Below are 68,499 nucleotides of genomic sequence, written 5' to 3' on the forward strand. Positions count from 1 at the left end.
ACGCCTTCCAAGAGTTCCTGTCACGTGTTGTAAACGATTGTGGCAGTTTAAAAAAATACATGTGGGTTAACATGGTTCTCAAGGTGTGTAAATGCATGATTAATTCTTCTTCTTGAAAGAAATAAAAAAAGACAGACAGACTGAAAAAGATGGAAAGGGGACATAATGTGTGTAATGAGAGTGGGAAAAGACAGTTTTTTTTTCTATGTACGTATGTAGAAAGGAAGATTTGCTTATCCAAAACAAAAATGCCATGTTTATGTCATGTCATCTCATTTTACGTGATAATAGAAAATGGTATAAATACATTAAACATTAACTTAATAACTAGCTTAATAACAGGATTTGGCTTCATTGGGAGTTTGGCTCAGTTGAGGAGCTCAACAACAAATCCCTCCGATCAGCAATATTATATGAAAATATAAACCAATTAAACTTCAGAAATGTGAAGTAATTGTGAGTAATATTGCCATCTTACTGATAAAGGAAATGTAGGGAACTGTTCTCTGAACACTGTTTATACTCCTACCCAATGTTAATTACAAGCTAATTAATCATACATTGCAAGAAGTGTATTTATTGACAGCTTTTACCTCCAAGGTATGATCTAAATGTTGTCTTTTGGCACCCAGACAAAGTCCTGATTACAAGAAAGCCGCTTAGTGGCATTCTACAAACATTGTTCTTTGTTCTAATCTCACACACCTGTCAAAACACAGTAATAATACATAATGTCAGTGTGATTTATGTGTAAAAGTGTGGTTCATTGCAATTTCTTATTAAAAAAATAGCTTATTAAATACTTCATTTAGATTAAGAAGTAGGAGAACTGTCTCGACACATAAAGGAACACAAATTTGGAGATACATGGTTTCCACCAGATATCTGAATAGTAACGAGTAACTAAAGATGTCAGACAGATGTTGTGGAGGAAAAAGTACAGTATTTACCTGTGAGATGTACTGGAGTAGAAGAATAAAGCTGCACAAAGTGGAAATAGTCAAGTAAAGTACAAGTACCTCTTATTTGTACTCAAGTGCAGTACTTGAGTAGAAGTGTTTAGACACATTCCAGCACTGCTGTATTGTAAGACTGGTTTCTCTTGTTGGCATCTTCAGGTGATACACAGTCCTGCCAGGTTACATACACCACTCATAAACATGAGCTTTTCACAAACAAACATATTAACTACAGGGATTAGAGCAATACTACCATAAATGTCTCCATGACTGTAAATACTTGTGCTGAATTGTACCTTAATATGAGGATACATATGGCTACAAGTGTGTAGGCAGAGAGGGTCCCAAACAAACAATAATAATGAGAATAACTTTCCTTAAATTCATGGAGATGGTGATGTCCAGTTCAGACATGTTTTAGGTTATCCACTCATTCATATTCTAATCAGTCCGATTGATGTCATTGTAGCTCTTGGAAAACAGACGCGCTTCCAGAGCTGTTTTGGACAGGGCAAACAACTCAAGGCTGGGATCACACTGGGAGAAAATGTCTATACCGTTTGAGATGGGCACAGGAGCCGTTTCAGCAGTGAGCATGAGGATAAACACCTGAGGTCAAAACAGGAGGGGATTTATACAACAAAACCAAACTAAATAAAACTTCAGAAAAACACAGTGAAAGACTTTTAGTGTGACGTGTTCTGGCTGTTTTACCTGCTGCAGCTCCTGAAGCCAGCGTCGCTATGACAGGACTTTGTCTGTCACTCATCTGACTGAGAGGTCTGAAGAGGAGTCCATCCCTGGCCATGGCAAACAGAACACGAGGCATCGGGAACATTGATCCTAGAAGGCTGTGGGCAGAAGCTCCGATAACTCCTAATAACCATTTACTTCTTCACGTTATTTGCTTGGGTTTTAATCTGTAACAGTGATAAAAGTGATCTTCATCTATACAGTATGTAATTCAAATTAAAATAAAGTTAAATCCAAGTCAAATAAACTAGTTTGGCTTTGATTTGCAGAGTTGCGTTTATAAATGGCTCAGTGTTTCACCTTGTTGACAGTGCACAGAGGGATCCCACAGCCACTGCATACTTTGCAGGGCCCCAACCGATGTATGTAAAGGCCACAGGCAGTGGGCTGTGAACACTGAGCAAATAGTACGGCATCATAAGAGTCAGAGCGGCAGACACACCAAAATACGCCAGGAAGCAGATGAGGAGCGACGCCACAATGGAGTGGGATCGACTTCTGAGGGTTTTGGACCGCCTCTCCTGAAGAAAAACACATTTTACCTTAAAGCCACTTCATGCCTGTGCCTTCCTTCAGTCTTGCAGTGCACTACTTCTTCTACGATGTGTGTAAATGGCTTCACCTGTTGTGGCAATGCAGTCAAATCCAACAAATGCATAAAAGCATGTAGCTGCTCCTGCTAACGTCCCCTCAAAGCCAAAAGGGAAAAATCCTCCTCTGCCATATCTGGTGGTTTCATTCAGTGATGTGTGGTTTCTGTAAAGGTCACACATGTTCATGCTGTGGTCGTTCAATATTAATCAACTGATTGACAGCTATGTATTTTCATGTTAAGCTACAAGGGTCACTTAAATCTATGTTGTTAAGAGTAGCAGCCTGGAAAATGCTGTTATTGTTTGTTAATGATGTGTAATTCACTAAACATAAGAACTCATACTCATATTCATCCAGGAGAGAATCTCCACCGTTCATTTTTTAGGTCTTGAAAACTTTTCATTTCACCCTTTTTTAAAGTTGTGCACATGGCTGTAATTCTCTTTTTTGCCCATTGTTTAAATGTCTCATCAAATTTTCTCGGTGCAAATTTGTCAGCATAAGCAACCCATTTTAATAGTCCTATTTCTTTACCTATTTTTAATTGTTTCACAGTGGAATACCATATATCTAAAGTAAAAGATATCACTGGGTTTAAGGTATGTTCCCCTCTTATGTAAGTAGAAGATTCAGTTTCCCCTATGGTTGTTTCAATTGTTTTTTTATGAATAGAAATTTCAATATCTTTCCATCTAGCTACATATCCTTCATCACACCAGCAAATTAATTTTAGTAGTTACGCAGCATGAAAATACTCTTTTAAATTTGGGAGTGCCATTCCCCCTTTATCTTTAGGTAATTGCAGGGTGGTTCAGATATGTTATTTAAAGATGTTTATTTGTGGCCTGGAGTGCAATGTTAGCAGAGTAACTGTCCTTTTACAAGGTATTTCTAAAAATAATGCCATCTGAAACTACACAAATCAGTTTGATACTGCCCAAGATAGCAGCTGCCCTTAGCATTAAACTACAGAAACAGAAGATTCTGCACTTCTATTTAAAATGCTCTCAAATAGTACTTCTGCCCTATGGAAAAAGTGTTCAAGTAAACAGTACTTCAGTCAATGAACAAACTTTATTTTTCCGCATCAATATAGGCACAGATCAGAGATCAATACAGTGGAATGCATGCCTGCTCAATACTCCTCTCCTTCATCATCCTCTCCAACACTATCAGTTCCAACCTCCTCATAATCTTTCTCAAGAGCTGCCATGTCCTCTCTGGCCTCAGAGAACTCTCCCTCCTCCATACCCTCACCCACATACCAGTGAACAAAGGCACGCTTAGCGTACATCAGATCAAACTTGTGGTCAAGCCGAGCCCAGGCCTCTGCAATAGCAGTGGTGTTGCTCAGCATGCACACAGCCCTCTGGACCTTGGCCAGGTCTCCACCAGGAACTACAGTGGGCGGTTGGTAGTTGATGCCAACCTTGAAACCAGTGGGGCACCAGTCCACAAACTGGATGGTGCGCTTGGTCTTGATGGTGGCAATGGCAGCATTCACATCTTTGGGAACCACATCACCACGATACAAAAGGCAACAAGCCATGTATTTGCCATGGCGAGGGTCACATTTCACCATCTGATTGGCTGGCTCAAAGCAGGCACTGGTGATTTCTGACACCGTTAATTGCTCATGGTAAGCCTTCTCAGCAGAGATGACAGGGGCATAGGTGGCCAGAGGGAAGTGGATACGGGGATATGGCACCAAGTTGGTCTGGAACTCTGTCAGATCAACATTGAGCGCACCATCAAAACGAAGGGAAGCAGTGATGGAGGACACAATCTGACTGATCAACCTGTTCAGGTTGGTGTAAGTGGGACGCTCAATGTCGAGGTTCCTACGGCAGATATCGTAGATGGCCTCGTTGTCCACCATGAAGGCACAGTCAGAGTGCTCCAGGGTGGTGTGGGTGGTCAGGATGGCGTTGTAGGGCTCCACCACAGCAGTGGACACCTGTGGAGCTGGGTAGATGGAGAACTCCAGCTTGGACTTCTTGCCGTAGTCGACAGACAGACGCTCCATCAGCAGGGAGGTGAAACCAGAGCCGGTGCCACCTCCAAAGCTGTGGAAGACCAGGAAGCCCTGAAGGCCAGTGCACTGGTCAGCCTGAGGACAGAGAGGGAGACACAATGATCACACATCAGATACAGTTCTGTCTTTTCATTTTATATTCAGGACCAAAATCTGCTCTGAATGTACTCACCAGTTTGCGGATCCTCTCCAGCACAGAGTCGATGATCTCTTTGCCAATGGTGTAGTGTCCACGGGCGTAGTTGTTGGCAGCATCCTCCTTCCCAGTGATCAGCTGCTCAGGGTGGAACAGCTGGCGGTAGGTCCCAGTGCGCACCTCATCTAAGGGGAAGTACCATACATTATAGGCGGGTTTGACTGGCTGGGGGATTTTTAAAAAGATCTCCTCTCCACCCTCAATATTTATTATAATTTATATTTCATGAGTTTACCGATGACAGTGGGCTCTAGATCCACAAAAACAGCTCTGGGGACATGCTTTCCAGCTCCCGTCTCACTGAAGAAGGTGTTGAAGGAATCATCTCCTCCTCCGATGGTCTTGTCACTGGGCATCTGTCCGTCCGGCTGGATCCCATGTTCCAGACAATAAAGCTCCCAGCAGGCATTGCCAATCTGGACACCAGCCTGACCCACGTGCACTGAGATACACTCGCGCTGTGGAAAGAGGTGGGAGAAAGTTTAGGAATTATAAAAAACACACTTGGCTGGCTGAAAAGCTATCTTTAAAAGCTCTTGTAACATCTGTAACGAACTTAATTTGACGCTGAAAGCTACTCATCACATGGTGAGAACTTCTCTACAGCCAATGTAATATCTATGGAGGAGTCTTTTATAAAAAAGGCTCTTTGTAAAGAACCAGATAATCATGACTGAGGTCACCTGATGACATGTTGCACATTCAGCTATTGATTTGCAGAACAGAAACCCCTTAATAAAAAATTAATCACAAAGAGGCTGATTATTCAGGCATACAGTGCGCTTAAGGAAGAACATCATGTGTTGGTATTATGTATCATGTATATAATTTTTACTGCTTGCTATTTTTATATTTTATTATGTATAGTTTGGTCTTTATAGTCCTATTTCACGAATTTTCACTTTTTTCACTGTGTGTAATGCTTACAGTCATGGTACACTTTATCTTCTACACACTGCCATTTGCTGTTGATATTCTTTTTTGTGCGATACTTTTCATTACTACTTTTTGCTATTTTATTATGTATATAATTTCTTACTGCTCGCTATTTTGATATTTTATTATGTATAGTTTGTTCTTTATAGTCTTATTTCACAATTTTTCACTTATTTCACTATGTGTAATGCTGCTGCTGCACTGCAATTTCCCAGCTTGGGATAAATAAAGTATATCTATCTATCTATCTATCTATCTATCTATCTATCTATCCATCCATCCATCCATCCATCCATCCATCCATCCATCCAGAGCAAAAACTTCTGTGGTGGAACAACAAACACAGCTGTAACGTTAGCTAAAGATTTACACACAAAAGCAGAGGGCCAACAAAACGTGAAAGATTCAGTTCACAAGGCCCAGCGGGCTTTGAGTGAATAGGCTTGAAAAGCCTGTGGTTGCAGTTTCATAAAGGCCAGGCCGCTTCAAACTGGAATGTTTCAGGCTGGAAACACATTGACCTTCGCCAACTGGGTCGATGCGCAGACACGAAAACCGGAAATTGGCAGCTCAGACTAAACTTCAGTTTGGGCTGTGCCCTGTAGAGTTAGCTTACACTACCAAAGTTACAGTTATAACGACCCACTGAAGGTGGAGTTTGGTGAACAGTCTTTCAACTCAAACGTTTTATGTGTTAATTTTAAACAAAGCTCAAATGTAGACCGTTAATGGCGCTTATTTAAATTAATAACGGTTGACGGTTAAACTGTGTAATAGTTAAACTGCACTGCCGCCTGACGACAGTTTGTAATTGGCTTGAATCAACACAAAAAGTGAAGAAAAACTATGTTTCCATACTCACCATGTTTCCTGAAGCTGTGAAGTCTGTCGGGGTTGAGAACAAGAAGAGGAACAGGCTAAGTTAGCTCTTACCGCTTGGCTTTTATGAGTCCTGTGTAAGAAGCAACTGATAATTTTCGCTGGGCAGGGCGGTTTTATACTCTCTGACCCGGCGGGAATGTGCTGCTGAATCCGATTGGTTTCGGGGATCACATGGGGGGAATCCTATTGGTTAAAATGAACTGCCGTATTCCACTATGAAATGCCACGAGCGCTGCTGGAAAGTGGGGCAATCACACGTGCGTGTTATTAACCGACAGTATGATCCAGACAGGAAGTGAGTGCTTTTTAAAGAGATTTCACTCGTTTGTTTTGTCTCACGTCTATCATCACATCATTAACAACAGATTATTTCTACACTGTGGTATTGCTACTTTTACCTAAATTAATGATCTAGATTCTTTGTCCACCACTCATACTCCAGTCCTTTACTTAAGTAAGAATACCAGCACAGCAAAGTAAAAATACTCACACCATGAGTCCTGTAAATACAGCAAAAAGTACTTAAAGTATCTAAAGTGAATGTACACCCTTTACAGAAAATGGCCCCTGGGACTGATATTTCATTAAATGTGTATTATTTAATTTTAACAGGCCTACCGAATCATCTGGTCAAGGTAGTCAAGTTTCACCTACTATGTATGGAGTTAGGTAGTCACCTGGTGGACTTACATTCTGTCAAAACATCTTCCTGATGTAGGATATGAATTCTTGTACTCTCAGCCTTTCTTTCACTTCCACCCTCTACCACCACCAGAGGTCCCCATTTACCGAGAAATCTTTCCATTTTGCTTTCTTTAGAAATTAGAATGAAATGATTTTTGAAATATTTCTTGTTTCCTTCCTACAGTTGAATAATGCTGGCACAAAAAAACAGGAGTTTAAGGATTTGTATTCAAGAAAAATCCCTGTTATACATCTGTTTTTGAGAGTTTTCACAGTAAAATATTGAATTCAAGTTGTTTCTCTGTAAATCAGTGTGTTGTGCTTACAGTACCATTTGTTTGTAATATACTCATTTGTATATTGTATCACCTGTGTGTCTATATGGATTCACTGTATAGTTATTTTAATCTAAGCAATTATGAACAACTTTACATTATAATAAGAACTGCGAGTACTAGACTTGCACTATTGACAAAATATTACCAGACACTATTTCAAGTTTTTAAATGTTAGTTCAGTATCTGGTCAAGATTTTAGATATTTGCATGTTTTTTCTCTGATCCACCTCTTCGAGTACATGTGCTTTCTGTATGTCTGACGTCGCTGCTGTTACATTACAATAACATGCTTGGATTATGAAATCTATTCAGCTATTTTCTTCAGGCATTATGATCATGTGAGTAGAACAGAAGCAAATCCCCACTACTTAAGGATTCAGATCAAACCTCCTACGTATTATTTTGTTAGACTGTTCTCAAGTCTGCTGTATAACCTGCATGATTCACATTTAGGCTGAGCAACATTTCACAGATTACATGAAGTACATGCATGAAGAAATGCATGAATTTCGATGCATCCACAAAACATTTAATAGAATTTGACACTTCATGTTTTGGTACGGATGTAATGTTCATGTTAAGCATATGCCAGTCATTCACTTTTCTCAGATCAATAAAGAAAACTGCTATCCATAAAGAACATACCTCATGCAGTTAAGTAATAAGGCTTGACACTGATCTATTTTAAACCAGATCAGTGTCGAGCCTCGGTTCTTCCCAGTCAAGTACACCTTCAATTGATAAAAGATCTGCAAGTGGTGCACTGGAACACCTGATGTTGTAAAAGTCATTTGATAGGTAACGTTCAGGTAATTTGAAATTGGTACAGTGGTTTGTCATTTCAGCCTGGTGTGGAGTTCAACTCCACTGCCCCCAAGTGACTAAACTGAGCTGAGTAGCAAGACCATCTACAGTCAGAACATTTTACATCTGAGTGAGAACCAAATTAATATCAACTGATCTGGATTATGGAGAATCATAAAACAAGTAACAAACAACAACAACAAAATCAAACAAACAAACAGAAAATACAATCATCAAGAGCAGAGCCTGTATACAATAATGTAAGATCCAGTCTCTCCTTATAACATTTCCTCCATCTTTTAACAAACAAGTGTTCTTTCACTTTCAGCTTGTATGTGAAATGTTCCATCGCTAATATGTCGTCTATGATTGACATCCATTGTTTGTTACCAGGGGTTCAGTCTTGAGCCAGTTTTTAGTAATGGCCTTCTTCCCAGCCACCAAAAGAATCTTAATCAGATATTGGTCTCCTACGATCCATCCAAATGTCCAAAGTACAGAACAAGACAAGATTTAGGAATCACATATCCCAGCACATTGCAGAGAACTGAGTGAACATTCCCCCGGAAGGGCTGAATATTTGTGCAATTCCAAAAAATGTGTGTGTGGTCTGAATCTATGTCATTACACAGTCTCCAGCATGGCTGGTGAGTACTCAACTCTTCGCTTTTGATTCTAGGTGTAATAAAAATATTGTATTAAATTTTTCCAATTAAATTCTCTCCACCTCAGTGACTGAGTAGTAGTTTGGTGTGCTTTCCGCAGATCAAGCCATATCCCTTCTGGTATCTCCTCACCCAGCTCTTGTTCCCACTTGGTTTTAACATATAATGTTGACTCCATTTAAGATTCCATTAAGCAACCATATAGAGCAGACAATGCTTTTGGGATAGGATGACTATATGCCTTAACCAGTAATTTAACTATAGGATGAATTTTATCCTCATTTGTTTTGATATGTTTTATATAATAATCCCTTAATTGCAGGCATCTAAATAAATCCTGATTAGTTAGATGCCGGGAAGAGGCCCTGGGGAAGACCCAGGACACGCTGGAGGGACTATGTCGCTCGGCTGGCCTGGGAACGCCTCGGGGTCCCCCCGGAAGAGCTGGAGGAAGTGTCTGGGGAGAGGGAAGTCTGGGCTTCCCTGCTTAGACTACTGCCCCCGCGACCCGGCCCCGGATAAGCGGAAGAGAATGGATGGATGGATGGATAGTTAGATGTACCAGTTGTTGATGTCGCCCTTAATGACTCCAGAGAGGACAACAAACAGCAGAACCAGAATGTTCACTGCTGTAAAAACCTTATTTACAACGGCTGACTCTTTTACACAAAATGCAAGAATCTATATCATGTAGGTGTATAAAAGGCCTACAGGTGTTATCAAGGTACATGCTGTGTAATGTTAATATTTATTCTTTAACTATTACTGGGCTCAGTTTGTAGTTGTTGCTTCTATGGATGTCTTGTCATCTTTCTTACATCTGAAGTGTGGTTTGGCATTTAATCTTAATCAGTTGTGTCCATCTGACAGGAATGAAAACGTTATACTGCCCCCTGCTGACAGGTTTTATGTAGAGAGCAAAACTGGCTTTTGATCATGCGTTCAGAGGTGGCCCACACAGTTACTACCTTATGAAAGCCCTTTTGTGCTTTTCACATAGATTTATTTGTCTTTCCATAATTAAGTTGACTTGGTGGAGGTAATCAGGATGATTTTGTCATTGTCTGTCTGTCCCAAACACAGGAAGATGCATAAGACCTGAATCCACTTGTTTGTCATTAAACCTGTACGTCTGACGTCAGTTCATTCTATTAAGCTATATACAGACTCTGGTGAGGAGGCAGTAAATGTTATGAGCTGCAACTTATATCACTTTGTGCAACATCTTAGTGTAGCATAACATGCTGCTGATTTTACCTTTAAAGTGGGCAATATTTGCAGGGAGGGTGCTGTTGCTTTTGTTGTTCCTGAAATGTTGTGCAGTGCAGTTCATTCACTCTTGTCACATAAACATAGAGGATGCAGAAAATCGATGGCGTGAAAAGCATGCAGGCTCTGGCACCCCCCTGCTCAGAGACCCTAAAGATCAAACTCCATGAAGTGTGTCTGGTCCTCATTGAGGAGGTATTGTTCACACTTTCCTCTTTCCATCTCTGTTTCCATCTTTGTGTTTCATGCATTGAGTGCAGGATATGTAGCAGGGGGACATGGAGTGATGGGAAGAAGCGCACGAAAGAGAAAATATGCTGAATTATGACACAGGAGTGATTATTTATGTATTTATTTATTTTTTATGCATTTGTTAAGTGTGCTGGGTTGAAAGGGAAAATGTGGTGAATGACGCGGACAAAATGAGCTAATTAACTCCAGAAGATGGCAGTAATGCAACAATAAGGAGAGCCGCTGCTGCAGAAGAAGAAGAGGAGAAGGAAGAAGGCTTCTTCAAATCCTGCCAACGGACTGAAACACAGCGCTCGGCAGTGGCTACGTGCTTTCCAAGCGACACAATGGAGTTTCTCTTCCACACAAATGTAAAGAAAGAGCTTTTCTGCGCGCTCTGTGCGCTCCTCCTCCTCCTCGCCACGGCCACTTCGGCAGAGGAAGGCGCTAATGCGAAAAACTCCCAGTGTCACAACTACGCGGGAGGACACGTCTATCCTGGAGAGGCTTTCCGAGTGCCAGTGTCTGACCATTCCCTGCACCTCAGCAAAGCCAAGAGTGAGTTTCTCTGCTGTTCGTTAGTTAGTGTTTGCGTAAAGGGAGCGCGCACAGGTTTGCTTTTCCTCCCCTTGCATGACAGACAGCTGCAGCAGCTTCAGCGTGCTGCTCCTGCTGTCAGGACAATAGAAACAAACTGACAGCGTCCGCCTGCAGCCTGCGTTCACGTTTGATTGCCTTATAGTTTAATTCGCAGTGGGCAGTGGGAGAGGTTATTAAACTTTTCATGCGATCCGGGTTTTTGTAGGACACGTCATTCGTTGAAATTCAGTTTGAGTTCCTCCCCCCCGCCCCTTCGACACATGACGGTGTATGGCCCAGAGCCAAGACTGCTCTTGATAACACTGGAGGGTCAGACAAAATAACAGACGCACTTGGAAACTGTCAGCGCCGTCCATTTAACTCATGTGATCAAGCGTGAGGCTCTATAATGTGCAGCCTTGTAAGTCAATGTAAAGTTAGCCATTAGAAATATATGGCCCCTGTTCCTCCTCACTCATGCATTTTTTTCTCTGTTTGTCATGTGTCGCAATAAAGTTCGCAACGTTTATTTTCCACAACCACAGCCAAACACTGCAGTGATTTTTCTAAACTTTGATGTTTATCTTTTGCTATTATCTCTAAGACTGCGCATGTGGGTGGAACATGAATAACAACACGGAAAAATATACAAACAGAGAAAAACAATTAAAAAATAACATTGGGGAACATTTCAAAGAACATAAGTAAATGATTAAAACAAAGCAATAATGTGCAGTTAATAGTAGAATATGCGTAAGTAATTAAACAGTGGATATGATGCACAAGAATACAGAACAAAATGGGAATAATGACAAAGAATACCAATATTAAACATGGAGTTAAAGTGAACTATGTAAAGTCATTTAAAGTGCCTCTAAGAATGATGTTCAGATATACACACTTAACCTTATGGCTTCAAAGTGTATATTGGAGTGCAATGAGCACCTCTAAGAGTGTAAAATACTGAAAATTCATTTAAATGATCTGTCATTTAAAAGCTAAAGTACCACTGTGATCTTTTTTCTTTGCATGTTTTTCCTGAAATGCACGTTTGACATTTGATTTCTGGTTTTATCAATCCATGCATTCCTCTGCTTCAGTTTCAAAGCCTGCACCACAATGGGAAGGAACAGCCGTCATTAACGGTGAATTCATGGAGCTGAAGCTGTCAGACTACAGAGGCAAATATATTGTCTTTTTCTTCTATCCCCTGGACTTGTGAGTAACATCTGAAACACGCGCTACGTAATCACTTGGTTTGTCTTGCTGGGATCGCTGCCCCACGGAGAACATTCTCATGTAAGTTTGTTTGTTCTGTCTTTTGCAGCACGTTTGTCTGCCCGACTGAGATCATCGCATTCAGCGATAGGGTGCATGAGTTTCTTGCCATCAATACAGAGGTAGTCGCCTGCTCTGTCGACTCCCAGTTCACCCACCTGGCCTGGTAAGCTTGGTGTACCCATTACACCCAGGGAGTGGGTGCTTTTTTCATGTTTTAGAGTGTAAAGAATGCAAATCATAAACTGTACAGTAATTTCTTGTCATTATCAGGATCAATACACCCAGGAAGCAGGGTGGACTTGGACCAATGAAAATCCCTCTGTTGTCAGACCTCACTCACCAGATTTCAAAAGACTATGGAGTCTACCTGGAGGACCAGGGACACACATTGAGGTGCAGTTTCACAATTACATTTATGGCCATAGTCAAAGGTTTATAGGCGATTTACTTTCAGAAAGCGTAGCTTTACACTGTTACACCACTCCAAGGTGCTTTGGGAGCAAATAAAAGTCAATAAGTTATAAGAGCAGGTATGAAAGAAACTGTGGTTTGGGTGGCAACAATTTGCTGACCTGTAACACTTAAAGTTGGACGCTTGAATCTCTCTCAGGGGACTCTTCATCATCGACAACAAGGGCATCCTGAGGCAGATCACCATGAACGATCTTCCAGTGGGAAGATCTGTGGATGAGACTCTACGGCTGGTGCAGGCCTTCCAGTACACTGACAAACATGGAGAAGGTACGGGAAGCTCATTTACCGCAAATGGACACATCTGTCCTGATTGACAGGTCGACTATAAGGTTGACAGGCGTAACTTGTGAATCACAAGGTAGGCTCGTCCTAAAGCATCCTGCTTTATCGTCTATTTTACTCAAAGTAGGACATCATTTCCAAAATGAACATCACGTTGTATTGAAGAAGACCTGAAACTAGCAATTAAGACTGTAAACTCATTAGGAAACTGTTTACTAAGGGAATAAATCAAGTGAGGAGTAGGATCATTTTCTCATAGACTTCTATACAATTGTACTCTTTTTGCAACTATTGCTGGTCATTTGAGAGAGTGCCGATTTAAAGCACTTCCACATTGGCTTCTCTTTTCAGACCTGTGTCCTACATCCGCTTCTTTTATACAGTCTTTGTTTATATTAAGAGCTTAAGTTCTTTCTTTTTTTTCATAGCTATAATGCAGTAATGCAGCAGTGCTGGGAAACTAACGGTTGTTCTACTCGTGCTGACTGGAGTTATGTCATTTTTTACAGTGTGTCCCGCAGGATGGAAACCAGGCAGTGACACAGTGAGTTTCATCCGGGTTGTGACTCATGTAGATCCTCTGTGACGCACTAGCGTTGTTCTATAATAGATGGAAGATCTCAGATGGGGTACACATGTACTTGCAAATCAGTTTGTCTGTGTCCAGCAACTACAATAACAAATATTGTGTCAGTTTAAATGATATGCTGTCTCTGGCCGTTTTGCAGCAATAGAAGCATTCACATAATAATTGGGGTACTAGCAGACTAGTTTGTTGTCAGGGATCTACATTAGTCACAGCCTGGTTTATAGCTTATTGTTCCAGTACATTTCTATTGCCTAATTTATTTCTTGTTATCATAAGAAATATTCAGCATGCACTAATTTAATAAATTCTTCCCCACAGATCATTCCAGACCCTTCAGGCAAGCTGAAGTATTTTGATAAACTGAACTGATCATCCTTTCCGTCGTCCCAGTCTGTGAAATCTACCTCTCACAGAACGTACAAATAAAAGTGTGTTTTCCTAAAATGCTGTCTATCTGGTCTTATGCATTAATCTGACTAAGGGTTAGCATGAAATAGCAGCTTTAGCTCAGTTCATACCTTTTTGATTTGTTATGTGCAGAAGGTGTCAAAGCCTGCGTCACACAGGGAAGGAACAGCTGTGACTGATGTGAAATCACCCAGTGGCTGCCAGATGCTCACCAGCAACAACAACGTTACAAAGTGTATAAGTACCGTCAGACGTATTATGGTGTGACAGTGTTTTACATGTCTTGCCTTAGAAACTAGCACCCTATCACTCAAATGACCCAACTTTTAGAAAATAATATGATTGTCTTTTTTAGGCTTTGCAACCGTATCTGAAATATATCCACAAACAAAAAATGTCATGTTTGTGGTTTGTTTGTCGTAGTAGAAAAATTGCTCTTGAGCAAGTCAACCAAAAGCAACTACATAAAGCCTGTTTAAAGGACAGATACTGAACACTAGACAGTAACTCTATTCCATTTCTATCCAGGTGACAGAATATCATCTCTAGTCATTTGGGCTGTTATTGGGCTGTAACAAAGTCTCATTCTCACATTTGACTATAAGACCCTTTCCTGGCAAATCATCACACCAAAAGATGTCGCCACATCACACAGGCTTGGTTCTGAGCTACCACAACCTCAAATGTCCAAACACATTTTCTTTGTTTGTTTTTTACTAGAGGTACACGACATTTATTACATATTATATAAATGGGACCACCAATGGATTTAAAATAATGTTTTTCTGATCTCTGCAATGCAAATGTTTGACTGTCTATATGTCTGAATGTTGGCAGAGCAGGAGTGACCTACTAAGAACAGTTGGATTATTGTTAAATGTATCTTTCGTTTTCACACATGGGTTATACTTTACTCGGCTGTACAGACATTATGTGCAGTAGGTACGTGTTTTTCCCAGGTCTGGTTAATAATTACAGTTTATACACCATTCCAGTAAAGCAGAGTGATGCACACTTAGATAAGGAGTCTACTAAGGAGGAAAACACCAGGATGTAAAGAACTGTTTGACCATGTACGGATTATTGAACAGGTTTACTCCCTCCAGGGACACATAAATAGGGAAGTTACTGAAGGTGCTGCACCACTCTATGTGACGCCTCGAATGCAATTCACTATTTGCTGGTTTTCTAAATTCATTGCCGGGGGATGAACTCCTGAGGAGCGGATGAAGAAACAAATTTTGCTTTTATTCACATTTAGGGGAGTGTTGAGCAAAGGGAAAAGGAGTAAAAAGAGAAAATGGCCAGTTTTATATTACGGAAAGCTGAACCCAAGGATGTGTCCGATATCCTGCGGCTAATAAAGGTAAGCCAAATGTTCAGTGCCTCAGATTTAAACAACCAATAAGACAGTTGGGCCACTTGATAGCAAATCTATTATCTTTCTGCCTTTTAGGAGCTTGCTAAATTTGAAGAGATGGAGGAAAAGGTCTTGCTGAGCGAGAAAGGTGCTTTAGTTTATGTGTAACTACAAGCATTCATTTTTTATTTACCTTATTTTCAAAAAGTGTTTATTCATCTTTATACATTCTCACAAAAGCAATGTCCCACTTGTAGATCTCCTTGAAGATGGCTTCGGGGATCATCCATTCTACCACTGCCTGGTTGCTGAAGTCCCAAAAGGGCAGAGCTCAGAAGGTAAAAACATGTTTCTAACACAAAACTCGTCACAATCTAAGAGTCTAAGAGAAAGTAAAGGTTAAGCCTACAAATTCAACCCTGAACTTGTGGTGTTTTCCTCTAGAGTACACTGTGATTGCCTTTGCCATGTACTACTTCACATATGACCCTTGGATTGGAAAGCTTCTTTACTTGGAAGACTTCTATGTCATGCAGGAGTTTCGTGGTAAGGTTGCCAACAAGTGTTATATATAGTACAAGATGATGATAAAGGTTAATCAGTTACAGAGAAACTGTGCGAACTGTTTTAACTTCAGTCTACATTTTATTTTTCATTAGGTCTTGGCATTGGTTCACAAATCCTGAAGGTTCTGAGTGAGGTACGGTTACAAATGTGCAGTTGGACCTTCACTGGTGTCAGATTCAACTTTGGCAATCTCTCATCCTAATCTAATCTCTTCATATGTTCTTGAGTTGAATGTTTTGTTGCTCTTTGCTTCCCCTAGACGGCAGTGAAGACTCGCTGTAGCGGCATGCACTTCATAGTAGCAGAAAACAACACCAAGTCGATCGAGTTCTACAAGCGAAGAGGAGCAGCCGATCTCTCGTCTGAGGAGGGCTGGCGCCTGTTTGAGATTGAAAAGGAGGACCTGCTGAAAATGAGTGCCAAATAAAGCGTACTGTGGATTAACATGTGTTGGTGGTAGCAATAATGCTGTTTTGTTTGGTCACTGATTAGGCACAGACTTAATAAATACATTTAAAGATCAACTGTCACCTTAGATAATGAACAATTTCAGATAACTCCAGTTAATCCAACATTTAGAGAGAGCTCTGCTGATTGAACACTGAGGTTTGGGAACAACAATGCTAAGTACTGCTGGCAGACAGTGTTTCATTTGAATAGTTTTTTGAGGCCTGTTAAGATGAAAGTCTTCAAAGATTTGAACCCTAGGTTGGGAACAGTGGAATAATTGTGTGCAGGAGTGTCTCTGTTTTGCATTCATATTTGTTTTTACTAACATGACAATAAATTCATACAATTTGAAATAACGTCTGAATGAAATTATTGTATGAATCTTTGCTTGCAGTATTACAGTTATAAAATGATGTTAATGTGCCAGTATCTTAGAATCAATGGTGGAGGTTTTAAGACCCTTTAATAAAGTAAAAGTCGCAAAACCAACATTAAAAAAAATACTCCAATGCAAATGAAAATGTTGCTTAAGTCAAAGTAAAGAAATATTATCAGCTAAATGTATTCAAAGTATCACAAATAAAAAAAAAACATGCAAGAGAACTGTCCCTGTCAGTGTTACATTATTATAATATTAAATTATTATTACTGATGCATTAACATGTAAGTAGGATTTTAACTGGAACTCATTTTACCTATTGTACCAGTTAGTTTAATATAAAACAAATGTATTGAGTGTGATAGGCTGACGAGAACTTTGTATGTAATATATTAATTTGTAAATTAGCTGTCAGATTAATGTAAGTAAAAAGCAGTGTTTCCTTGAAATGTAGAACACAAATATTCAAGTAAAGTACAAGTACATTAGTCTGTCTGATCTGAAAGTAGTCAGCGGTTTGTTTAAATGTCGGATGCTCTGCCTGGAGGTCATAGTTTAATCACCTTTTATTGTCCACCTCACCGCCATATACCAGTCTGCTGTATGCGGAACTGAAGCGGTCCTCGGAACATCACTAGCAATATATCAACCTTAGGGCAGAAACTAATTAAAATTAACACTACAGTGCACGTTTTGACATAACCCGTTTGAGCGGCGGTCGTCAGATTATGGCCTGTTTGGTGCCTGCCGGTGTGATTTCCACCACAACCCTTCCGCATTTTCCTGCTGCTCTCGGGCTGTGACGTGTAGTGCTGACGGCGGCCTCGGAGCTGGAGGAGCGGGGGGCTGTAGCATGACAAGATCTGGCTCCAGACGTCCTGCTTTGCTTTCAGCAGAGCTCCAGAAACAACCCCTAACCCCTCCTCCTCTGCTCCTCTCCGGCCCGCCCAAATAACACAAAATTCCCGACTGAATCCTGCCCGAGTCTGGGGGAACCAGGCGGCCTGGGAAGCCGAGGAGCGGACGGAGGCCATCCCTGCAGCATAAATCTGGTACGCGGGTCATTTTTGCTCTTGGGGCGCCCGTTTGCAGAGCTATGTTTGCATTTGTGCGTGTCCGTGTGTCTTTGTTTTTGCATGCATGTGGTATTTTAATTTATTTCTTTATTCTCATTGAGAGGCCGCAAAGGGTGGGCCTTTTCTTCTCAGGCCCAGGCCTCTATAGAGGCCGTAATTGGCAATTGTGGCCTATCCAGTTAGCTAGCCTGAAAGGAGCGGGCTTTTGTAGTCGCCGGTGGTCGTTCGCTAACTCCGTTTGTAATCGATTATAACAGTTAATGTATACTTTATCCTTCGACGGAGGTGCAAGCAACATTTTCTCATTGCCGGGGGTATTTTCAATTAGTGTTAAATTAGCATTTGTCCAGACACCAAGCTAACAAAATGGCGGACGCTAGTGTGATGAAAATCGGTTTTAGAAAATGAGTGTGTTTAGCCTCCTCCAGCTAGCTGGCTACCACGGAACCGCGCCAGTGTGGACCTAACATAACCTCCCTTCTTTAATATGTGCTTTTATTATACTGTGTGTATGTCGTTGCAACCAGCTCTTCCTATATGTGTGTTTTGGCCGTGACAGTCCGACTTGTGTGCAATCGGTGCTAGCGATACTCCAGTGGTCAGTTGAAGACATTACCGTTAATCATTTCCTAACGCTGTGTTTAGGCTCGCATGAATGAGTAGCCGAGTTAGTCTGATCAGCCGAGTAATGTGTCGGCGGCATCTTTCTGCACACTGGTGTGCTGTGTTGTCCACCACATCTTCACACACCGTTGTCATCATTTTCCACCTGGAGGTGGGGGATGGTACAATGAGTGGAAATAAAACGGCACCCTGGCTGCATCGTCCACGCCACTGTTTACATCTCCGCATCCCCCAGTGTGTGTGGGTGACAGGAAGGGCTTTTTGTCGCATATTGTCTCACCTCCATCTCAACGGTGAAGGAAGTGCCAGTCGGGCAGAAATATTTGTTTAAATTCGGTAGATGAAGTTGTGATGCAGCCATGGCAATTATGCCACTGGCCATTTCACTTGCTGTCATTTGTCGCAGACCCAAGCCGATGCTGCTAAATCCTTCTTCTTAATAGTAATCAAATCGATTATTGATTGTTCCCCCCGTAAAAAAATCACTGAATTTGACACTGAGGCGATGTCTTTTATATCAGGTCACCTTATGTTGTTGTTGGTGTGTAAATATATGTGAATAAAATATTAAAACAAACGAAGCTCTCCATTTCAGCAGCAGGATGCAGCCAGGCACACTAATATATATAAAACTGAGCAGTTAGTATGGCTTCAAGAATAACTGACAGTTCTATAAAATTAATGTAACATTTATTACATAGGTAAATATGGCTTTTTTGGGCAGGGTATAGTTTGAAAAGTTTCTGCTGATTCAACAAACAAGTACTGTGAAGTACAAATTAATAATCCTTTGATTCCAGTTGTTAGTAGGGCTGCGACTAGGGACTGTTTTCATTGTTGATTGATCTATTGATTATTTTCTCGGTTAATTGATTAGTTGTCTGGTCTATAAAATGTCAGAAAACAGTGGAAAAATTTCGATCAGTGTTTCCCGAAACCCAAGATGACAGCCTCAGATGTCTTCTTTTGTCCACAACCCAAATACATTCAGTTTACTGTCATAGAGGAGTGAAGAAACCAACCAGCCTTCACATTTAAGAAGCTGGAATCAGATAATTTAGGCTTTTTCTCTTAAAAAATTACTCAAACCAATTAATCAATTATCATGATTGTCCATGCAAAACATTGTGGTTGCTGCTGTAAGTTGAGGTTTGAAATCTGTCCCTACTTCTGGTAAAAAAAAAAAAAAAAAAAATGTCAAGTGTTCAAAATGTTATCAAGGCAACACAAATCAGCATATACAGTATTTACTGCTACATTAGTCTTTTAAGGCTGAATATGTATCAGCGGTTAGGGTGATGGTCAGGCTGCAGCAGTTGTGCAACACCAGGCCAGTGACTTCTCTATCATGTGAATCACATTAGTGTCAAATTAACAACACACACACCACGTTTGTGTCCAGTGAGCAAAGTATGACAAGCGCATTGTGGCTCTCCATGGGTGCATCTGGAAAATAAACTACTTGATTCTGTTTCGCCTGGCGTACGATGTTAGAATCACATTTTATGGTCTGCATCATCTAGTTTTCTTTTGTGAAATTCAAATGGTTTCAAATCACATTATGGCCACTAACACACACATGATTTTTGCTTGAGTGGATGTAGATTCAATTGCTTGAGATTTACAGTTTTAGCACAAACAGCACATGGAAACCTTTTCAAGACAGTTATTGACATTATTGTATCGTGTGAGAAAAAGTGGGTGCAGTGAATTGGTCCAGTCAGCTATTTATCATACTGAAAATATTTACTGTACATGTATAAAATAATGTGTGAGGCTGTAGTGACAGACTGATTTAAGTTACTTTGGTGAGTAATCGTTTAATAACGAAAAACTACAATGGTTGAGATTGCAGGGGTTTGTTTGGCTTTGTTCCCATCTTTATTTGTTCATTTTTCCCCCTCCATCAATCACCAAAAATCTTAAGTTTTCTGTCATTTGCTTTCAGCTCTCCAGTAACAAATGCTGTGCGAGGACAATGGATGAGGATGTCACCAGGCTTGCAATACATTCTGAAGAGCCTAAAATAATATTACACGGATCGGGTAATTAGCCATGCTTCTATAAATGTGTGTTTCTAGTTACACAAAGTGTAAATAATGGTAGTGTTGGGATATTTCAAGAAGCAGGACTCTGGTTAGCCAGATAACTTGAAATATTTAAGTGCTATAAGTAAAGTGTTGTCTGGATCGAGATGAGGTGGCTGTTCGTTGCAAGTTCATATGGTTGCATGATATCAGTAAGAAATCAGTGACAACATTTAATGTACCATTTAAAGCATTCACACACATTAAACCGTTGCTCTTGAATGCTATCTGGTTAACTGGGTAATCCTGCTTCTTCCAGATGAGGGTGGTGCCGGCGGGCAGGAGTTTGTTGTGGAGCTTCAAGAGACTGTGTTGGTGTCAGAAGGTGAGGGGGAAGGCATGGCGGTTCACAGGTTTGCCCCAGATGAGCTAGTCATCCAGGATGCTGTTGAGGATGTGGTTTCTGAGTATGTGCACTGCGATGAAGATGAAGATGTCGCTGTAGAAACCTGTGTGATGGCTCTGGAGGGCGAGGAGGAAGGTGTTGCCATGGGAGACATCCCTGAAGATGGGCTGGACCCAGAGCAGCAGGAGGATGACCAAGATGGCTGTGGAGATTATCTAATGATATCCTGTAAGTGTACTCTTCTGCGCTGGCGGTGGTGGGATTGGATTCAAATGTGCCATAGTTCCTCTGGAAACCATATGGTCCCCATTTACACTTAGTCACTCAATGTGTCTTTTGCAGATGGGATAGCAATTTGAGTCAAGAAAGCAAAGTTTAAATGTATCCAATCAATAAATTCACAGATTGCTTGAGCCACCTCCAGAGGGTCAGGCCAGATATTGAAATGGGATAAATGCATCCGTCGCTCTAGTGCTGAAGTTATTCTTCTGATGTTTTTTGTCAGGTACCAAGCAGCTTCAGGTACATTACCACCCCCTCTTGTACTGGAGGAGAGCCAACCATGTTTGATTTGCATGTAGCCAGGAAAGCAAAAGAGGACTTGGAATCAGCTTTGTGATCTGGCCAACAGAGTTTCATATATGTGGCTAAATGTAAATGGCCTGTCACTAAGTGTAGATGAGGCCTTCACATGCTTAAATGTGGATAAAACTGTACAATGTTTACATGACAGAAAACACAGAATAAATAATTTTTAATGTTCAGCTTTCATACAGGAGTTGATTCATATATTTGCTCTTTATCAGGGGCAGCCCTCATTAATCAATGTCATGTTAATGTGCCAAATTTATTCAAAATGCTTTTTTTATCTGCAGTTCCAGGTTAATGATAAGTATCTATCTGTTCTGATGATTTTTGTCAGTCTAAAGAAGACAAACTTGTCACTCTGGTAACTGCTGACACTTGAGATTGTGAACTGTTTCGGACTGTTACAAATGTCAAGGTTCACGCTGGTACCATAGCCACATAATTAGCAGAAGCAGCCAATTTCCTCTCATTCTGCAATAATTGCAGCAATTACACAGTACTGACTGCATCACTGTACATTTTCCTTGTCAAACAAGTGGTACTTGGTTCAGTCTGAAGATGGGTATGAAGCAGAGTCATTAACATGTGGTGTTAGAATTGAATCTGAACTTTGTGTGGTAGTGGACACACAACATTTTTTAAATGCTTTGAGATTGTCTTTAGGTACTGATGCCTTAATAAAGGGTCACTAACAACATATAAAAGGATATAGAGTGTTTGAGATAAAAAAAAAAAACTGTTTGAAATGGTAGAAGATTTCATTTGCTGTTGTGTTGATGAACCAGAACTACTGTGATCCCAATTATTTGGGAGATAATTAATGGTCCTTTATCTCAGAATTGATTAACTTTTATTGGGTATTTGGTCTAGCTTGTGCAAAAATAGATGTGTTGTGATTGATTTGGAAGAACTTAAAGGTATCCACAAGTGCTAAAATTAAATCCAAGCTGCATCGTCACCAAACACAAATAGTGGTGAGTTATTAAGCATTCATGCTGTCAGAATTAACACTGTCACCAGCTCATGTCTGTCAGACCCCACACATTTGCATGTCATTAATAAAATGTGATGCGTGTGTCCCCTTGCTAGTGGACGAAGCTGGTAAAATGGTGTCTGAGGATGGAACAGAAGTAACTGTGGAAGGAGCTGTGGAGGACCAGGAAGTGGAGAAGGATGAGGATGGGCAGGAGGTGATAAAGGTGTACATCTTCAAGGCTGATTCTGGGGAGGATGACATGGGTGAGTAGCAGTTAAGCCTCAGATCCTGTTAGGCTGTAATCTGACCCTTCATTAGTACTAGTGATTTCTGCAAAACACCCTATTAGCTGTATGTTTTATCTATGAAATTGTCTTGTTTAAAAAAACAAAAACACACCAAATAAAAAGAAAATACAAGGGAGTTTGGTTACCATGTCTGTTAAGTAGCCTTAGAAAGTAAGTCTTAAATTTCAAGTCTTAAATATTTCCTGAAGACAATCATGTTAGTTATAAAATGTTTTGATGCTGGATTGCAGGCGGGAAGTTACCTACATAAACAGGACAGGCAGGCGTGTTGTGGCAGTGTTTTGTGCGTAAAGGAGGCTTTTAATTATTTCTGTCAGTACCACCAGACTTGTAGCATGGACTGTCACTACTGTACTTGGAAGCTCATAATTTCATAATTGGCAAGGGAGGATCTTAGTAAAACCTTGAATTAATCATTTTGAGTTGGTTCATCTATCCATATATTCCAAATCATGTTTATTTAATTAGCAATATCATTAGGAATTATTGTGATGTTTTGCTGTGAAGTTCCTGAGAAAAATGTGATATATTAAGAGATATTTCTAGACCATATTGTCCCCACTGGTTTTCCATCATACTTTCATTCTTTGGCCAATATTATCATGAAACAGACACTAATTGCATTCTAAAAAGGTTTTAAAGGTCTTAAATGTAAGTTGGTGAGCTGTGTGGAAACCTGTTGAGGTTGAGGCTCAGATTGCCACAGATTGACAAATAATTTGTTGTAGATGTGCAAAAACATGGAGGATTAAATAGGTGTTTTCATTCTGCAGGAGAATCGGTTGACATCAGTGATGGAGACACAGAGAGTGTGGCGTTAACTGAGTCTTCAGGCCAGGCACTCAGAGAGAAGATGGTTTACATGTCTGTCGGGGATTCTCATCACAATCAAGGAAACCACGGTGAGTTATTTAGATCTAACGAGCGGGGATGACTGTCATGAAACTAAACGTCACTAGTTTTTTGGTTTTGTACATGTTGGGCTCATCTACAGGTGGGTCCAAGGTGACTGATGAGGTTTATATGGAGGTGGTGGTAGGAGGTGAAGAGCCAGTAACTCACGACCGCTCGTATGACAGCGTGTCTCTAAGCAAGGACTTCATGCCTGTGGCCTGGGCAGCTGCTTATGGTCAGCACCCCTGTCTATTAAATTGCTTTTAAAACAACACTGGAAGCCTGTGCATCAACCACGTCTCTCAGTGTCTTGGCTTAAGCTTTTACACAAACTGACTTTGGTTATTTTTGAGTTAAAGACATTCTCTTGGTCTTGACAGGTGCGGAGGACAGTGAGAGCTGTGAAAACCGAAACGGCGCAGCCAGCGCGCTGCTGCACATCGATGAATCTGACGGGGTTGATGAAATCAATAGACAGCGCAACAAGAGCAAGAGAAGGTCGGAGCCTCGCCAGGTACAGACAGGTAAGAGCAACACTAAGTCAGTGGATATTGAAGCTGCCTTCTAAATGGTAAATGCTCATTAATCACTCAACACACCATAAAAAAGCCTGTAGATCGTAACTGCCACAGTGGAGTTATGCAGTGCTCAGCAATAGCAGAAAGGATGCTTTATGGATAAAAGCTACATCCACATTATTTTCATTATTGATAAGTTGATAATATTTTTATTAAGAAAAAAAAACAAATGCACAATATATGTGGTCAGAGTCCTTAGTGATTCTGAAGTTTTATTTCGACCAGAACGCAACACATTACGTTTGTTATTGGTGGCTGTTTGTGACTTCAGCATGGCACCAGTCGGTCCAACCAAAGTTTAAGTGGTTTATTAGTTGTCATTTGCACTGTCCAGCAGTTACCTTCCACTAGTTTATCCGGTTGGTTTATTCCGATGTTTTGGAGACACCCCTGCTTTGAAATAACAATGTGAGACAGGAGTCACTGTTACTCATGAATACAAGCAAAAACTACACAGTTCTACTTAACGCAACATGTAGACTGTCAGCAAGCCTGTGTATTAGCACAGTGTGTTAACCTGTATCTCTCCAGTCCCCTCTATGACTTGACTAGCAGCCGTTACAGTGCATACGGAACGTTTTCAGACCATTTCAAGTTTTCACATTTTGTTATGTTTCAGTTTAATTTTTTCCTCATCCATCTACACAGAATACTCCACAATTACAACGCAAAACAGGCATGTTTTGTTAATTTATTAAAAGGAAAAGACTGAAATATTAAATTTACATAAGTATTCAGACCCTTGGTGACGAAACTTGAAATTGAGCTCTGCTGCATTCTACTTCCATCACTGGTCTTTGAGTTGCTTCAACAGCTTGATTGGAGTCCACCTATGCTGAACTAAATTCATTGGGCTTAATTAGGAAAGGCACACACTTGTCTATTTAAGGTCTCACAGTTGATGGTGTGTGCTTGACTGAAAGCCATGAAGTCAAGAGAATTTTCTGCAGACCTGCAAGACATGATTGTGTCAAGACACAGATCTGGGGAAGGATACAAGAACATTTCTGCAGCATTCAAAGTACCAAAGAGTACAGTAGCCACCATCATTCTCAAAAGGAAGAAACTTGGAACTACAGACAGTCCTTATAGATCTGACCTCCCAGCCAAATGAGGGACGAAGGGCCTTGGTCAGACAGGTAACCGAGAAGCCAATGTTCACTAAGAAGGACATCCAGAGTTCCTTTTGTGAAGGTGGGTGAACCGAACAGAAGGACTTCTATTCTGTGGCTCCATCTGGTTGAGTGGCCAGATGGAAGCCATTCCTCACATGACAGCCTGCTGAGAGTTTGAGGCACCAGCACGACTCTTAGACCATGAGAAGCAAAATCCTCTGGTCTGATGAAACAAAGATTGAAGTATATGCCAATGGTCTGTGTGGAGGAAACCAGGAACTGAGCATCACCTCATTAACACCATCCCTACAGTCCAACATGGTGGTGGCAGCATCTGCTGTGGCTATATTTTCTGCAGCATAGACAGGGAGACTAGTTCAGAGAGGGAAAGATGGATACAGATAAACATATAGAGCAATCCTGACTGAAAACCTTTTCCAGAGTGCTCCGGATCTCAGGCTGAGGTGAATGTTTACATTTCAACAAGACAACAACCCAAAGCATACCAGCAGGAAAACACAGGAGTGGCTTAAGGAAACCTTTGTGAAAGTCCTGGAGTGGCCCAGCCAGAGCCTGAACCTGAGCCCAATAGAGCATCTCTGGAGAGATCTGAAAGTGGCTGTGTGCCGACATCCCTATCCAGCCTAGTAGAGCTTCAGCGATTCTGCCAAGAAGAATGGGAGAAACTTGAAAAAGAAAGGTGTGCCAAGCTTGTGGGATCATTTCCAAGAAGACTGTTATTGCTGCCAAAGGTGCTTTAGCCTAGTACTCAGTGAAGGGTCTGAATACTTATGTAAACAGGATTTTCCATTTTTTATCTATAAAACATTTACAGAACACTGCAGAAAGTCATTGTGGAATATTGTGTCTAGATTGATGAGGGCAAAAATGAATTGAGTAAGGTGAGTCTGAAATATAACAAAATGTGGAAAATGGATCTGAAAACTTTCAGTATTCACTGTGACTGCTGCTGTGGCTGATGGTATGTCCTCTGCTCTGGCATGGGGACAAGTACTTTATTACTTGTCTCACAAGTTTCAAGGAAAGATAATGTGGCTGCTTATTTTATTTATAGATTTATTTATTTTTTTCATACATCAAGAACAAAATGTCAGTGATATTGTTTTTATTGGGGTTGTTGTCAATAAAGAATATATAGAATATATGACCTTGTTAAATACATAAATGGTTGTTATTTTTAAAGGATTTAAACACTGAAATGGAAGCTAAGATAACAAAAAGTCAGCTTGTAAAACAAGATTATGGCCCTGTTGTCATTTCCGTCTCCCTCTTGTCATTTTTCTCTCCAGCCATCATCATCGGTCCGTATGGCCAGCCTCTGACAGTTTACCCCTGCATGCTTTGTGGTAAAAAGTTCAAGTCACGAGGTTTCCTGAAACGTCACACCAAGAATCATCACCAGGATGTTCTGACAAGGAAAAAGTACCAATGTACAGACTGTGAGTTCACCACCAACAAGAAAGCCAGCCTCCACAACCACATGGAGGTGCACGCTCTGAGCAGCAAGGCCCCTTTTGAGTGTGAGATGTGTGGTAAGGAGTTCCACCAGCAGGCGGCGCTGTTCTCTCACAGACTGCAGCACCACCACAGAGAGCCCAAGAACCAGCCGCCTCCACCACCCACCAAGATGCATAAATGCAAGTTCTGTGACTATGAGACTGCTGAGCAAGGACTGCTCAATCGGCACTTGTTGGCTGTTCACAGCAAAAGCTTCCCCCACATCTGTGTGGAATGTGGAAAAGGTTTTCGACACCCGTCAGAGTTGAAGAAACACATGCGCACACACACGGGCGAGAAGCCTTACTCCTGCCTGTACTGCGACTACAAGTCGGCCGATTCCTCTAATCTCAAGACACACATCAAGACTAAGCATAGCAAAGAGATGCCATACAAATGCGAGCGCTGTTTCCAGACCTTTGCAGAGGAAGAGGAGTTAATGCAGCACGGACTAACACACGAGGAGAATAAGACCCACCATTGTGCCCACTGTGATCACAAAAGTTCCAACTCCAGTGACCTGAAACGCCATATCATATCTGTTCACACCAAGGACTACCCACACAAATGTGCCATCTGTTGTAAAGGCTTCCACCGGCCATCTGAACTAAAGAAGCACTCGGTATCCCACCGCACCAAGAAACTCCATCAGTGCCGGCACTGCAATTTTAAAATTGCAGACCCTTTTGTTCTCAGTCGTCATATCTTGTCTGTCCACACAAAGGACCAACAGGCCTCTCCTGAAAAGAGTGAGGCCAAGAGGACAGAGACGCACACTCCTGTTGCGACGCCTAAAAAGTCTGCACCTAGCGGGTCCAGCAGCTCTGGCCCGCCCGGCAGAGTCAGTGCTGCCAGCTTAGCCAGCAGTGTGACTGTAGTTATTGGCAAAGGACAAAAAGAAAGGAGAATTTACCAGTGCCAGTACTGTGACTACAGCACCGGAGACGCTTCGGGTTTCAAGCGACATGTGATTTCCATTCACACAAAAGACTATCCGCACCGCTGCGAGATCTGTTCGAAAGGCTTCCGACGACCCTCTGAGAAGAACCAGCATATCATGCGCCACCACAAGGACGTGGTGCAGGCAGAGTGACTCTGACCGAGCCAAATACTGTGCCACAACAAAAGAACAATGTTGAAGCAACCATCACACCCAAATCACTGCACCCTCAGCACGACACCCTTCATGTTGAAATAATGTGGTGTGTGCGTGCTGCACTTAGTCCATTCTGTTGTTTTGCTCTTTTTTGATCCTCAGCCTAATGTTAGTTCAGAAATGTATACACATGTACATAACGTTAATGCTCTGTCAGAGTTAGCAACAGAACCCCTCCGTAGACTTGCACTTTTAACTGCATGTCCCTTGCTGGTGACAGTGTGCATGGCAGATTGTGCAGATGTCTCTTTGTAGATATACATTTTTAATTTTGCAGGCAGCAATCAGTTGTCAATCACAATGGTCCTAATTATTTGTCTCAAAACTGAAGTGTAATTTGCAAAACGTTTGCGTCATTTTGTTGAAATGTACTAAACACAGCAGTATGGATTAGCAACCTGTTCCCAGTAGCACTTGCCATCCTGGTAAAGATCATGATGAACGCAGTAATGCAAGTCATTTGTGGTTTGTGTGTGTGTGTTAGAGAGAGAGAGAGAGAGAGAGAGAGATTGTGTGTATCAATTTGTCTGTGTGAGAGAGAGAGAGTGTGTGTGTGTGTGTGTGTGTGTGAGAGAGAGAGAGAGAGAGGGGAAGAGTGAAAGTCAAACAAAAGCATCTGTTGTGCTTCCTGGTGCTCAGACCCACCACTCTGTAACATAGTGCTTTTTGTTGTGTTAACAGAAACAAGGCTGGCTGTGTACAGCACCCAGAGAAGAGAGACAATAGCCGTGTTTCCACCGAACACTTTTGGTATATTACCCTTGAAAGCCGAACCTAACCCATGCCTACATGTACCTCAACCCAAGATCTGTTTTGTGTTTCCACTGCAGACAGTACTCTATATGTTAGGCCAGGTTGTTACTGGGGCTTCAGGGCCCTTCACTGTCCAGCAGTTGGGGAAACAACAAGACTTTTCTTCGTCTTAAGGAGCAGCAGCTTGTATTAATTGACATGTTGTAAACGATACTGCAACTTACTGCTACCCTTTTCCTCTGCTCCGCTAGCATTAACGCCACTTTCTTGCCGCTTTCTTTCTCATTTGATCAACTACACACTCATTACTTACACACATTATGCACTGAGCTGCGCTTCTCTTATAACAAGAACTCAGTGGAGGACAGTGAATGTTTCGTGTTCTTTCTTCTCGGTATGTGGTTGTTTACTGCAACGTGGTGATGAGCTTTGAAAAAAAAGATAAGACTGCTGGAAAAAACAGTGCAGATGCCGAGATCTTACCAATCCGTGGTCTGCAGTTTTAACTGCACATTTTAGAATTGGATCAGCTCGTTTGGAACCTCAATGGAGGGGTAATGAAAAATGGGAATGAATGAAGGGTTTCTATTGGTCACATCTGCATCTTTTGCCAATGGAATGGCAAAAATAATCGTAACGAGCTGAACTGGACTGCTTGGTGGAAACACGGCTAAACATTCTAAGCTTTGTACACAGGGGGTCTACGATCATAGAGTTAACACAGAATACACAGTGAAATAGTGGATTTGTCATGGTAGTGAATAAAAGTTCACATATGCACCTATATCACCATGCGATCATTACCCTCTCACACACCTGTCTGATAGTTCAGTTTCCAATCAGTAAGTGTACTGTAAGTTGTTCAGAACCAGTGCTCGAAGCAGTAGAGATGAAGCCCTGACTGACAGTATTTTGAATCCATTAATGCTACCTGGGTCGTGGAATCCCATCCCATCAGTTTGAAAAGGCTGATTTTTGTGAAGAGGAAAATGTAAGTTTTCGGCGAGCTGGTTTGTTTTTCTATGAACAAACTTGTTTTTCAAACGAATTGACCTGATATCTGTTTAATCATAGAAAACGCATAATTTACAAGTCTCAGTGTGATACCGATATTAGGCTGGGTTAAAGGTGCAATATGTAAGGATTTTAGTTTAAAATGTTACAAAATTAGCCCAAATTATCAACACAATGTGAAAAATAATGTTTTAATCCGCCAAGTCACGTGAAAATGTTCTGGCTTTACACGCTGCCATTGCCCGACCAGTCTCTTGCTCCTCTCCTGTTTCACACCTCCCCTGCCTTGTCTTCCATGTTCCCGGAGTCAGAGTCCTTGTCGGGGCCGCTGTAAATCACCTTCCCTGTTGTCAAACTGGCCCCCTCCTGCCTCAGATCCTGGGCCCAAACCAACAAACCACCGCTGCTTTGAGTCTGAGCAGACTTGAGACCTGACAGGGTCATTAGCTGCACAGCTAAGCTAGCTAGTTAATGGCAGCTAGTAGCTACAGCCAAAGATAGCTGTAGCAAAGCAAAGGGAGAAGCAGTTAGTGGTGATATGCGTGCCCCTATTTGTTTGGTGTGACCTTTGAGACGTGGCCAATTCTTACATATTGCACCTTTTTAAGAAAGAAATCACATCAGCATCCTAATATAACTGTCTGTTCTAAAGAGGAATCGTACAGTGTATCTGGTGTTGCTGTTATGACTCTATGGACTGAACTCTTTTTTTGCCCCCACACAGATGTACTTTTACCAGTAGAAAGGGAAAATGTATATCTTTTTAGATGCAACTTCAGAAGGCAGGTGCTGGTGGTGTACTTGTACTATGGCTTTTTACATTTTTGTTATCACCTGTGATTATTTCTGTTTTTATATTTATTTCATTTACAAGTTGTTGTATAGTTAAGTGTAACTAGACTTCTATGGGACGTAAATTATTGTTTTGTATACAAATCTGTACAAAGCGTGTAGATGTAAACACTTGATAAAAAGAAAATCTGAACTGTGTTGTTATGGATGTACTTCAGCGTATTTGTTAAAAAAGGTAATAAAAGCAAAGTATTTTAGTCGTTTGTCTTTTATTTGCTCGTTGAAGTTTATCTGTTCAGTTTTGCTGCTGTGTGGTTTGCAGGTGTCCTCAGGAATCTTCTTGTGAACGAACATTTTTTACATTTAGTGTTACTCATCAAAACGCGTTGTGTGTGTCCTTAGTCCTTATTTCGTCAAAACCACGTCTCCTACCTGCTTTGCGTTTGCAACCTGCATTGTTTACATTCATGTATGCATTCATGCATTTCTTGTTGCGTTCCCACCGTCTGTACATACGTGGAGTAGCGTGAAACCAACGGCCGGAATATGTATTGCGTCACCCACACTAACGTGCATGTGCGTCCTCGTGCACAAGATGGACAAAACGGGGAGTAAACAGCTCCAAAGCACAACTAGAGGTCAAAAAACTCCACAGGGAACAAGGCAATTGAACTTCTTCATGGAAAGACCATATCAGACACATGATTGTTGAAAGCAGAGCATTTTATATGTCTCAGGACATGTCTCAAGTGGATGCTCAGTTCCTAACTGCAGGTGGGTAAAAGCAAAGTATTGTATATTGAAACCAGGCTCTACATCGTGTTTAGTTGTATTGGGAGCTCTTGTTAATACAACATCTGAAAGAGCAGAGTGAAGAATAAATCTTGTGGCAGTGACCTCGATGGATGTAGAATATTTGCAGCAAAAGTTAAGGTCTTCAGACAGCATCCCTGACATACGGTGCTGGAAAGCTAGGCAGCTGGGCACTCCTCTAAAGGAGGAAAACAGAAGAGTAAGGTGATTAGCATGTAACATCACTCATGTTTAGATCAAACCATCTCCATTGATATGAGACGTACCATTTTTGGGAAGGAAAGCAATATTTTCAGGCAGGACGCCACTCTCCAAAGAGAACTGCCTGAACTTCTCCAGCAGATCAGCGCTGAGGTCCATGCTGCGGCCTGTCAAACCACACGAGATGATTCTGCTACAGCGTGCATGACTGTAGTGAGCTGCTGAACACGTTCAGATTCACAGGATGGAACACAGCAGGGCTATTGGTGACTTTACCGTAAAGTTTGTTGACAACAGTGACGTCGCCCCCCTTGGTCTTAATGGTGTGAATCAGGGCGTACTCGTCGTACTTCACATCGACCACGCGCATGTCGTTCTCATTCCCCCAGCCTGATGAGGGGTCGAGGGCAGATCATGTGACAGCAGAAACGATGTGGATGGTTTAATTGTAAGTGTCGAACGCTCTGCGTGTGTTTTATGTGTGTGTGCAAGCACTCACGCTCACTTGTGTAGGTGAACTTCCCCGGCAGGTCAGTCTTCCTGGCCAGGTTGTTCATTCTCCAACAAGAGCCATCAGAACTGCAAAGAAACCAATGAACAATGATAAACAGTGCCACCGCTGATCTTTTTTTGTTTGATTGTTTTTGTTTTTTTTTTTTATATCTCATGTCTTCCCGTCTGTCCTCTCGCACTCACTTCAGACTGGAGTATGAGAGGTCCAGGTCCCCGTCTGCAGTTGGGGTGAACATGGCCGTGCCAACCTTCATGCTGTCTCTGCGGTTGACAAACCACTGGGCATTAGTGGCAAATCCGATCAGGTACCACTTCCCTGCCACCTGTGGACACACGCAAGGCAGACGTAGCAGAAGTAAAGCAAAAAACACGGCACGTACTCACAGAAATACTCCCTGTGGCCTGCTCTGAAACAGTTTTAAGACATAACCGAGTGCAAGCACCACAGAAAGACAGAGACCTCCGCTACACTGAGACCAGGTGATCTGCCGTCAGTGTACTTTAAGCAGCTGGAAAAGTCAGCTCAGTCTTCATATGTCTGTGTGGTGGGATTTCTACATGTAGTCATCCATAAGATTTTTGCACACAATTGTCCACACATGATTGTAGGTTTAGAAAAGTTGATTCCTCACGGATTTTTTTCCTAAAATGTCACCTTAATACTTGCAAAAACATGGCAAATACACAACTAATTCAAGTGCATGGCCATTTAAATGCATTTCAAAGAACATACTCCTTCACCCACTTATGAGTCTTACCGCCTGTAAATTGAAGTCTGCCGGGGGTACGACTTCAGCAGAAACCGCCAAGGAGCAGAGCACGGCTCCCAGCACCGCCACCAGTGGAGTCATGGCTGCAGTCACTGAAGCGATGATGGAGGAGAGCGTGGATGAAGATCTGGAGATCTGTTGTTAAAGTTTTGCCTGACGACCCTTTATATAGTGGAGAGAGAGATTTCCCTCCCAGCCAGCACACACCCACACATACACCAACGCCCACACAAACCCCCGGAGCTGGGATGGGTTCAAACACGTGAAGCTTCAGACAAACATACAGTTTCGCAGCCACAAGGGAAGCTTTCACCCCTGCCTGGGCAGGACGCAATCAACCGTGTGAGGGGTGAATGCGTGGCAGTGGACAGCAGGCGGGAAAAACATGCCAAGAAACAAAACCTGAAATAAAAACAAATGGGTAGGGATTAGGCTGTCTGTCACACTGCTAGAGTTGGAAAGCGCAGGATTTGATAATGCAGTTTCATGTTGCAGCCTCCTATTCGTGAGTATAAGCTGTAAAAAAAACACAGTAACCAAGAGTGGTAAACAAAGCAGTGGCCGCCCTCCAGTGCTTTCTGTGGCCGAGACCACAGAATACAATTCATCCGTCAGCAGTTGCAAAAGCAAAACACAGAGACAACACAAATGCCCTCGCGGATTGGACGGCCTGTGCACGAATCAACATTTGGTGAACTGAAATGCTTGTTGACCTGCTGTTTCCAAGGTCAACAATGTCACAATCTTTGACCATATCACACAACTTTCATCAGCACGTGGAGCATGACTGGACTATTAAATCACTCGGCCTTTCTTCTAGAAGATAGGAATCCTGGAGTGATGATGAAGAGATGAATTCATTCAATAAGTTGTCTTGTGCACAGCAGGCAGATACATGCACAGAGCAAAGGCTCCTCCAACCTACATACCTTTCCAGTTTAAACAGGCATGCCTTTTTGCCGCATATGAAAGTATTTTATTCCTGCACGCTTAGATAAGAGTGCAGCTGCAGAAATCTACTTAGTGCACATTAACCAGCAATTTATAGAAGTGCAGAAATGCTCCAGCTGTTGAATAATTGTTTACATTTACACAATAGATTCATTCATCAAAGCATCATGTGGATTTACAGAAGGTTCAATTTATTGCAGAGGCTCTGTGTAATCGTATAACTCATGTGGGGTGAAATGAGTTCATGCTCGGGGTTGTTCACACACGATTCCAAGATTGCACCACCGCTGCTGGCCTTGTAGTCACACCATGCAAAGTGAATACATAAGCGACTGTGTTACATTTTTTTAAAGGTTTGATAATAAGTGAAACCAGATAATGACAAGCTGTGTATGTAGGCCCTTCTAGATCAACTTAATCAGTTGAATTAGAGTTAATATCGGATTTATTTTCAGTGTAGCTGCATGTGTTAGTTTACAGTTTTTTCACCCAGCTTCACCAAACAGTTTCTCCCACTTGCACGTTCGTAGTTATAGTCTGAATAATATAATCTGAATGCAGCATTAATCTCAAAAAGTGTGACTTTGGGTCGCAGAAAACTGATGAAGAGGACATGATGAACTGCTCCACTTTATCTGACTTTCATGAATAACTGAAACTTCCCATTCAAGTAGTAACAAGAGTAACAAGACTATTTGTCTTTCTGTCCTGTGTGCCCAGGAGCTCCGAGGCACACACACACACACGCACGCACACACTGTACATGAACACACTATATACTCCACATTCACTGAAGGCAGAGAAAAACTGAAAGAAATGACTGTAATAAAATTACAGATATTATAAAGTTTATGGGAAGGTTGGAAACTGGGAATAGGAATAAAGATTATTAAAATTCTCTGTCATAGATCTTCAACACGAACAAAATATTAGTATTAATATATGTTCTTTACACACTAGAATACCAAAGTAATAGATAGAATGAAACAACAGATCCCTTCACTCATTTTTCAAGCTCCAAACACAATTTGGCCTCAAGGTGGCGCTAGAGGAAAGCCCATGCAGTTTGACTGTGGGTCTAATCTGGAGCAAATTTCACAGTGATGCTTCTGGATGATCTTCGTAAAAACATGAACATTCAACAGCTAATTAAAGGTAAATCTGTCCAGAGGTTTGCGAGACTCCTTGTCATTAACAAGTGTGCCAAGAGGACATTTTCAGTTGAAGGTGGGACTAAACAAACCATCACATACCTGCAGTAGACTGCACCTCACCTCAATCTGATCTGTAGTTTCAGGACCAGCGCTGCACCAACAATTGTCATCTTCAGCGACTGCAAGGCAAGCAGAGTTTAGAAAACTAATCAGACATTATGATATTTGACTCCACATGGGAAAACATGATGAGAGATGTATATATATTAATGCAGGGGAGGGGTTAGGCCATGCTCAGGGCGTCTGATAATGGAGTTGCACGGCACTATTAAAGAAAACCCTCTTCATAGAGAGCTGACTCGCTCTGCCACAGCAGCTCAGACATACAGATGTATGTGTTGTATATACATTCCCCAGCTGGGTGGAGAACTGAATACAACACACACGTACATAATACATGCGTCAGAATGCACATATCAGATATTAAACACCTGCATCATACGACATCTTACGTCCACCCTTCAGCTTGTGAGCACTACAAACAACAGTAATATAATTATATGAATGAGTATGATGGGCTGTATCATGTCAAATCTTTGTGGACACAACAGAGACATATAGACAGGTCATAGGGCAATACTGTAAGATACTGCAGCTCTTGGCCTGAGGGTGGCGCTAGAGGAAAGACCAATTAAAGCAGCTGAACAGCTCCAGAGCCACTGACATGGAGATAAGGTGGAGAGAGAGGCCAAATAAACCAGTTCAGCTCCATCAGTTGATGGACCGAGTGATTTAAATGTATTGATTTTAACAGCTTCATCGAGGGCTCCACTCAAGATGTGCATTATGAGAACTGATAATGGGAAATAATGGCAAGTGTATGAGACATTGCAGGAGAGTGCATGAACTGTTTACTGTTTGCTTAGTTTTTTTATGCTGCATAAGGGTGAATAGATTTACTCGTACACATTAAATGTTATACATTACAGTGGTGGACAGTGTGGCCTTCAGCTCCATATAAATAAATAATATCTGTAATTGAGTCTTTACTGAAACAGTCCCTGCATGTCTTACAATGTGAAGGTCTGGGCAGTGTAAAAGGAGCACCACAGGCACTATGAGACAGCAATGGACAAAAACCATTAGGTTAAAAAATCAATAACGGAGCACTGCGGACAAGAATATGAAGTAAATACAGGAAAAACAAGATTGCATCAGTCATAACAGTAGAGATGACCGAAGCTGCTGCAGGAGGTTATGACTGTACACCCACCACTGACTCAATGGGGTCACAGGCAGATGTCTGTGCCAGTTTTTTATGCCTGTTTTGTTATATCTAATGCTGACTGAACACTCTAAAATTAGGTTTTATAGAAGTGCTAGCATGGGATATATAATCTCCCCTGCACGTCCCTGGAATTTCTCCCAGTTTGACGACCTCAGCTGGCTCCGTCCGATCATTCGTGAAGAGAAAAAGACTCCAGGAAGTCACTAACAATGCCTCACCTTAGCATGCTAACATGCTAAACATTCCACACGAGCATGGTGGAATGCCGGATGTCACATGCTGCATGCGAGCATGTAAATATGCAAATGCACTATCTGAGGGCATGTCGCTAACATGGATTTAGTTCATAGCAGCAGAGTCAGAGCTAAGCCTGACAAGTTGAGTCTGAGACGTTCGGGGGGCCACCGTTCACATTACAAACACCTTCAGTCGCTGTCACAGTATGGGCTTTCATCTGGCACCACCCAAGCTACATGAACATGAACCCCACAGAGCCACCCCTCATTAAATTAGCTTTTATTTCACTTTCAATTTGTATTTTTTGCAAATTTTTGGACTTCAGTCAGGCAGCTTAAATGATGTTCACTTTCTGCAGGTAGAGAAAATGCGTCCAGTAACGTGGCAGTGGCTGCAGCCGTACAACTGTAGGTTATTCCCTTGCATAAACAAATGTGCAACAACGAAACAATCAATGTGTTTATTGAGCAGTCAGCACAGAACCTCAATATCCTCCCGCAAGTCAGAGCTTTTAACATATTATATTAAGAGGCTGGAATGCAATAAGCATTGGAAGTCATCAGCTGATATATCCTAAGAAATACATGAGATGGAGTTCATCACACATGCTGCATTAACAGTCTGTTATCATGATGTCACTGCAGAGTCTAAAGTGAAACTAGACCAAGTCAGTGAGGCTGGAGCGCGGAGAAACCGAGGCATCTGCCATGGTGAGGAACTCAACCCAGTTCTGACAGAAGCCACGTGAATACTCTCCTGTGTCGATGACGAGTCCCCACAGGCGGCTCTGGCCCGTTTTGTTCCTCAGGGCCAGCTGAGACTCCCGCTCCGTCACATTGAAGCTGATGTTCAGGACTTGCACCACCAACAGGTAAAGCAATCCACCTGTGACAATGCAGCTGTACCAAGCACAGGTGAAGCAAAGCGCTGTGCTGTGAACAGAAGAGGACAGCATGTTCAACTTTATTATCACTCTGTTGGCACCAACAATTAAAGTTTGTCTTGTTAATAGACACAAACATTAGTAAGAGATTACACAAGGCCTTTTAATTTCTGGAAAAGTCATGTTCCCCCTGGCAGCTGATCATTTTATCCCTTTATCTGTGTTTGGAAGACTTTAACCATGTAACTGTAAACCTTTGACCCTGGTTTAAGCTGTTCCAATAACCAGTCTTCTTTTATAGGAAATATGACACAACCTCAGGCATAAAAAGAGGGAAAGCCGCAATTCTTAAAACGTGTATTCAAGCATGAACACCTTGCCAAAGTGTGTCTGCTGTTCATGCTAGTTTCCCAAGAAAAAATAAACAAAGGAAGGCAAGAAATACATGAAGCAATTTAACTATGACTTGCTGCAAAGGTGTGTTTTGAGCTTGTGCTGAGTAGAATAATGCCACAGAGTGTAACAGAGCGCTGTACCTGGACTGGCTGTAGACGGCGGGGCAGTAGAGGAGAGCCGTCATTAGATACTGTCGAGGACAGAGGCTGCTGAGCACCAGACTGATCCCGTACAGAGAGGTCAGCACGAACACAGAGAGGGTCAGCAGGAAGCTGCGATGGTTCGCCTGCCCGACACAGCTGTTTATCCTGCAGCACCTCGACACATGCAGACATAACACAGACACGCAACACAATGTGGCAGTCAGACCAGATTAAAGCGGCGGGACGCCTTCTCGTACCGCTGCATGTAAAATGATGCAAGACTGAAAGGTAGTTGTGTGAGCTTACATTTGAATGAATTTTGTGTAATTCCTGCTCATGTTACTTATAATCCCATGTCCTCCTGCAGATAATATCATGTTATCATGTTTTCTAGTCTGTTATAATAGACACAGTGTGCTCATACAGTAGATCTTGCTTTGGTTTCTCTCTACAGTGATTCATAAGTCAATGGACAGGAGAAAGAACTGGGCAAACACACTTCAGTTTAAGATTTTTAGATTCAACACCTGTGGATGAGGTGATTTATTGAGAGGGCTTTAATTTATAATCTGTTGAAAGTACACTTTAATGGCTGATACATGCCAAATGTGATCATAAATTTGCTTTTTACTGACCAGTATAAATGTTTTTGCCTGTTTGCAAATGTCAAGCTCTGACAAATTCAGGCCATCAACAGGTTTAGACCTGGTGTTAGACAGCCTAATGGGTTAATTAGAGCTTTGCTAGTGTCTCTACTGTGGAAGAAAACAGGAGACATGATTATTGGTGTGTAATTGCAGGGCAGTTATCTAATCCATCATTAGTCTATATTCATTTTCACAATCACAATCAATGTGAATGCACAACTCAAAAGAAGCCGGGCTCGTTGTTTCTAGTCTTTCTAACTGACATACAAGTGATTCACAGGCCACACAAAGAACACATGTATCCAACCCACCAGATGCAGTGGTGGTCCAGACGCTGGACACAGGATCCACAGGTTCGACAGTGTCCGGCCCGCGGGGGTCGCATGATTTTGCACACAGGACACCTGCTCCATTTTGCTGTCAGGGCCTCTTTCGTCGTGTGCAATGTGGCTGCAGTCCCCGAGGAGGAAGCTGCCGATTGGATAGATGCATTAAGTAGTGTGGTGTCCTTGTTGGCCTCCTGACTGGGACTGTGGGCTTCACAGGGGGAGGTGGTCACAAATCCTGGGCCTCTCTTGGTGTGAAGAAGAAAGACGATGGTGAGAATCATGCCGGTGGTCACGGTGCACACCTGCAGCTGGCTGACATCCCCACGTGGTAAAATCTCCGTGATGAACAGGTAGTACATGTAGAACAGGGAATAGAGCGAAAGAGTGAGGAAGAAGAGGGTGCGTCTCTTCTTTCGGTGCGTGGCGTAGTAGTACCACAGCACCAGGCCGGGCAGGGCGGTCAGGATGATGATACCCAGCAGGTAGTGCAGCGCGGCAACCCGCAGCAGGAGGGGCAGCAGCACCAGGGCCGGGATCATGGAGATCTCCAGGTTCTCAATCATGGCCCCAAGTACAGCAGACTGACATCCACTTTTAGGTGGTCTGTCTTTCAGCCACCTGCAGAGAACACTGGTCATCAACTCATGCTTCTTGGTGGCAAACACAGCTCTCACACAGTCATTTGTTTTTCATGTGCTTGTGCTGCATACATTTTTCAACACACTCCAAAATGTGCAGCTTTAACATAAGCGCTGTTTTAATCAAGTACTCAATTTTTTTTTTAAGGATTTAGCATAATAAAGAAGATACTAGGTTTTCTCTTTTTTCTCATTTCTCTGTGCTTTATGTATATATATTACTTTATGAGTCGTTATTCTGCAGTAACTTGGTAAAACACACGTTTATTAAGGAATATGCAACATGTAAGCACAAAAAAAACTGAAATGATAAAGATTTGAAATCTAGATTTGATCTTCTGCAAGGACCTCAAGCTTGGCGTCACATTAAACAAATAGTTTTGATATATTTGCATAGTCGCTTTCTTTCTGAAAGTTTAAGACACAAGGATTTGTACCAGTCTCTCAGTTAAATATGTTGCTACGGCCAGGAGATGGTTAGCCTAGCTTAGTACAAACACTGCAAACAGGGGGAAACAGCTAGCCTGGCTAGTAAAATCGGCCAACCAGCACCTCTGAAAAAGATAAAGGTGAACATTTGATGTTTTACAGGGGGGTTGTGTGTAGGACTACTTTTTGTCTGGGAGCTGAGATCCCGGGAAGTCACTGCTCCCAGCCAAGAGGCCAGGCTAGTTGTTTCCCTCTGTTTTCAGTCTTTATGCTAAGCTAGCTAGCCAGCCGCTGGCTATAGCTTCATATTTCACTGACAGATGTGAGAGTGGCATCCGTCTTCTCATCTAACTCTCCAGCCGACAGTGAATAAGTTTCCTCTTCTGGTCATTTCAGTTAATGTTGTGCTTTTGTGTTGCCTACAGTGTTACCAAACAGGTTTGTGATTAACAGTCGACCAGAAATGAATCTGAATTTTCGACAAGATTACTGGTTGCATTACATAAGAAAGATTTTGTTACTTAGAGCAGCCTTCAAAAGAGACTCTGAACTTAAGTAGCCTGTTTTTAACAAAGGTGCTTCTTCTATGTGAATAACATTTAAGTCAAGCAACAGTGGGCTTCATCTACAATCCAGTACAGCAGTTCAGTGTGGTACCAAGTATTGACCCTTCTCCTCAAGCCCTCCATACCTGTTAAAGGCTTCATCCAGGTCTTCACAGTCACAGCAACATCCGCACTGGTAGATATCACACTCACAGCAACACATAGGATCATCAGGCTCTGGAGGCTTTAACTTCTCCCATTTCATAATGACTCGCTAAAGATGAAGTTTACAAGCTGTCGTTTCAACACAAAAGGCCATCATTTTAAAACGCTGCACTCAACCATGAACAGTTACAGCACAAATATGGGACTTACCTCCTGCGTGATAAAAAAGGGGATTACCCACCACGACCAGTAACAGTCCCTTAAAGTGATTGCTATGTTTTCTTGCATGGACTCGGCCAGACAGTATTCTGCATATAGTATCTTAACATGCACTCACTGTGTGCAGCAAGCATGCGCGCACACACACACAAATGTATACTACATTTACTTAAGTACATTTACTTAAGTACTGTGCTTAAGTACAAATATGAGATTTTTGCAAACTGAACAATCAGTTGATTAATAAACATTCATCCATGATGAGAATAGTCATTAGCTGCAGTCCTGTAAAGAATCGCTAATAAGCAGCACCATCTCAGCAAACTACAACACTAAAATCCTGCTTTTGCATTAATCTATTAGTAATACTAATCTAATGACATATGATATTATAGAAGTCACAGAGGACATTTTTCAACATTGAGTACTTTTAGATTGAACACTTGAAGTACATTTTCCTGATTCTACTTATGTACATTAATTGATTTAATTGTTTAGCTGTTTCTCCATATTTGATAATGGTGATAAACATGAAATCCTGAACCTGCTGTATCTAATTTTCAGATATGTCTTTGTAAGAGAGCACCAAGGAACAACGAGCATGATTACAGGGGACTTGACCCACACGGCAAAAACACACAAGTGCGATCGCAGTGGGGAGTGTGACAGTGAAAAAGCTGCTTCTACTTTTACTAGTGATGTGAAACCTCTGTAATCCTCTACTTCACATGAGATTTACAAAGCCACAGAATAACAATGCAGTGTTATACAGGTCAGGGCAACTTCTACTGGCCTGTAACTTACTGCAAGATCTGTTTGTTATAAAAGTTAATCATTTCCAAAATCAGAGGATTGTCAGTCCCCAAGAGCTCCTCATGTAATTTGTTGAAACAAGGCCACTGCGTCCGCGGGGACAAACTATCTGGGCCAGCAAACCCAAGTCCTCAACACTCAGAGATGCACTTGAGTTATTGTCAGTGTGAGTTATTAGTGTAGTCTGATTTAAAACTTTGGGTTACAGCCTCAAAAGACATATAAAAATAAGAAGATAAAATGTACATTGTCATATCAGACTGCATAATCTGGCTCACTTAACTCTTTATCCAAATGTTCTAGTTGTGTTAAAAAGGAAAAACCACCTTTACAAAGCCAAGGCAAGCCTTTTCTCTTCACACTTACCTCTTGTCTTCAAAACAGAAATACAAAACAGTCAGCACACGTGGTCTGAAACGCCAGATTGACTCTTTGCAGGTAAGAGTTGCACGATCTCCAGCGAATGATGAAGAGGAAAATGATTAAGACGATGACCCCTTGTCACCAGGCTTCTTCGGTGGATGACTGAGGGGGGGCTAAAAATGAAAACAGCAGCCTACTTTCTCATCAGTCATTTGTGTTGAAAAAGGAAATTGGCATGTTTCTGCTCGGGTGGTGCTGTGGCGGCACCGTACCAGTGCAGTGAGATGGTTTTCAGTTCTTGGATTCCCGCGGTGGAAGTGTCCCAACTGAAGGCAACTGGGATTCCTCCTGACAAGTGGTTTGATATTGTGTTGCATCTGCCAGCTCACTTTCCCCACGACTGTCTTCCTCACATGTCATTAAATAGTTCACAAGTCGTTCTCTCGCGCAGCCTACTTCTGCCTCACGGCTTCTGTCAGTTACCATTTCGAGTTTTAATACTGGCATGCTTGGTAAATATATGCGCTATCTCCAGTGGGTGAGGGAGCCAAGTGCCTTTCATGCCTCCATCCACAGCTGACAGGCCGTGTTGAGGTGTCCACCAGCAGCCCCGACAATCCCCTCTGAGCTGGACAGAGTGTGTGCTGCATGAGAGGCATGACAGGCACTCATAGATGAGAGAGTGAGCGATGATCCACGGGGCAGCCCCACCCTCTGGGATCATATTTCCTCCCACAAGCAACCTGGAAAACTCTGGAAGAGTGTGTGTGTGTGTGTTGCTCTTAATATGAGCCCGTGTTTCTATACATTACACTCTTTGTATGACGTTTGGACACAAACAGTGACAATGAGACCCCTGCAGGGAAGTTTTCTTTTCTCTTGCCCCCCCTTGCAGAGGGTTAGAGCACAGAGTCAAATACAAATCAGCTGCTCATGCACGTGTTTGGAATTTGCATTCAGATTCTTGCTCATGAACACTGCAACAGAGAGCTTGCTTGCCGGCATGGGAGCTTGAATCCAGTCTTTGACCTGCAGCTACACTATGTCAGTTAGCTGTTGGCGGGGAATCCAAAAAACATTGACACAAATGGGAAGAAATATGCCAGTACACATCTATATGCTGGACTTTATCACACACACATCTATATGCTGGACCTAAGTGTGGACAAACCGACTGTTGCACACTGTCATTTTGCACAACTGCACTACTGTGCCCATATTTAACTGCCAGATGTTTATCCTGTATAGCTTAGTTCTATATTTTTATTTCACTATTTTTTCTTATGTTGTTATTTTGTATTGTATTTTTGCCTCCTTACTTGAGAGCTGTTCTTTACTTGAAAGTTGTTCTCTTCTTTAAGTTGTTCATTACTTGAAAGTAGTTCTTGTTCTTTTTTGCATGCCCTTGTGTTTCTACCCTTTGAGCTGCTGGAACTGCAAATTTCTCTTTGGAGATTAATAAAGTATCTATCTATTTATCAGTTACTGTTTGACTTTAGTGGTAAAATGCAGCTTTTTAAACATTATATATCAGAAAGGACCGTTCAGAGAACTGGGGATACAAGTTCATGAAGTAGTCAGAGACATGCAGGTCAATAATTACGTACAAGAATCCATTATTATTCTGTTGTCTTTGAAGTGGACAAATGGCTGGAGAGCTGTAGCAAACATCCACACAGATGTTATGCATAGATGTGATGGACTCTGACACACACACACACACACACACACTACCATCCCATAATTAGTCATTACAAACTGAAGAATGAGAGAATGAGATGCAGGAGCATCAAAAGCTATAGGCCGGTATATTCTCAGACCACTGAACCCTCTTAATGTCGGCACCGGTGTGAGGGTGGAATCGATGCAGAGAAAAAGATGCTGCTCTTGCTCCTGTGGGTTATGCTTCCATTAGTCTTGATGGAGCCTGGAACCCGAGATATCGCCTCTAATCTATTTTGGAGGAATTAATGCTGTGAGTCGTAGGGCTGAACCGTCAGGACATGCTGAAGACCGCGCATCAGCAAACTATGACCCATGCTGTTCTTTGCAATGAACAAGGCACGACGAGTAAATGCAGTCAGGATCACTCACTCACTCACTGAACATTTCTGCCAGCCACTCACTCTTTTTACCTGCCGCTCCTGAAATCTATGTAGACCGCTATAAGCACAGTCACTGACTATCCTGAAGAATTTATTGTGGTTTCATCTCCAGGATGAAGCTTGATCAAGCTGCCCGTCCTCTCCGTTTCACCGTAAACTTTGTGTCTGTTTGGTTTTGAGAGGGTGGGACTCACTGGAAAAAGGTGACTTCTGCACACTAATCAAAACTTACAACACTTGAACCAAAATATGACAGCTGAGGGGTTGTCTGCACGTTTCCACTGTCAATCAAATCTGACTGAACCACATCCACACAGTCCTGATGAAGCAGACTAGCTCAGTATTTGAGCATTTAATGCTTAATAAATAATAAGTGTTTTATTCAATTGATTGTTATGCATTTAGTAAAGAAAATCAAATGTTCATCAATCAGAAGCTTTATGCACAGTTGCAAGTTTAAAGCTACGCACAGCTTGTAAAATGTGGAAAAAAGCTAATTTTAATGCTGAGATTGCAGCCTTTCTAAAACATTTAATCATCATCATCATCATAATAATTTATGGGCCTGATTTAACAATAAATTTTAAACATGTGGGGTCCTTATAACGTTGACTCAAGGGCTGGATCTGTTGTATGGGCTGCTATTTTAAGTATTTCACCAAATATGTCAGGCTGAATTTTAGGAAAATAAATATAAAATGATGTTATTTGCATTTGATGTGACAGTGCAGCCATAAGAAAACCTGTGTCTCAGGGTCACTCAGTGTAACTAACAAAACACATCTATGTGGAAAATTAGTTTTCAATACATTAGTCAATCAGAGCCTTTTCCATACAGTCACCCCGCAGCATCCAAGCAATGTGTGTGCGCCACCTACAGGTGAGAGCTTTTCACTGAATATCCGTGTGCTCATGAGTTGCAGCAGTCAGACTTGGATTGTCACACTTTACAGAGCAGGTTTTCAGACACTCACACAATGAAGCCCATTTCTTTACATTTATTTCAGGACAGAGTTACGCACCACAAATATAATATTCAGACATCTGTTACAACACGCTAACAGACTCATTCAGTCACATTTTTACACAATATCAAGTATATAGTCCACAACACCACTATCACGCAGAGAGAGGTAAGAGTTGGGAGAATGCCTTTAACCCCCTGATATACAGCAACACAGTGCACCTGTCCCTTTACCCATGTGTTCTAATAATGTATTGATCATTGTCACATCTGGGGGAAAAGAAATGTTCCACTCTTTGTTGCGGATATTGGTTAAGTGCAAGAACAGCACCTGATCGGGGCCCTCTGATTGTAACCACAGCATGAAGGTGTAGTGATCTGTAAGTGCTACGCAGTGGGCTGAGTGAAGAGCAGCTGTATTCAGGTGATTCCAGTACTGTTCATGAAGTAGATGAGTCACAAATCAACAAAATGAAATGGACATAAGTGCGGAATGTTTAAGGGGACGTAAACACAGAGGAATCAAGGAGTTCACATGACTGAGGCAGACATTTACGGGCCATTTAATCTGCACTATGCTGCACTGCACCGGGGTTTGGATGCTTGGGAGAGGAGCTGTGAGGTAGGAAGCTCATTCCTCCAGGGTCCGGAAGGAGTTCTGCATGTCCTCCAGCAGCTGGGCGAAGTCTGCTTTGATCTTAGCTTCACCATCCTTAACAGGGTCCTAAGGAGATCAAACGAACACGAACAGGTATAGAACAGGTAACCCTAACCCTATTACATCAGCAGAGTAAGTTCTTAATCTTGACAGGTGAAAATAAAACATTGCTCCCAAAAATGAGGAACAATCATGTACCTTGAACTTCATGGAGCTGATTTTGTACAGGGTCTCTCCCATGTGCTCCCTGATCATGGCCCAGGTGATTTTGTTGTCGCTCTGTGCTGTGGATTCCACCGCATGCCGGGCCATGTCATAAAACGCAATCATGTTCGAGAGGATGCCAACAGTTTTGTAGAAGGGGCAGAACCTGTGTGTAGGGACAGACGACTGTGTGAAGCTCACATATTCTGCCATAATCAAGTGAAGGGGAAATATTTACAAACATCTTTTATGTTAAACTAACGTACGGCATCAGTTTTTTTCTATTGTCTCCACAGAAATCACTAAATCAACATGTTCTGAGCCATGTAGTTGCTGCACAGGAATGACTTTGCTGTTACTCATGGCTACATTTTCTGCAAATGTTGCTAACTCGCTGTTCTTGTGAGAAAATTCCTTCTTAAAAAAAGACTTCAATATGAATGTTTTGTAATGTTTTTTTGTCTTCAATTGTTGTGCAGCAAAGAGAGTAGCTACTTCAATGTTTCAATACATGTATTGTGGATTTAAAAACAGGATAGGGAGGTGGGAAATCTATTTCAGGTCTTGTGAATGGAAAAGATACGTGTTTTCGGGTTGGTGGGGTGTTAAGTCTTCACCTGTCGTAGGGGGTATAACCGTTCTGCTGAAGGAAGTCATCTTTAATGAGCTTAGCCACTTCTAGAGTGATTTTATCAGTTTCAGCGAGGGAAGCCTGTGAACAAAACATTTTTTCAGCTGTTGATTAACCAGATGAGCATGCAAACAATTTACAAACCTGGTTCCAAAAAAGTTGGGACGCTGAGTAAAACGTAAATAAAAACAGAATACAATCATTTGCATTATACTGGGGATGCACAATAATTATTGGGCCGATAGTTATCGGGCCGATAACAGGAAATTATGATGTCATTCCCATAAGACTCTGAGGTGGTGGACGATGACTTTGTTTACGATGGACGTCCTTACCATTTTGAGCCGGAGTACACGGACGAGGAGCTTGTTGAAAGGAGGATGCGGAGGCAGAGAGAGGAACAGCTGGCCAAACAACAACAAACGCGTATCTCCTTGTTGTTGTTTTGGCCAGCTGTCACAGTGTGATGTCAGTGTGTAATGTCAGTGTGTGATGTCACCGTGTGTGATGTCAGTATGTGATGTCACCGTGTGATGTGATGTCACAGTGTGATGTCAGCGTGTGATGTCAGTGTGTCATGTCACAGTGTCATGTCACAGTGTGATGTCAGTGTGTGATGTCAGTGTGTTATCTCTGATGTCACTGTGATGTCACACTGTGATGTCAGTGTGATGTCACAGTGTGTGATGTCACCGTGTTATCTCTGATGTCACTGTGATGTCACAGTGTGTGATGTCACTGTGTGTGATGTCACTGTGTGATGTCACTGTGTGTGATGTCACTGTGTGATGTCACTGTGATGGTCATTTCTAATTATATCATTCTGAGATATTAAAATCATCGTTTGTGGGGATGCATGATAGTTATCGGGCCGATAACAAGAAATTATGACGTCATTCCGATAAGTCCGATATCATCACGAATAGCCCCGATAACATATATGTTTTTGTCAGCATGACAGTGCCTCGCTCCCACTAGGAGACCCGAATGGCCTGCAGTGAATGCTGCGTTGAAGTGACGTTGGCATAATCAGAAAAACTCTTTCTCACTGGGAAAAAGCAAGAATACCCCCTCATGCCAGAAAACAACTCGTTAACTCAGTCATAATTTTGCTAGTTGCTGACTTGAATTAATATTCGCAGTATTTTTTCACATGTTACACACAAAAAATAGAAACATGAACTTCAATAGGCCAAAAGAACGACTGGCAAACGAGGGAACGGGGGAACGTAGGTTCCACCTTGAATGCAGCATGCGGCACAGCGTGCTTATGAAAACAGAGTTCAGACTTCTTCAAAGTTTCCGAAGAAGATTGTTCGCTGGTTATTCGTAACAAATGATCCAAACGAGTTCCACTAGGAGCGAGAAATTGCACGATCTTTAATACCCGATCAGTCACCTGAAACATAACCACCGCTTTGACGGAGTTTGGAAAGCGTATGAGGACCGTTAGCCTGCTAAAGACGCTAACGTTAGCAAGGCAGACGCAAAGAAGCCACCGGGACGCAACGGCGAGGCTTTCGAAAAGTCCAAGAAATTTGCCAAAGATGACCCACGGGCTAAGGTTATTGAAGATTTAATCATGGACATGATGGTGCTTGACTTACTATGGACTGCCCTTCTTCAGTTTGTTTACATAGATAAGTCTAAGTAAGGGATCATGTATCTTCCTTCAGGATGACATCGAAGCCCGATGCGATGCTTCTCCGCAGGAAACTGCTCACTATACGTTATCCCGCTTAGAACACGGCTTACTACTAAAGCATTCAATAGTGTGACACAAAATAGTGATTAAAACATATTTTATTGATTCAAAATGAGTCTACTCTTGCCTGTCACCGCTCTCACTGTGCAGCGGCTCTGAAAGTAAACACGTACGTTGCGTAGCAACCGCCTCTCACTGTGCGCAGGCCGGCAGGCAGGAAAACTTATTTCTTTACAGATATTCAGCGAACTCATGTCAAATGTGGAGAAGTGATGGCATATCCCAGACCTGAGAGAGACGTAGCTGGAGACAGAGTTTGGTTTACCGCTATTTTTTCGGACTGATGAATAAAAGTCCTGCATCAGCAGATTTCTGCTTTCAGCGTCAGACATTAAAAAAAAGCTGCATCCAGTTTTGTCTCCACTCAGCAGTCTTTTAGCAGACCGATCGTCCATGCTGTGTTTCTCTTGGTTTTTTTTTTCGTGTCTGTCGGCTTCAATCTGCTCAATCTCTGCGTCCTCAAGTCTTTTGTGTCTTAATATCGCTCCTCCTGTCGGTCCAGCGTTGTTCTTTACTTTTCTCATCTTTTTTGCTGGGGACATCATTCTCCAGCCAAGTGTTTGGTCCTCTCCAAACAAATTAAAAATACGTACGGAAAATGCTCCATATTATGCCACTCAAATCAGCTGGCGATTTGTTATAGAGCTTGGTACATTAAGGGATTGCCCCTTTGGTCTGTTAGGAACACGCGATTGACCAATCAGAATTGAGTATTTAAGAGTGCCGTCTTCTAACTTCTGTCAGTACAATATGCACTGTGCATTATTTTTGTTGTCATTGAGGAATGCACTTTTTCAGTTTGTTTAAAAAGAAATGTTTGAATCTAACTTGTGCCAGTGCATTAATTTTCTATGTATATTTATTTTTTGTAAACTTCTGGAATACACTTTTTCAGTTTGTAATCCTGATGCATGTATTTGCATCATTTCAAGGGGCCTTTATTTTTTAAATCAGTAAGTAATGCACCTTATTTAAATTGATGTGAGATATCAAATAAGTTTGTTTGATAGCTTTAAGAACATGTTTGAGAGGCTTACCAATAGTTTTTCATTGGAAAAATAAATATCTCTTCATTTAAAGAGTCAAAACTGTTTTTGGTTTTGTTCGTGGTATTGATGTCATGATGTTAGGTATATGTGTGTGTTATCAGTTATCGGTATCGGCCTTTAGGAGCTGAAAGTTATCGGTATCGGTTTTAAAAAACAGTTATCGTGCATCCCTACAGTATACATTAATCCAGATAGATAGATAGATAGATAATTTTCAATTTAGTATATTTAAAAAAGAATTAGCAAATGATCCCATTCTGATTTATTTATCTAAGGCAGTGACCAGACTTGTCTGGAACTGGGGTTGCAAATGATTAACAGTATAGCTCTGATAGAAGCCTCTTTACACATCAAATGTATCAGTTAACTGGCTGTAAAAATGTGTGCATTTGGGTAAAAGTCGTTTCTACCTTCTTTATTAAAGTCACTTCAGTCCTCTGACCTTCATCGGGTAAAACGTATTAATAGAAATAGCAACGTTATGACAAATATATACCAACAGCCTGAGTAAAACCACCATTTGGAAGGCACTGTTAGTAACTCGTGGCATCCATACAGATTAAGGTCAATGGGCTCTCCTATCTATAAACAGTGATGTCTGCCTACATGAGTTTTACCTGATGAAGGTCTGAGCACAGAAACACTGTTAACAAATTCAGTATTAGCCAACAGTGTGCAGGATTGTTTCAGTTTTTGATCAGATAACACAGATACAGATTTTATTTTTCTGGATTCCACAGGTGTTGACTGAACTCTTTAGTCACTTTTGATGCCATATTTTGTGTTACATTGTGTTACAGTAAATAATCTGGACTGGCCTCACCTTGCCTACAAGCTGCACGATTTCAGCCAGGTCCTCCTCCTCCTGTAGAATCTCCTTGGCTTTTGTGCGGAGAGGAACAAACTCAGGGAAATGTTTGTCGTAATATTCATCCAGAGCTCGTGTGTACTTGCTGTAGCTAATCAGCCAGTTTACGGAAGGGAAATGCTTTCTCTGGGCCAGCTTCTTGTCCAATCCCCAGAACACCTACAAAGATGAAACATATTCAGAGTGGTGTGCAAGAAAGAAATACTAATTGCAGGGTGAATTAAGCCAAATGATGAGATCAAGGGGCTGAAGAGCCGCAACCCATTACTTACCTGAACAATTCCCAATGTGGCTGACGTGACAGGGTCCGAGAAATCTCCACCAGGGGGTGACACACTAAGAGGAATTCAGTATTTAAGGAAAGGTCAGACATATAACAGATTGCAGACGCACCTGTAAGTTTGTTTCAACACGTGCTCCCATGTTAAAGCACACAGCACATAATGGTAAAGATAAAATGACAACATTTCCCCTGCCTATATGAAAGTCAACTCACGCTCCTACGATGCTGACGCTGCCTTCTCTCTCTGGATTTCCCAGGCACTTCACACGGCCGGCGCGCTCATAGAAAGAGGCGAGCCTCGCGCCCAGGTAAGCAGGATAGCCACTGTCTGCGGACGATGACAAACACAGCTGTAACCAGTTCACAACAAACTGCCTCACAGTATCACAGTATTTACATATACATGTATATCAGTCAGATGTATCATTAACTTACCAGCAGGCATTTCAGCTAATCTTCCAGAGATTTCTCTGAGCGCTTCGGCCCACCGAGATGTCGAGTCGGCCATCATGCTCACATTGTAGCCCATATCTCTGAAGTATTCGGACAGTGTGATGCCTGCAGAGGTGATTATTGTCAATAAAAAATGCGATAACATTTACTCAATGTTTACTTCAAAATCAATCAGAATGGGATTTCTGGGCCTCCTAAGTTTTCCCACTGTTTATAAAGAAACATGAAGGGGAAAATTAACTTTGTTTTTCATTTTAGTTAAAAAAAGATTTAAAATACACAATGAGACTGTTCTGCATGTGGGTGGTTGGTACCTGTATAAATTGAGGCCTCTCTGGCAGCCACAGGCATGTTGGATGTATTAGCAACCAGTGCTGTTCTCTTCATGATGCTCTCCACCTTGCCACCAACCTCCATAGTGAGCTGTTGAACAAGAGCAGTGTTAACATTATGCAATGTGAAGGTATTGAATATTTTTTGCCAAAAAACAAATAAAATATTTGAATCCTTCATTATACACTTTGCTCATTTATTCTCTCTTCAACTTAAAAGGACGAGAAAGTGACCAAGTCAAATATACACTGGGTAGAAATCACAGATGTGACAAATCGAAAACTTTTGCTTGTTCCACCTACCTCTGGGAAATCCCGCAGCACTTCAGACATTTCATTTCCACGCTCTCCACAGCCGACATAGATAATGACGTCACTGTTGGAGTACTTGGACAAGGACTGCGAGATCACAGTCTTCCCACATCCAAAGGCACCTGGTATAGCAGTGGTACCACCCTGCACGCAACTACACAGCACAAGGTCACATAGTTTCATTTGCAGCTTACATGTTTTATCACATAGCATAAAATAAGTGGCTCCACGTGTGTGTGTGTGTGTGGTCACCAGTTGAAGACTTAGTTTATGACTGTTGATAAAGTGCAAGTTAAAAGAAGCTGAAGTCTTTACAATCATGACAGTAAATCAGATGAAATACAATACGTCTACTCACGGGAAAAGCGCATCCAGAACTCTCTGACCAGTCAGCAGCGGATGATTAGCCGGTAGCTTCTCTGTGACTGGGCGGACTTGTCGGACCGGCCACACCTGCACCATGGTGAACTTCTCCTTCACGCCTTCAAATTCCAGCTCCAGAACCACATCCTGAATGCAACAAGATCAGAAAGTCAGCTTGACAGAAAACTGTGGTCCAAATGAGGAGCGTTTTGCTGCTGGACAAACACTCACAGAAATGTCGTAGTTTCCAGGCGGAGCTACGTAGGTGACGGTGCCTCTGTTGCGAGGTGGAAGCATCAGCTTGTGATTTATTAAAGAGTTCTCGAACACCATGCCGTAGATATCGCCACCTGTCACGTGACTGCCAACCTGGAAAGGAGATCACATGAAATTAGTCAGAGCAGTTGCAGAGGAGACGTAGATGTCCACGCCACACTCAAACTGTATTTTTCGTACCCGAAGGCTCTGGCTGGGGCTAAATTCCCATTTAAGGTCTCTGTTAAGAGCACCAATGTTTACTCCTCTTGGAATATAGATACTTTGAGTGAGGTCGTTGATATCTTTCAGTGGACGCTGGATACCATCAAAGATGGAGCCCATGATTCCCGGTCCCAGTTCTACAGAGAGGGGTTTCCCCGTCCGAAGGACAGGGTCACCGACGGACACACCAGCTGCAGTATTAAGTCAGGGAAAACAAAACAAGACACAGGCTCCTCAAATCCAGACTCGTGTTTCCTATTAGTGACGCAGCTCGATAATGTGTCATATGTGACATGTGAATATAGTTTTAAGAAAGATCGCACATGGTTTGTTGCATGTTTAACCACAGAGGAAGGTAATATGGCAGCAGGAAGGATACAAGTCTCCTCGTAGACCTGGATAGTGGCCATGTCACCCTCTAAACGGATAATTTCTCCCACCAGCTCACTGTGACCTACACGAACCAGCTCATACATGGCTGCTCCTGCCATAGCGGTAGCAGTCACCACTGTTGATTGGATAGAAGAGAAAAAGGAGACTGATACAACAAACACATCTGCTGGACAAGGAATATGCTGAAAATCAACATCTGCATATTTAATACAATTTTTCTTGTTTACATTTTGCACTTGCACAACATTCAGACTAATATAAATGTGTGTACTGTCAGTGATTTTTAAAATATAGTTTGTACCATGGTAGCTTCCCTTTATCTAGGAGTAATGAGCCATTGTGGACAATGTTGCAAATGAATGAGCACTATGGCAATACTGGATTTTAGCATGATTTTTGCATCAATATTACAAAATTTCTTGATTTGTCAGGTTTTTTGAAATAGACATCATGTTATGCATCAATCTGTCAATATTAAAAAAAAAAATCCATATTGCCCACTCTGAGAGCCACAAAAGTGTGAACGGTTGTCAAAGACACAAACATTTTAGCCTTGCCTGTAAAAAACGACTTACAGTAAGTGGCTTTTGAACTATCAGATGCTAAACAATGCAGTCTAGCCATTTAAATAGAATGGCAATTAACCTGACCTGGTCCAGAAACCCCATGTACATATCCAAACTGGCTTTCCCGCTCCTCATCTCGGATCTTGGGGAGTTTTGAAGTATCCATCTTGTTCGTTTCTGTCCTGCAGAATTCCTTGAGGAATGAAAATAAGACACAGATGCTGTCATGTCATTTTAATTGTATACTGTCAGTAGACAAACCTTAGACTTATTTAAACACGGACACATCATGTAGAACCACATCTTAGCCTCTGATAAGCAGGCTAAAGTCAAAAGAGCAAATGTGTCTGGCTGCTTTCATACAGTTTATGGCTTTACACACCACTATGAAATGGATGTTTAGCTATATGATCGCCTCCGCGTTAAAAAACGCCACTACGGTGCTGTCTGCGAAATGAATGACTAAGCCTTACAGTGTAAGGTCACCAGCTAATTCAGCTGAGGCTGCAAAACCGTTGCCTTTCACCCAGGGTTTGAGATGAGGTGAAGTGACTTACTGCTGTTCATCACAGAGGTATGTTAGCTTGCCAGATGGTAGTATAACGGCTGTTTGTCCATACACGTAACGTTGAGTGCAAAGCTGATTTGTGCGTGTGCCCGTATAACGTTAAGTCAGGTAACTAACAGTTAGCTAGCAACACTAGCTATCTTCACCATCATCACGACCACATTAAACTACGTTAGCGATTATTCGAGCAATATTTGGGTTCGAAGGAGATCTCAAAACCAAGTTTAGTACGAGTATTTTACCTTGTCTTGATATGTTGTTCTCCAGGTTTGTCTCTAAGTCGCAGGCAGAGGAGGAGCTTCGCTGTGCTAATCACCTGCCAGGCACCAGACTGTCACGGGAAGAAAACATCTCCATTGTGGCTCTGCCGGTTCCGTCCGATCTAACTTGGTTGGTTATCTACAGAGCCAACATGGCGTCGGACGCTCAGCAGTTTCCTAGTCGACAATAAGTTCCGCTGGTATACAAATTTCCACCAGGGACGTTACTGACCCCTGCTGGATATAAATGAAACGTTCACCCCCAATTAACTGCTAAGAATTCACTTCATCAGTGTTTAAACTACACTATCATACAAAATGCACGTCTTGATGTTTTTTAAAATAAATGAACCAAGGTACAACTACTTTGTTACTATTTATTTATATTTTAGCTTTTGTGCTGTGGCTTTTCCTTACATGCTAATCATACCATTTATCATGCTAACAGTTAATGTCTTTGTACAAATAACTAACTCATAACATAAATACCTAATAACATGAACTGTAAAATAAAGTGCTTTATATGTAATTTTATTCAGTCATTATGCTTCTGCACATCTGCACATAAACACAATAGTATACTATAAGGCTGCACAACACATATAGCTACTATAGGATTATATTGCCAGTATCTAAAATATCTGAAGTTAAAAAGAGAAGATGGTAAAGGAGACAATCACAGCATGAATTTCTGGCTGACACTGAAAGAAATTTAATGATAATGTCAAAATTTTCAAAGACACATCACAACAAATAATAATTTAATGGCATAATCAAACTGTCTACATACTGTGGGACAGTGAAATGGTCACAAAATGAGGTAGCAGTGACATAATGTCTAATGGAATTATTCATTAAACACTCAGATAATATAGGGAGGCGTACATTTAGTCCAAAATACTATCAGGAATGTGTAGTTCAATAAAATGATAAAAATAAATACTTAAATCCTTCAAAGTTTTACTTTATGTAGCTGTACTCATTCATGAATAACAGAAATTGTCACTTGTCATAATAGAAAAAGCACAAGTGTTATGAATAACTTTAATGATGGCTCTGATCTATTCAAGTGTCCCAGTAAGCCATGACAGTGTGACAGTGAGCCAGCATGTGCAATTACAGGACCTGAAACTGAAGCAGCTACACAGAATTCAGTCAGTCATTTTACTATTTCTACCTGCACTTTTCCTCCTGTGACATGTCAACATGCCTCCAGTGAAAAGGCTGAGTACTGGGACATTGGTTTTAAGGTCTACAGCACATTTCATCAATGGAGTGACGGTGCATTAAGGGTGTCAGTTTATTGGGAGAGGACATTTTAGTAGGACATACATTTTAGATTGACAAGTGAGAAAACAAATGGCTCACATTTAATCAGTGGTAGAAAACTAAACATTTATCACAATTAATCAGTAAACTGTATACAGTAGGTCTGGAATTTCACCTGTTTCAGAAGAAAGGTGCTCACTCATGCAGTTTCCTCATGAGAAATACATGTGGCAGCACATTTAAATAAAACAAGCTGAGGTAAAGGTACTCTGGCAGCAGTGGGTTGGTATGTAAAGTCCACAAGGTGGAGCCAGAGCAGGTGACTCACAGGTTTGCTTTTTACAGCAAAATTTCAGCCAGGCTCTGCACGGTGTTTGGTCAGTCTGACCACTCGTTTTCTTCCAGCTCAGAGTCATCTTCAGAGTCACTGTACTCCACCGCAATGCGTCGAGACAAGATGGTGGCCACATCGTTCCCCACCGGCTCCCGCTTGTTCTGCTGCTCCTGCTGCTCCTGGACTTTCTTCAACTGTATGCCTAATAAGGGCAGATATACAGTATATTAAAGATAATACCACTTTTTTTTTTTTTTTAACACTTGTCACGCACAGGCTCCTGTACAGGACAGGATGTAGTTTTACACAATCATGTCTGCTTTCATCTGACCAGCAGTAAACAATGCCAAATAAACCGCGCCGATACCCAAACTCACCTATGCGGATGGCGGACAGCAGGTCGCTTCTCGCATCTCTCACAGGTTTCGCCTCAGCTCTGCCGCCTTCACTGTGTCCTGCTAGGTGTGAGGGTACAGCTGGGGGAGGGAGAGGTGGAGGTGGGGGACCCGGGGGAGGAGGGACCATGCGTGGCCCTGGAGGAGGTACCGGTGGCAGCGGGTAGCCTGGGCCTACGTGCATAACTCCATTATGTGGTGTTGGTGGTAGTGCACCCAATGGAAAACCAAAGGCTGTCTGGGCTGATGGGATGGCTGGGCCAGGGGTAGGAGGTGGGGGGCCGGAGCTGGTCGACAGTGAAAGAAAGAGGATTATGTTGCGGTGGAAAAGTGACATTATATTTAAATACTTCTCTATTTATGCAAACCACAAACAAACCTACTTGTAATCTGCAGGTGGACGTATTGAACCGTTCATTCGGTCTGCAGCGTGAGGCTCTGCTGTGGCGTAGGATACTCTCTTGTAGTTGACATCAATGCTGTGGTATTCATGCTCCACAGGTGGCGAGGGGTGTGCGTTCCCAGGCACGTAATCATGTGACTTGGCATAATTACAAGCAGCGTGGGCAGGCAGTGGAGGGACGGGGTAGTCTGGGAGGTCAGGCCTGCGTAAACAATGAAAGACAAGAGAGAGCTTCTCATTCAGATGCTCTCGCGCATCCAGATGGTGGATTTGTTGTTATAAAATCAAAACTGAAGCTTTACACATCACACACACACACACACACACACACACACACACACACACACACACCTCCTGTCCTGTTCATGAAAATAGGATCAACTCCCCTACTAATGTCCACCTTAGAATTTATTTCTTCCAATCTTTGTCTTTAATTTTTTCACTAAAGAAATCTACATTTTGCTTTATCATATTTCTGCAAATAATTCAGTTATACAATCTTTTAAAGGTGCATTTTCAAAAGAGGACATGTTAAGTCATCAGACGATCAGCACAATCCTGATTTTATTCTTCCAATTTTTACAGTATCATCCTAATATTTTCATTGTGGTCTTGCAGGCCATGCTCACGATTTTGTGCTTAAAACTAGGCCAATTCCACATGCAGCACCAGAAAGAGCAGATGCAAATGACTCTAAAGGCGTGCACTTTCCTAAGATGTAAAAGTTGATTCTGCTTAAATTGTCAGAAAACAAGCACTAACCTGCCGTCTGGGGAGAGCGATCCCTCGGATGATGCCCCTCGACGAAGAGTCTGCGGATGGTGGTGATCTGGGCGAAGCTCTTTGTCGAATGCCATCATGTTCCACTCTTGCCTGCGGTTTCGAACCTTTCTCACCTTCTTCACCTCGCGCTGCAGCGTGCTGCTTTCCACACATCGTTTCTGTTCCTGGGAGAGGAGGGACGGAAAAGGACATGACGAGCCACTTGCCAAATAAATTCATAAAATAAAGCAGCAGGAAGAGCGTGCTCTCACCCTTTGCCTCCGCCTTTCTTTCCTCTTGTCCTCTGTGTCTTGAAGCATTTTCTCCTTCCACAAGTCAAAAAAGTATGACGGGTCAGAGTAGAATTTCATCGCATCGGTAGAATCCTCCCTGTGTTTAAAACAACATCCAATGTCAAATGAGATGCTTTTTCCTGGTCAGATGTTGTAGTTTTTACAAGGTGTGCAGTACCTGTAGGCAGTAAGCGTGCTTAGGGGAGGAGGCCTGTCGCTTCTGTTGTGCATCTCAGCCACCGAGTTCGGAGTGCTGCCCTTGGACAAAACCTGCTGGTCCTGGATGGTCGAGCTTTTGAATGCCTTCCTCATGTTTATGTCCTGAAGAGAGACTGCAAAACAGTAACACAGAGGTTTGAAATTGAATATAAAGCATGTGAGAATGAATGACAGAGCAGAGGATAAGATATGAAATCTGCAGACAGAGGACTTCCTGTGAACTCACCCTCCTCCACGCTGGAGTCCAGCTGGGTGACCTTGAAGGCCAAGCGGTCGATACGGTCCTGGAGGGAGTTGGCGCGCCCGTAAAAGGTGTTGGCCTCGTTAAAAAGCTCCCCAAAAACATTTTCTGCATGTTTACCTGCAGCCAGAGCAAAGAACCAAAAAGAGAGGAAGGAAAAAAGGAGCTCTTAATAAATAGAAAGATCAGAGAAAGAAGTGCGCAGTGTTTTCTGATGACATAGATCAGAAATTGTATCCGCATTTATAAGAATTATTATAAAGAAGCAACTGTATATTTTGCTGTTCAGCTGTATGCAGCTAAATAAAATACAGCAAGTTCTGTATTCAACTATCTTATAAAAGAGTGATTCTTTGTATTTGACAAGTGCTGTTTGTACATTTCTGCACTTATAATATTTCCCTGGATTATACATTAACATGAAGTGTTTACTCCCCGCACATAATAGCACACGTCAGACAGCTCAGATCCACTTTATGTGGCAGCTATCATTAGGCCGCCTCTGTTTGTGTCTCCGCCCACTCACTCGCCGTCTTATCTTCCCGTGATACAAAGCTTTACGGTAAGCTCTAAGCTCCTGTAACTTCACTAAATCCATGCGCACGCACACACACACTGACACACACGCACACAGACAGACACTAATCAGGGTGACGGTGGGCCAGATGTCCAGGAGTAAATTTGCTTCCCAAAATAGTCTTTTCCTCTCTGTTTTTCCCTCTCTGTCTCACATATTTCAGTGCAGCAAATACCTACAAACCAAGAACACACAGGTATGCTAGTGCTCATAAAGAAATGACCACACATCATTAACCAGTTAAACCTCTCTGCTTCTATTAAAATTTGCTGATCAGAACGCACAGTAGGTGGATGTTAGTACTGACTACTGTGATGGACAATAATGGGCATCAACTCAAACAGTTAGGTGATAATTGCTTTGCCTTTAATGTGATGTTCATGTTGTTTTGTTTTTTGTCTTGTCAAAAGCTATCTATCGAGTGACACTGAGATATATATGTTTTCTGATAATCACCTAGCGAGGATTAAGAACTCCTAAGACAAAGTAGATGTAACAAAAAAAATAAATCAGATATCTTTACTGTATGTGCTGTGTCACATACAGTAAAGATATGGTCACCATCCACTATTCCATTACTTTTAATGGACTTGTTTTATGATAATTTGGGGTGATTTTGCTCAAACGTTTGTGCAGTTTTCCTTATGAATTTTATTAGTGGCTACACTTTACAGTTATTGGGAAAACATGTCATACAGCTTCCTGTAATGATCTCAGGTTATTCTGAACATGCTATGACACAAACGTAGTAACCACGATCTTACTCAAACTGCTGAGCTGGCGGATGATGGCGGACAGCGTGTTGTTGGTTACACATTCCAGCTCGTTGCCAATCCCATCAGGCACTGCACCTTGGCACAGGTGCCGGGGCTCAATGTTTCTCTTGACCAAAGGCATGACCCCTTCTCACGTCTCGGCCACAGCACCTGCTGGGGGACAGAGGACAGCTTTGACAGCTTACTAGATACTACAGCCTACAGAGTCAGCACACTGATTCATAAAGCCACATCAGCGGTAATCAAACATGGTGCACAGGTCAAACTCTGAACCTGAAGCATAGAGCCCATTTCTGCACTGTCTGTAAATTAATAATTTTACAGGTGTCAGACAAAATCATTATTATTAATAGACATAGTATATTTATTTTAATTTATTGAATCTAAAGTGAATATAACATTTAAGTCAGCAATTGGTAGGCCTTTTGTCCTTTTTTGTTTTGATTATATTAGTTTAAAAGGAGTGGTAAAAAGTGTAACAGACAGCATCAAAATCAAAGTGAAACCTTTTATGATTTTATTATATTTGCTGTATTGAATATCAGGCCTCTTGAATGTCACAATTTATCACCACCTGTCAAAGTGGTACACCCATTATATGTTCCTGGGTTCTAAAGGATTAAACATGCTCAGGAACAGCTGTTTTATTCAGGCTGCTATTGTGATAGAAGAGGTGTGAAGACAACAGATGTGGCAATTATTAAGTGAATTTGCAAGTCACTTTACACTCCTTTATTAGATGGACTTGAAACAAGGGATCGAGCAATTGCCAGTGATTACAGGCAGGGGTGAGTCAGCGCACTATATAACAATAAGAACAATTTACCACACTAGCATAATTTTCATATTCTGACTGGTCACCATGGCAAACAAACCAGAAAGAACCAGAGTTCACAGGGATATTCATGGAGCTGCTTCACTGACACTGCCAAGGCCTGTTTCAGCTTTTAACTATGGCGTTAATGTGAGGGTATTACCAGCTGATAAATTAAGTACCCAATGTTTTTTTCCGGTTGGCACGCGACAGGCGTCCGCATCAAATGTCCCATAATTCATTGCGTGAGCGGCGAACCCGCACTCAACTAATTAACTTCTTGCTAGCTGCTCGGGCCTCTCAAGAAGCGGCCGTCAGTCGCACAGTTTTTTTAGTTCCCCTTGACAGAAAGTTTAAACGCCGGACAGCAGGTAATTTGTTCAACACACGTACATGAACCACGGAATGTCGAACAATATGTCAAGGGCACCAGCAGTCGCTAAAAACACACAAGAGTCTGAGGTGTCCTACCATAGAGCTGGCGTTGGGTTAGCTTGTCAGTTGGTGCGTTTTCTCACGTCAGCACGATGGGACGGAGCAGTGACAGTTGAGGTACAGTGTCTCGAAAGTGGAGTCCAAGCTGTGTCATCCAAATTAAACGATGTCGTTGCTGGCCTGCTGCAGTCATGTGTTGGACAGTGACAGTGGTCATCTCTGCAGGCGGAGTTCACTATGAAAGCAAATCTCTCGGGTCCAAATCACAGCTTGAGCCATGGAGGGATTTGGTCAGCAGATTTACTCTTGTCATCCAATCACAGTCGTCATGGCTGCAGTTTGACATCCAGTTTTTTATTTTAGGAGGTATTAGTCCTGTTTTTATGTACTGTAAGTCTTTATGTGCCTTCTATGAATTGGATATTAATACGGCAAATTCTAATTATTTATAGGAACAACTCATGAAATTATGGCTGCAACTAATACTGTCATTGTTGATTAATGTGTTGATGAGGGCCTGTTTTTCTCAACTAATGAATTAATCATTGAGTTTATTTACAGCTCAATATGAAGTCTTAGAATTGCTTGTTTTGTCTGACCAAGAGTCCAAAACTGTTAAATAACAGAGAAAAGAAAATCCTCACAGTAAAAAGTGAATGTTTGGTGTTTTTCCTGGCAATGACAGACTTTTTGATTAATTCTCTGCCAGTTCACTAATTGATTTCTTGAATGTAGCTTCAGCACTAAAATTGAATACATGGAGCATTTTATTACCACAAAATGTTCTTCTGCAGCCTTTGAGTGTCTTCCATTTGCTCTCATAATAGTGTCTCATGTATTGCAGCTACTCAAAAAAAAAAAAAAAAAAAAAAAAAAAATATATATATATATATTATTTGACCATGTTTAAACTTACATGATCTCAGTTCTGATTTTTGCTTCAAACCATTCTCCCAGGGTAAACAGCACTATGTCAGTCCCAGCTGGTCTGTTCACATCTTAATGGGGATGACCTGGATTAATAGTGAAATGAGACACTCAGCGTTTGATTTGAAAGCTACACACACACACACACTGCTCTTTTCTCACAGATGGCATCATCTGGATTGCGGGAGGGACTAGTGTAACCTAGATATGGGGGCTTAAATCTTTAGTATTTAAGTAGTACACCATGATTCCATAACTCGTAGTTGTTACGGGGTGTATTGCTTGTTTGACAGATGTATTGTTAAATCTAAATTCAAATTCTGTTGACATAGTGCTTTTCAAAGCAGAAGTTTCAAGGAAGAAGAAAAGGGGAAAGAGGCATGCAGCAGATATATAAAGTATATAATAAGTGTATAAAAACAGGAAGTGTTAGAAAGAAAAAGTTTTAAATGTGTACAGATCTGGCTTCTCTGTGACTTTGCAGGAGGCTGTTCTGGAGTTGAGGAGCAAACACAACAAAAGCGAGATCGACTTTAGTTTTCAGCCTCGTCCTTTGAACAACTAGAAGACCTTAGGCTCCTTTCAGTGGTTAGGGTACACAACAGCTTGTTTAAAGGAGTAGTTTAACATTTATACTCTGTTACTCTAGGAGGCTATTAGCTTACCATAGCTTAAACACTGGAGGCAGGGGGAAACTGAGGGAGTCTTGTTGTCAACATGGGTGGAGACTCCAGGAAGTCACTGCTTCAGGCAAACACATAACCTAATGTTTTTTACACTTGTTACACTGGTCCCGATTAAATAAAGAAGATATAACGTTTTAATTTGTGAGATTTAAAGATTCTGGAAAGTGGATTTTTTAAAACTTTGGGCTGAGCCAGGGTAGTTTGTCCCTGTTTTTAGTCTTTATGATGAGCTAAGCTCCAGCCTCCAGCTTCAAATTTACAGTAGGTGTACAGACATGAGAGTGGTGTCCATCTTTTCTCCTAACTCTTGTAATGCTTTGTATAAGAGAAGTAAAATATTTAAATTGAAGTCCTGAAAGTGACAGGGACTCATGAAGTGAAGCTTAAAGTGGAGTAAATAAAAAGAAAAGGCTTCTGGGAACCTTCTGTTGCCATTTTGATCTTGTGACTGCAAGCAGGGTCCAGAAAATAAGATGTATACTTTTGCCATCCCATATTAAGGTGCTGGAAAGCAAATTAATTGAAAGATAAAGCAAATAAGCCTCACATTGGATGATAACTCAAAAGATTTATTTGACTGAAACCAGGAAATGGCTACCATGACAGAGAGCAACTTGCATGGGACAAAAGTGATTACAGCATGCCAGGGTCATGGTCAACACTACAACAACAAAATAACAAACACAATAAGACACAAAAAATACTACATTATTGCATTACATGAGAACATTTCACAAGATTCATCAGACCCCCACTGACCAGTAAACAATGGCAAAGGGAGGACAAATATTTCCTAAAATGTTATCGTTGCAGTTACGGGATGACCAGCCACATCACAATGATAGACAGTATTTTATCAAATCAAAACATCCAGAAACCAGTGAATAATGAATCAAGACCTGTCTGAGAATTACTTTCAAAAAGGTTGATATCACATTCCTCATTGAGACCAGATTATTTTTTAAGTAAGCCCAGAAAGTTTCATGTTGAAGACGCTGTTGTTCACAAACCCCACCTCTTTTTTTTTTTCTTTTCAACCAGGCCTTTGAATGTGCAATCTCAAAGCTATTTTCTGTTCTGTTCTGTTCTGTCTTTTGGTACATGTACTCTTGATGCATCAGTTTGTTGTCGAGCCTGGGAGCAAAGCATTTCACTTAGGGGTCTTCCATATTTTAGACAGTACCATAATCTCTTGGCCAGCTCAGAAGTATTAACCCCAATACAGTACTTACCCTCCCCATTATCACTATCATTGACCATGTTGGTTTCACACAATGTAGCAAGCCACCTGCTTACCCACTTACTGCACACTGGCCCAAACACTAACACCTCTATCATCCATTACATACAGACACCCAGACTGCCTCTCCTCTGATATTTGTCCTCCTATTATGGCTTTCAAGTCCCACTCCATATTGATCACTGCCAATGCCTTGCCAGTTATTACCCAGTGAGACTGAGTGCCACACACACACACTCTCTCACACACACACACACTGAGCTTTGTCATGAGCATTAGTTTATAAATCCTTAACATTTCAGTTTTTTCTCGTTTAGCTGTTTCATGTTCATGCTTGTGGTATTGATGTCAGGTAGAGTCATTAAACATTTAAATGCTTCAGTGTTTTGGAAATTTCAGTGTTAGTTCTCCATAACAGCCAAACACATGTACCAGCATTTTGTTCAAGGTTTATGCCATCAGTTTTCTGCATGAAATTTAGTTTAGTTTATCACAGTGGGTACTAGTTGTATGTATTGTGTGGCTCTGGACCCTGATGATCATCTAATGCAGCCATGTCCAAACTATTCCATAAAGGGCCGTGTGGCTGCAGGTTTTCGTTCCAACCAAGGAGGAGCGCACCAGACTGGACTCATTTAATCAGCTGATCTCACTTTTCAGCTGATAACTAAGAGATCCCTTGATGTTGATTGGTTGGCCTGGTGTGCTCCTCCTTGGTTGGAACGAAAACCTGCAGCCACACGGCCCTTTATGGAATAGTTTGGACATGCCTGATCTAATGTAATGAAACTTGATAGCATAAGTTGCATGATGGGAAATGTAGACTCAAGCATTTTTGGAACTAAAAGTCAGCATTTTTGGGCTAAAAGTCAGGACATCTCAGCCTCTTCTGCTTTGATTTTGGCAAATTCTTCCGTGTGTCTTTTGTGAGTCCCCCAACTTTATGGAAATTAAATACTAAATTACTGGAGTACTCCTTTAAACTTCGCTGGAAGGGAAGTTAAATCAAAAATTACATATGGTTAACTCTTCTAGGTTTTTTTAAAAAAAAATCTTTCATTAGGTGGTAAACTTGCTGTATTTTAAATCTGAAACCCCCCCCCCCCACTAAGATTTAGTCCTCTGATGCTCATACTCCCCACCTTCAGTTTTCACTTGGTGCCATCTGTTGGTTGTTTTTGGTAGTACACATGAACGAGCAGTTAATCGGTGGGTTAAAATATCTGTCCTTTGAGGTGTTTTAAAGTTTTTCTGAATTTATTTTAAGGCAGTTTTAAGCAGTCTTGAACTACAGACCAATAGGATTCATATTTCTGTGAATATGTATTAAATAAGGAGCTCCTCTGTCTGGCTATGTAATGTGTATGTCATTAACTTGTTATTATTGTTTAAGGTAAAGTGCCATGAGGCTATCATGAAGACACATATGTTTAAACAAATATATTTCCTCATTGAACAGATCCTGCTGCTGATCAGCTATGTCTGTGATGAAGAGGAAGTTAGGGACAGTCCTACTCTTTCCCTCAGACAACCAGAAATCCCAGGTAAGAGATTACCTTTCGAAAGAACTGAATAATCCATAGACACCTGAAACACATTTTCCTGGGGATATGACAAAAGAATCCCAAATCAAGTTCCTGTTATAGTTTTTTTCAAGCTTTCAGCCCTGTCACAGTTTGCTCAGTTTTTATGGAGATGGATCTGTTGACACGAAAACAAGAGCTGTAATTTCATCCATAGCACTTTTAAGACTTCTCATCCATGTGGCCTTAAACTTAGATGTTCATTCTAACACTTGTACGTTATACTTGTATATATTTGTATATAATGACAAAACAACCCCAACCCAACTCAAGGTTCACTTTGTTTTTGAGCACTTTGACCTGATCACATGTATCATTTGATGGCTTATTTTGTTGTTTGTTCATAGCTAATTATAAGCTTAGCCAATTATTGATTAAAAGAATTGACCACACCTACGGTTTTATGAATAGTTAAATGTATCTCATTTTAAAGGTACTATGTGGAGCTTTCAGAAAATCCTTGCAATTAGTGGCACGTCTGGCCTTTAAGTGAACTGCAGTCATCATTGTGTTGGTCAAGACTGAATCCTGAAATGAATACTGGATGCTGGAAAATAAATTACAATCATTTTTAGGGTAACATTACTCTCTGTAATGTTCCTGTCGAAGTAGTTCGTTTTGACCCACCCATCACTGATTTTATTTTCATTCGGCTCAGGTGATGCTCCCCAAAACAGTTTGGGTGCTTCACCTAAGCCTTATATAGCGTTGCAGAAAACCCTGCTACTGTTGGCTTACATTAACACCATTTGTCATAATACATACGCTAGTATGTGGTGATGTGGGTGATGTTAGCTGGTAAAGTAATTTGGCATCTAACCAACTGCCATATTCACTCAGACAGGTTATCCAGCTTGCTGTAACTGAGCTACTCTGCATGGATCTGGATCTGTTGCTTCGTAATGATTGCTGATAAAGTCTCCAAACAGCAAGCCAATTTATCATGGAGTCTGGATGAATAAGACATGACATTATCCACTCAAGACAGTATTTTGCTATTTTAGCTAGCTAGCAGTTTCTCTGCTTTAGTAAGCAAGCTAATGTTAGCTCAAATTAGCCAGCCAGAACCACAGTATCACAGTATATTTCACATGCTTTGCAGTAATGTTAGCTTTGACTTTGTGTTGTGGTTGGTGCCAGTCGTTTGTTGACCTTAACAGACTCTTATTTCTAAGCTAATGTTAGCTAGTGTTGCAAAGGGTTGGCGCTGTAGGGCAGCAGCAGAGAGGTAAGGCGCTCTGGAGCAGTATAACATCATATTATATGGATTTCCTCAGAAAAACCATCCTCAGAAAACAGTCCACAGGCTGATACAGGCAACTGAGGAAAAATTCACATTTTTACATATTATACCTTTAAAGTTATTTCATGTGATGATAATTAATTTAGCAGTTCTGCTTTTCTTCTGCATTAACAAATCATTAAAATTCACCATACCTTGTCATTATAAAGCTATCATCCAGTAATTATCCAACTGTTTTCTTCTCATCTTGTCTACAATGGGCCTTTACAAAACACAAAAACTTACATTTTCCCATAGCAGAGCGCAGCACACCACACGACAGTGGGAAAAATAATCAGCCCAAGCTTAATGCCGTATCAAAAGCCTCACAGTTCCTGAGCAGCCGCCTTTAGAGGGGGTGACTCTTAGAATGCCTCAGCTTGTTTGTCTCATGGTTTAAGTGTTGCACATAGCCATGGAAAGATCATTAAATCACTGTTTTACCACTTGGCTTAATCCCCACAACAAAAGGGGAAGATACAAAAAAGGAGAAGATGGAGAGAAAAAAGTGGTGGGCGAGATTAAGTAGAAACTTGATGGATCTAAACTGACGGCTCTGTTTCATAGCGTTGCTAAGGGGAGTTAAGAATCTTGATTCCACATCTCCCAGGCTGAAGAGTGGCTGCTGATCGGACATTCCCTGTTACCCCTGCAGTGACCAGCCGCGCTTGTAGTGTCCGCTGCTGTGGCCATCTGCCGGATTACCCAGCAGGATATATTTTTATAGAGAGCATCCTATTCATATCCTGCCTGCAAAGGTTTACATTAAGGTTGAACTCGGGTGCACTTACAATGGCAGATGAAGTAAGCTCTATCCTTCTTACAGCACCCCTCCCCATCTTCTCACTGTTTGGGAGACTGATAGCACTGGGTTGAAAGAGGCTGTTTCACCATGGCATGAAAGAGGATCTCATGCAATGCCACTGTCTGCTGCTGATTTTTTTTCACGCGCTGACAATAAAGTGGTGCCCAGCATGAAAAAAACATTTGTATGTGCCAAGTGCGATTGTTTCTTCTAATAGGCATCAACAGGCCAACTTCTCTGTGTTACCATACAGGTGAACTCATTCCTGGGAAAATGTTTTTTTCTTTCTCAGCCTCGTAGGCGCGATGGCGTCCCCCTTTTTCCTCGGCCTAACGGGATTAGTCGTGCCAGTGCTACCCCGGCTGTCACGGTACTGTCTACTTCCCATCTCTCTTCTGGGCCTCTAATGTGATTAACCCATTCCCTGTGGTCCAAATGGTTCTGGAAGGGGGGAGGGGAGGAGGGGGGCATCTCCTTGGCATGTTCCTCCCCATGCCTGACTCACCATCATTGGCACCTTTGTCAGGCAGGAAGGGCCGAGGTCGAAGGTTCGTTAGGGTGTGGAGACGAGAACAAGTGGTTGAGGAAAGAATTCATAGACTCAGACACTTGCAGTTTAAATTCTAAAGTTATTATTGACTCGATTTTAACACTAGATTAATACATTTCTTATAAGCTGATATGGATCTGCTTGGCTGTTTGCACAGTTAAACACTAGCTCTTGTTTTACCAGTCCACCGCATGACTCTGATCGCAATCTATTCAAACACCTTTCTCATTAATGAAAATCTGTTCAGGCTGATTTGTATTATGGCTTTTGCTTTCACAGACATCAGCCCTGAATATTTACTGCTTGCTTAAGTGGAGACAATAATGATTGCCTACGCCCATCATCTTGTCAAATGTCAGTGTTGTGGGGCTTCGCCTGTTTAACACATGTCACGCTCATTTTCGACTCATCTGTCGCAAGTCTTCTTCGGGGCATCTGCTGCACGCAGAGGACCACATGCCCTTTGCCACCGCTCAGAGGGAGAAGCCTTCAAACTAAAGGGCTGCATACAAAACCCAGAGCTGAAATCACCTTTACAGTGGCAAACACTTGTCACTTCATATTTTTACATGTGTGGTGATGTACAGCGTACTGTAGCTTCTCAGTATAATGAGGAA

The 68,499-nt window shown here is 41.7% G+C and overlaps 8 protein-coding genes across 11 annotated transcripts; 3 read left to right on the forward strand and 5 right to left on the reverse strand.

Moving 5' to 3' along the window:
* Positions 1–3,362: 3,362 nt before the first annotated feature.
* LOC121616903 (tubulin alpha-1C chain-like) lies at positions 3,363–6,479 on the reverse strand. The gene is made up of 4 exons (XM_041951771.1): positions 6,336–6,479; positions 4,773–4,995; positions 4,514–4,662; positions 3,363–4,416 (listed from the first exon to the last, which is right to left on the reverse strand). The coding sequence occupies exons 1-4, from the start codon at positions 6,336–6,338 to the stop codon at positions 3,442–3,444; spliced, it is 1,350 nt and encodes a 449-aa protein (XP_041807705.1). The 5' UTR covers positions 6,339–6,479; the 3' UTR covers positions 3,363–3,441.
* Positions 6,480–10,614: 4,135 nt separating this feature from the next.
* On the forward strand, positions 10,615–14,000 carry prdx4 (peroxiredoxin 4). The gene is made up of 7 exons (XM_041951686.1): positions 10,615–10,904; positions 12,026–12,143; positions 12,253–12,369; positions 12,477–12,599; positions 12,817–12,947; positions 13,472–13,506; positions 13,870–14,000. The coding sequence occupies exons 1-7, from the start codon at positions 10,694–10,696 to the stop codon at positions 13,918–13,920; spliced, it is 786 nt and encodes a 261-aa protein (XP_041807620.1). The 5' UTR covers positions 10,615–10,693; the 3' UTR covers positions 13,921–14,000.
* Positions 14,001–14,126: 126 nt separating this feature from the next.
* On the forward strand, positions 14,127–16,670 carry LOC121616859 (diamine acetyltransferase 1-like). The gene is made up of 6 exons (XM_041951687.1): positions 14,127–15,325; positions 15,416–15,467; positions 15,577–15,657; positions 15,764–15,865; positions 15,979–16,019; positions 16,146–16,670. The coding sequence occupies exons 1-6, from the start codon at positions 15,260–15,262 to the stop codon at positions 16,311–16,313; spliced, it is 510 nt and encodes a 169-aa protein (XP_041807621.1). The 5' UTR covers positions 14,127–15,259; the 3' UTR covers positions 16,314–16,670.
* A 717-nt stretch (positions 16,671–17,387) lies between these two features.
* On the forward strand, positions 17,388–30,795 carry LOC121616868 (zinc finger X-chromosomal protein). 3 transcript variants are annotated; one of them, XM_041951700.1, is made up of 9 exons: positions 17,388–17,767; positions 20,364–20,460; positions 20,762–20,827; positions 20,948–21,076; positions 22,526–22,675; positions 23,494–23,622; positions 23,715–23,849; positions 23,995–24,138; positions 26,618–30,795. In XM_041951700.1, exons 2-9 carry the CDS (start codon positions 20,394–20,396, stop codon positions 27,916–27,918), a joined length of 2,121 nt encoding a protein of 706 aa, XP_041807634.1. In that variant the 5' UTR covers positions 17,388–17,767; positions 20,364–20,393; the 3' UTR covers positions 27,919–30,795. The 3 variants fall into 3 exon arrangements, with proteins under 3 accessions (XP_041807634.1, XP_041807633.1, XP_041807635.1); XM_041951699.1 differs by having other exon boundaries at positions 17,390–17,767; positions 20,762–21,076; XM_041951701.1 differs by lacking the exon at positions 23,715–23,849 and having other exon boundaries at positions 17,392–17,767; positions 20,762–21,076.
* A 23-nt stretch (positions 30,796–30,818) lies between these two features.
* On the reverse strand, positions 30,819–33,001 carry zgc:153704 (uncharacterized protein LOC767759 homolog). Of its 2 annotated transcripts, none has more exons than XM_041951703.1 (6): positions 32,826–33,001; positions 32,251–32,390; positions 32,060–32,133; positions 31,831–31,944; positions 31,620–31,721; positions 30,819–31,531 (listed from the first exon to the last, which is right to left on the reverse strand). In XM_041951703.1, exons 1-6 carry the CDS (start codon positions 32,916–32,918, stop codon positions 31,512–31,514), a joined length of 543 nt encoding a protein of 180 aa, XP_041807637.1. In that variant the 5' UTR covers positions 32,919–33,001; the 3' UTR covers positions 30,819–31,511. The 2 variants fall into 2 exon arrangements, with proteins under 2 accessions (XP_041807637.1, XP_041807636.1); XM_041951702.1 differs by having other exon boundaries at positions 30,828–31,531; positions 32,054–32,133; positions 32,826–32,993.
* Positions 33,002–36,943: 3,942 nt separating this feature from the next.
* LOC121617732 (palmitoyltransferase ZDHHC23-A-like) lies at positions 36,944–40,742 on the reverse strand. The gene is made up of 4 exons (XM_041952951.1): positions 40,624–40,742; positions 38,848–39,483; positions 37,887–38,054; positions 36,944–37,399 (listed from the first exon to the last, which is right to left on the reverse strand). The coding sequence occupies exons 1-4, from the start codon at positions 40,740–40,742 to the stop codon at positions 37,126–37,128; spliced, it is 1,197 nt and encodes a 398-aa protein (XP_041808885.1). The 3' UTR covers positions 36,944–37,125.
* Positions 40,743–45,131: 4,389 nt separating this feature from the next.
* On the reverse strand, positions 45,132–54,380 carry LOC121616977 (V-type proton ATPase catalytic subunit A-like). Its single transcript, XM_041951912.1, has 15 exons — positions 54,274–54,380; positions 53,548–53,656; positions 52,884–53,012; positions 52,481–52,695; positions 52,256–52,393; positions 52,020–52,171; positions 51,653–51,815; positions 51,332–51,440; positions 51,000–51,122; positions 50,778–50,892; positions 50,554–50,617; positions 50,237–50,440; positions 46,586–46,680; positions 45,963–46,134; positions 45,132–45,830 (listed from the first exon to the last, which is right to left on the reverse strand). The coding sequence occupies exons 2-15, from the start codon at positions 53,627–53,629 to the stop codon at positions 45,738–45,740; spliced, it is 1,854 nt and encodes a 617-aa protein (XP_041807846.1). The 5' UTR covers positions 53,630–53,656; positions 54,274–54,380; the 3' UTR covers positions 45,132–45,737.
* A 710-nt stretch (positions 54,381–55,090) lies between these two features.
* LOC121617428 (wiskott-Aldrich syndrome protein family member 3-like) lies at positions 55,091–60,926 on the reverse strand. Its single transcript, XM_041952611.1, has 9 exons — positions 60,846–60,926; positions 59,549–59,713; positions 58,193–58,327; positions 57,926–58,079; positions 57,727–57,844; positions 57,455–57,639; positions 56,673–56,894; positions 56,272–56,576; positions 55,091–56,096 (listed from the first exon to the last, which is right to left on the reverse strand). Exons 2-9 carry the CDS (start codon positions 59,679–59,681, stop codon positions 55,939–55,941), a joined length of 1,410 nt encoding a protein of 469 aa, XP_041808545.1. The 5' UTR covers positions 59,682–59,713; positions 60,846–60,926; the 3' UTR covers positions 55,091–55,938.
* Between the last annotated feature and the right edge of the window lie 7,573 nt (positions 60,927–68,499).

The sequence above is a fragment of the Chelmon rostratus genome, chromosome 14 (genome assembly GCF_017976325.1).
Source record: "Chelmon rostratus isolate fCheRos1 chromosome 14, fCheRos1.pri, whole genome shotgun sequence".
Lineage (NCBI taxonomy): Eukaryota > Metazoa > Chordata > Actinopteri > Chaetodontiformes > Chaetodontidae > Chelmon > Chelmon rostratus.

Coding starts and splice junctions, on each gene's coding strand:
- LOC121616977 (XM_041951912.1), bottom strand. CDS start 53,629: ATGGATACTTCAAAACTCCCCAAGATCCGAGATGAGGAGCGGGAAAGC. Junction 51,123..51,331: donor AGAGGCCTCAATTTATACAG/GTACCAACCACC, acceptor TCACCTCTGCAG/GCATCACACTGTCCGAATAC. Junction 50,618..50,777: donor AGCGTCAGCATCGTAGGAGC/GTGAGTTGACTT, acceptor AATTCCTCTTAG/TGTGTCACCCCCTGGTGGAG.
- LOC121617428 (XM_041952611.1), bottom strand. CDS start 59,681: ATGCCTTTGGTCAAGAGAAACATTGAGCCCCGGCACCTGTGCCAAGGT. Junction 56,895..57,454: donor TCGCTCTCCCCAGACGGCAG/GTTAGTGCTTGT, acceptor TTGTTTACGCAG/GCCTGACCTCCCAGACTACC. Junction 56,097..56,271: donor GCTGTCCGCCATCCGCATAG/GTGAGTTTGGGT, acceptor TGCCCTTATTAG/GCATACAGTTGAAGAAAGTC.
- LOC121616903 (XM_041951771.1), bottom strand. Junction 4,663..4,772: donor TCTAGAGCCCACTGTCATCG/GTAAACTCATGA, acceptor ACTTCCCCTTAG/ATGAGGTGCGCACTGGGACC. Junction 4,417..4,513: donor TGGAGAGGATCCGCAAACTG/GTGAGTACATTC, acceptor CTCTGTCCTCAG/GCTGACCAGTGCACTGGCCT.
- prdx4 (XM_041951686.1), top strand. CDS start 10,694: ATGGAGTTTCTCTTCCACACAAATGTAAAGAAAGAGCTTTTCTGCGCG. Junction 12,144..12,252: donor TTCTTCTATCCCCTGGACTT/GTGAGTAACATC, acceptor TGTCTTTTGCAG/CACGTTTGTCTGCCCGACTG. Junction 12,600..12,816: donor GACCAGGGACACACATTGAG/GTGCAGTTTCAC, acceptor AATCTCTCTCAG/GGGACTCTTCATCATCGACA.
- LOC121616859 (XM_041951687.1), top strand. CDS start 15,260: ATGGCCAGTTTTATATTACGGAAAGCTGAACCCAAGGATGTGTCCGAT. Junction 15,468..15,576: donor GGTCTTGCTGAGCGAGAAAG/GTGCTTTAGTTT, acceptor TCCCACTTGTAG/ATCTCCTTGAAGATGGCTTC. Junction 15,866..15,978: donor TGTCATGCAGGAGTTTCGTG/GTAAGGTTGCCA, acceptor ATTTTTCATTAG/GTCTTGGCATTGGTTCACAA.
- LOC121616868 (XM_041951699.1), top strand. CDS start 20,394: ATGGATGAGGATGTCACCAGGCTTGCAATACATTCTGAAGAGCCTAAA. Junction 20,461..20,761: donor AATAATATTACACGGATCGG/GTAATTAGCCAT, acceptor TGCTTCTTCCAG/ATGAGGGTGGTGCCGGCGGG. Junction 23,850..23,994: donor GGCCTGGGCAGCTGCTTATG/GTCAGCACCCCT, acceptor TGGTCTTGACAG/GTGCGGAGGACAGTGAGAGC.
- LOC121617732 (XM_041952951.1), bottom strand. CDS start 40,742: ATGAAATGGGAGAAGTTAAAGCCTCCAGAGCCTGATGATCCTATGTGT. Junction 38,055..38,847: donor CTGGACCACCACTGCATCTG/GTGGGTTGGATA, acceptor GAGGTGCTGCAG/GATAAACAGCTGTGTCGGGC. Junction 37,400..37,886: donor GCCGTCTACAGCCAGTCCAG/GTACAGCGCTCT, acceptor TTCTGTTCACAG/CACAGCGCTTTGCTTCACCT.
- zgc:153704 (XM_041951702.1), bottom strand. CDS start 32,918: ATGACTCCACTGGTGGCGGTGCTGGGAGCCGTGCTCTGCTCCTTGGCG. Junction 31,722..31,830: donor TGTTGTCAACAAACTTTACG/GTAAAGTCACCA, acceptor GTGGTTTGACAG/GCCGCAGCATGGACCTCAGC. Junction 31,532..31,619: donor TGCTTTCCTTCCCAAAAATG/GTACGTCTCATA, acceptor TTCCTCCTTTAG/AGGAGTGCCCAGCTGCCTAG.